Source organism: Triticum aestivum, chromosome 2A, assembly GCF_018294505.1.
Source record: "Triticum aestivum cultivar Chinese Spring chromosome 2A, IWGSC CS RefSeq v2.1, whole genome shotgun sequence".
NCBI classification, from domain to species: domain Eukaryota; kingdom Viridiplantae; phylum Streptophyta; class Magnoliopsida; order Poales; family Poaceae; genus Triticum; species Triticum aestivum.
In genome coordinates, this window is record NC_057797.1 from 388,822,799 (window position 1) to 388,894,887 (window position 72,089).

Genomic DNA, 72,089 nt, shown 5'->3' on the forward strand with positions numbered 1-72,089 from the left:
ATAAAAGGATACTTGAATAAGATTTTTTCAATGAAGGACCTCGGTGAAGCTGCTTATATATTGGGCATCAATATCTATAGAGATAGATCAAGACGCTAAATAGGACTTTCACAAAGCACATACCATGATAAAGTTTCGAAGAAGTTTAAAATGGATCAGTCAAAGAAAGGGTTCTTGCCTATGTTACAAGGTGCGAAATTGAGTCAGACTCAAAGCCCGACCACTGGAGAAGATAGAGAGAAAATGAAAATCATTCCCTATGCCTCAGCCATAGGTTATCATGTATGATATGCTGTGAACGAGACCTGATGTGTGTCTTGCCATAAGTTTGGTAGGGAGGTACCAAAGTAATCGAGGAGTGGATCACTGGACATCGGTCAAGAACATCCTGAAGTACCTGAAAAGGACCAAGGATATGTTTCTCTTTTATGAAGGTGACGAAGAGTTCATCGTAAATGGTTACGTCGATCCTAGCTTCGACACTGATGCGTATGAATCTAAGTCACAAACCGGATACATATTTATATTGATGGTGGAGCTGTCAGTTGGTGCACTTCCAAGCAGAACGTCATGGCGGGATCTACGTGTGAAGCGGAGTACATAGCTGCTTGGGGAGCAGCACATGAAGGAGTCTGGATGAAGGAGTTCATATCCGATCTGGGTGTAATATCTAGTGCACCAGGTCCAATGAAAATCTTTTGTGACAATACTGGAGCAATTGCCTTGGCGAAGGAATCCAGGTTTCACAAGAGAACCAAACACATCAAGAGTCGCTTCAACCCCATTCATAAAAAGGTCAAGGATGGAGACATAGAAGTTTGCAAAATACATACGGATCTGAATGTAGCAGACCTGCTGACTAAGCCTCTTCCGCGAGAAAAATATGATCAGCACCAAGACTCCATTGGTGTTAGATTCATTACAATGTAATCTAGATTATTGACTCTAGTGCAAGTGGGAGACTGAAGGAAATATGCCCTAGAGGCAATAATAAAGTTGTTATTTTATATTACCTTATTCATGATAAAGGTTTATTATTCCTGCTAGAATTATATTGATCAGAAACTTAAATACATGTGTGAATACATAAAAAAATACCGTGTCCCTAGTAAGCCTCTACTAGACTAGCTCGTTGATAAAAGATGGTTAAGGTTTCCTAACCATAGGCATGTGTTGCCATTTGATAACGGGATCACATCATTAGGAGAATGATGTGATGGACAAGACCCATCCGTTATCTTAGCATATTGATCGTTCATTTTTTCGCTATTGCTTTCTTAATATCAAATGCATATTCCTTCGACTATGAGATTATGTAACTCCCGGATACCGGAGGAATACCCTGTGTGCTATCAAACGTCACAACGTAACTAGGTGATCATAAAGATACTCTACAGGTATCTCCGAAGGCGTTTGTTGAGTTGGCATAGATCGAGATTAGGATTTGTCACTCCGAGTATCAGAGAGGTATCTCTGGGCCCTCTCAGTAATACACATCATAAGAAGCCTTGCAAGCATAGTGACTAAGGAGTTAGTTGTAAGATGATGCATTATGGAACGAGTAAAGAGACTTGCCAGTAATGAGACTGAGCTAGGTATGAAGGTACCGATGATCGAATCTCGGGCAAGTAACATACCAATGGACAAAGGGAATTATGTATGTTGTCATAAGGTTCGACCGATAAAGATCTTCGTAGAATATGTAGGAGCCAATATGGGAATACAAGTTCCGCTATTAGTTATTGACCGGAGAGGTGTCTCGGTCATGTCTACATAGTTCTCGAACCCGTAGGGTCAGCACGCTTAACGTTCGTTGACGATATAGTGTTATATGAGTTATATGATCTGGTGACTGAATGTTGTTCGGAGTCCCGGATGAGATCACGGACATGATGAGGAGTCTCAAAATGGTCGAGAGATAAAGATTGATATATAGGATTATGGTATTCGGACACCGAAAGTGTTTCAGAGTGTACCAGGTAGTCATCGGAGTACCAGAGGGGGTACCGAACACCCCCGGGAGGGTAATGGGCCTATTGGGCCATTAGAGGGGAGCACACCAGCCCACAAGGGGCTGGCGCACCCCCTATGGCAGCCGCCCAAGTGGGGGAAAGGAAAGGGGGTGATTTGGCCTCCCCCTTTCTTCTCTCTTCCCCCTTTCCTTTCCCCCTCCGATAAAGATGGTAAGGGGGCGCCACTTGGGAAGGGACCCCAAGTAGGATTAGAACTACTTGGGGGCGCCTCCTGGCTGCTCCCTCCTCCCCCACCTATATATATGTGGGAGGGGGGCGTCTAACATAACCACAACAATTGCTTAGCCGTGTGTGGCGCCCCCTTCACCGTTTACACCCTCGGTCATATTTTCGTAGTGCTTAGGTGAAGCCCTACGGAGATTGTTTCACCATCATCATCACCACGTTGTCATGATGTAGGAACTCATCCACTACCTCGCTGTCTTGCTGGATCAAGAAGGCGGAGGACTTCACCGAGCTGAACGTGTGCTGAACATGGAGGTGTCGTACGTTCGGTACTCGATCGGTTGGAGCACGAAGAAGTTCGACTACATCAACCGCGTTAACAAACGCTTTCACTTACGGTGTACGAGGATACGTAGACACACTCTCCCCTCTCGTTGTTATGCATCTTCTTGATAGATCTTGCGTGTGCATAGATGTTTTTTGTTTTCCATGTAACGTTTCCCAACAACCGGTGCCACGCCTTGCTGGCCTGCTCCGAGGAGGTTGCGACGCTTGCCGCATCCAACACATGCATTGGCCGTTTAATTCCCAAATTATTGGCTTCTATTGCTTTCTTTATTAATCAGTCTAGCGTCATTTACAATTTGTCTGCTAGTTCATGAACTATTAATTGATTTGGTGTCATTTACAGTTTGTTTGTAGATTTAAAGATGAAGAGAAATACTATGAACATGCATAGTTTTTATGCAAGCAGTTCAACCCATCCCCAAAGGCATGCTCTTCCCCCTACCGATGTCGAACCTAAACTTGACCCAATCAATGTGACTGCAAACCCCCTCCACTTAATTGTTGTGAGCACAATCCCTGCCCTAAACCCCTAAATGTTGAGAGGAATCATACTATAATTGATGAGAGTACAAACCAACCAAGGTAAACCTATAACACAATTTCATCCAAGTCAAATTATTCCAGATCCAGGACTTAAAAAACCAATAGAAGATTATGCTTCTGAAATTAGAAGTTATAAGAAGAGCTTATTTATTGAAAGGGTGAAACAAAGCTATTGGGCATTTCTAAGAAGCAACATCTCATTGTATTCTATTGTTGTTTCTCTAGTACTATGATGTCTTGGTGTGTGAATTGTATGGACCTTTATGGTATGGTTAAATGCATGTTGTCGTGGCGACCACGTTGCCGTTTTTTCTCTCGACGATCGGTTTTTGTTTTATTTGATTAGATTAATGAATTTATGGCCTAAATCGTTCTGAGTTTGTGTCCTAAAACATGCAATTTGTTTGAGTTAATGTTCTAGTGGCGCATTTCACTCCAAAATTTGGTTCAAAATTTATTTATTTTTCAAAAATTCCTAAAAAATTCCACTAAAATACTACATGTTTCCAATAGTATTCTAGGGAAGACTCGGCTTATTTGGACAAAAGAATTACTGTTGTTTTTCTTCAAACAAATATTCTATTTTTTCGCCCGTAACTTTGATGCTACATTTTCTTTCTGGATTCGCCACCGTGTGCAATTGCACTCTGTTTTATTGATTAATAATATAATATAATGTGTAAGGTTAAGAAAAAAGGTAAACAACTCCAGCCGGCTGGCCAGCCAGGAATCATGCCAGTTGCACGCACGCACGATGTGTGGCCATTGGCCCCACACAACCACTTTTTTCCTTTTTCCACGGACATAAGACACGTCAACACAGGACCCATACGGGGGAAGCCTCTTGTACCTTATCTCTTCCCCCTCCCTAGAGAAATCATTATCTGTCCCTTATGTTTTCGTTCTTGCATAGATCAGGCGCCCCAGCAACCCACACAAGTGTCGTTAAATCCAACCAGTGGCGGAGCCAGGAAATTAAGATTAGGGGGGGCAAATGACCCAATTTTTTTATTACAGGGGCCATACTACACTGATGCATGTATTTTTCCTAATTTTTTCACTGTTCATCTCCAAACTAATAGCAAATTAGGGATGTTAGGGGAGCCAGGGCCCCTACTGGTCCCCCTGTCTCCGCCTCTGCATCCAACAAGCTCTGCGTGCATGGTGTCCCACTCTTGTCGGCGGCAACCCGTACCTCCGCACTCGTCCCTCCACGCAAAAATCTCACCCTCGACATGCCGCTGCTGAAGAGGACGACCATAGAAGGGGCTGCTGCGATAGCAACCCACCAGGGTTGGAGAGACATGAACCCCAACGTTATGTGCTACAAACGGCATTCGCCTTGTAGGAGCTAGTGGTTTCAGGTGCTGCAACCGTCCGCCACTGGCATTGGAGATAACATGCCAGACCTTGACATTGCGTGCTGCAACTGACGACGTTGGAGACGGCGACAACATGATGTTTGGGTTGCTGCAATCATCCGCCATTCGTGTTGGAGATAACAAGCCATACCTCTATGACACCCCCGATTCAACCGTACACTAATCATACACGTAAACGTGTACGATCAAGATCAGGGACTCACGAGAAGATATCACAACACAACTCTACAAATAAAATAAGTCATACAAGCATCATATTACAAGCCAGGGGCCTCGAGGGCTCGAATACAAGAGCTCGATCATAGACGAGTCAGCGGAAGCAACAATATCTGAGTACAGACATATGTTAAACAAGTTTGCCTTAAGAAGGATAGCACAAACTGGGATACAGATCGAAAGAGGCGCGGGCCTTCTGCCTGGGATCCTCCTAAGCTCCTCCTGGTCGTCGGCGGCGGGCTGCACGTAGTAGTAGACACCTCAAGTGTAGTAGGAGTCGTCGTCAACGGTGGCGTCTGGCTCCTGAACTCCATCGGCTGGTCACAGCAATCAGGTATAGGGAGGGGGAAAGGGGGGAACAAAGCAACCGTGAGTACTCATCCAAAGTACTCGCAAGCAAGGAGCTACACTACATATGTATCCATTGGTATCAAATGGAATAAGGGTATCATATGTGGTCTAAACGGCAGAATGCCGGAATAAGAGGGGGATAGCTAGTCCTATCAAAGACTACGCTTCTGGCCACCTCCATCTTACAACATGTAGAAGAGAGCAGAAGGTAAGTTCACCAAGTAGAATCGCATAACATAATCCTACCCACTGTTCCTCCCCTCGTCGCCCTGTGAGAGAGCGATCACCGGTTGTATCTGGCACTTGGAAGGGTGTATTTTATTAATTATCTGGTTCTAGTTGTCATAAGGTCAAGGTACAACTCCAAGTCGTCCTGTTACCGAAGATCACAACTATTCGAATAGATTAACTTCCCTGCAGGGGTGCACCACATTTCCCAACACGCTCGATCCCCTTTGTCCGGGCACACTTTTCTGGGTCACGCCCGGCCTCGGAAGATCAACACGTCGCAGCCCTACCTAGGCACAACAGAGAGGTCAGCACGTCGGTCTAAATCCTATGGCGCAGGGGTCTGGGCCCATCGCCCATTGCACACCTGCACGTTGCATATGCGGCCGGTGAGCAGACCTAGCAACCTCCATTACAAAGGAAGTTGCGTTACGTGGTCCAACCCGGCGCGCGCCGCTCAGTCGCTGACGTCACGAAGGCTTTGGCTGATACCACGACGTCGAGTGCCCATAATTGTCCGCGCGTAGTTGGTTAGTGCGTATAGACCAGTAGCCAGACTCAGATCAAGTACCCAGATCTCGTTAAGCATGTCATTTTGAAGTATCCGCGAACGCCGACCAGGGCCAGGCCCACCTCTCTCCTAGATGGTCTCAACCTGCCCTATCGCTCTGCCACAAAGTAACAGTCGGGGGCCGTCGGGAACTCAGGCCCACCACTACCTAGATGGAGCCACCTGCCCCTTCAGTCCCCACATCAGAATCACTTGCAGGTACTCAACGAGCCGACCCGACTTTAGTCACCACCTGTATAGTATGTATATATGTATGTGTTCACCCGTGATCAACACCCGGCGTGATCATGGCCCGATAGTATAGCATGGTAGACTGACAAGAATGTAGGGCCACTAATGATAATCTAACATCCTATACTAAGCATTTAGGATTGCAGGTAAGGTATCAACAGTTGTAGCAACATTGACAGGCTATGCATCAGAATAGGATTAACGAAAAGCAGTAACATGCTACACTACTCTAATGCAAGCAGTAGAGAGAAGAGTAGGTGATATCTCGTGATCAAGGGGGGGGGCTTGCCTGGTTGCTCTGCAAACAGAAATGGGCCCTCGAAGGTGAAGTTGTCGATCACTGGTTCAACCGCGGTCTCGGGGTTTACCGGAAAAGGTAACAGAAGGGGAACACAATAAATAACAGAGCAATCAAATGTAACACACGGCAAGACGCGACAATACGTTGTGCTAGGGGTGACCTAACGTAGGGATAGGCTATACCGGCGAAGGGGGGAAACATCTGGGAAAATATTGCCGGTGTTTCGCGTTTTCAGGTAGATGAACCGGAGGGGGAAAGTTGCATGTTCGCTATGCTAGGGATGCGTGGCGGACGAACGGGTTGTGTATCCAGATTCATCTTGTCGTTCTGAGCAACTTTCATGTACTAAGTTTTTCCATCCGAGCTATGATTTATTTTATATTAATTTTAAAAGATTTAAATAATTTTTAGGATTTATTTAATTAATTAAATCAACATTATCCAGAATAGTGTTTGCTGACGTCATCATGACATCAGCAGTTGACCTGGTCAACCTGACAGGTGGGTCCCGTTCGTCATTGACTGTTTAGTCTTATTAGGGTTTAATTAACTTAGCTAGTTAATTAGATTAATTAAACATGATTAATTTAGTTAATTAATCAATTTATTTATTTATTATTATTATTAATTTTAACGTTCTGTGGGCTAGGCCCCACATGTCTGTGACCCAGAGGGGTCATAGCGGTTTTGGGCGCGGGTGCGGGCGTAGCCCGAACGGGTGCGTGCCCGAGAGGGCGCGGGGCATTCGCCGGCGGCAGGCAACGGCGGGCGAGCTGGCACAGCCACGGCAAGGAGGTGGGCGGCGGAGCCAGGCTGCGGACGGCGGAGAGTGCGGGCAGTAGAGCGGCAGCGCCGGCAGGCGGGGCTGCACGACGAAGAGGCCACAACGCGGGGGGAAGCAGCCACGGGCGCGGCCGAGGTGGGGTGAGCGGGTGAGTGTGGTCGCGTGGTGGGGGCACGCGGCTGGTGAGGCTGCAGCAGCGGAGTGGGGGGAGGCGCGGTGAGTGACGGGTCAGCGCGCGGGCACGAGGCGGGAGGCCGCGCATGGATGAGGCACGCAGGGGCCGATGTGGTGCTGGCCAGAGCACGTGGGCATCGGCGAGTGGCCGTGGACGCGCAGCGACGGACGTGGCGAGTGCGGGCGAAGGCGACGAACGACAAAGAAGGGGGGTGGGGATCGAGAGGCGCGCTCACCCCCATTGCAGGGGAACACCGGCGAGGCGCGAGGGAGTCCGTCGGGGAAGGAGCGAAGAGGCGGCGTCGAGGTGGTTCCAAGGACGGCGAGTGGCAGCGGTGTTGGTGCGGATCTGACGAAGGTGCGTCGGCGGGGCGGCGCCGGTGATGCATCGAGGAGGGGGAGGAGGACAGGCGGCGGAGTCGGGGAGACGGTGTCGACGACGGCGGGTAGCGAGGCGGCTCCGGCGGGGGGGTTCCGGGCAGCGACGTAGCTACGGGGGCGACGGGTGGCGGCGTCTGGGTTGGTTACCCCTGATCCAGATCGGGGGGAGAGGGAGGAGTGGACCGTGGGGGCGAGTGGGGATCGTGGGTTGGGGCTAGGTCACGGTGGGGGGAATTAAGCGGGGGGGGGGGGGGGGAGCCAGCTGGGCCGGCCTGGTCGATGGGGCCGACTGGGCCAAGAGGCCCAGGGAGGGTTCTTCTCCTTTATTTTTGTTTGCTTTCCTTTTATATTTTGTTTATTTTCTTTTACTATTTTCTTTTATTTCTTTGGACTAATTTTGTTTTATTACCACAAAGTGAATTCCTAATTTAGTGTCCCATGATCACCCACTACCACAAAAGGTTTTCTTTTAAAACAAATGGATTAGTATTTTGTAAAATATCAAAAGCAATTATTTAATTGTTTGAACTACTGTTTTAACCAATTTAGAGTATTTAAGAATTTTATAAAAGTGTGGTTTCTCCACCATAATTACCTATGCATTATTTGGCACAACCGAAACATTTTAGTTTAATATTTGAAAAACTTTACCGTTTGACTTGATTTTGAATTTGAATCGGTTTTGAATCAACGCGAGTTTATCAATAATAATCGAGGTGACGTGGCATCATTAGCGGGGGATCCCTATAGCTTGAATACCCAGGCGTCACAATTCTCCTCCACTACAAGAAATCTCATCCTGAGATTTAAGAGGGGCGTAAGGGGAAAAATTCTGGTTACGACATTCTATCGAGTCTTCTCGGTCTTGGCTGCTCTTCCTGAAGAGGTCTATCCATTACTTGAGGTCTTCAGTCCTCTGCTTCAGTTCATCATGATGAAGTCGACATCCTTTCTTCGGGAATTCCATCATACTTACAAAGAATAAAGGGTGGGTATTCCAGGGAAACGAACCTCTGGAAGGTTGACTATCTGGTCGATAATATCGGGGAAGGTGGCAGAAAGTAACTCTCGAATTGGAACTTAAGAAAATATCGAGAGCAAAGTACGGAGGTATCATGGGAAGTTTCGAGTGGGCAGGCAATCATTCGATGCCTGTTATAGGGCATGAAAGGTGTTCATAGCAACTGGAATAAGTATTGTGTCTGACACCAGAATAGATCACTAGGCAGGTGGTCCGTGAATCATATACGAAGTCAAGCGCGAGGAATAACTTGGACAACAGGGTGTACAGGAGAGTCAGGTTTCGATCCTGTGGAACTGTGGGTTATGGGCCCACCATGTAGGTTAAAAGTAGAAAGGGCGGTGATATCTTGCACAGTCATGATAACAAGGCATGCCAGAGGATAGCCTATCAGTTATGTTGGCACAACATCGGTACCAAGGGCGAGGGACGAAGAGAACCATTCTCCTGCTCGTTGAACGAGGCGGACCATTAGGCAAAGTTCTCATCCATCGGTGGATACCGGAATGTCACCAATCAATAGTAACAGGTTCTTACTGACAGAGTTGTACACCGAGGTGCTTACGAAAGCAGTGACTTATTACTGCTTAGATCATATAAACCTCAAGAAGGTTAAACAAAACAATGGAAAGGAAAATGTGATTATCAGATTAAGTAGAAGAATGGAAAGGAAAATGTGCTTAAACATATATTTCAATGGTATATCCTTCCCAAGGACAAGCAGAGCATGATATCCATGACCGGATATAATGTAGAAAACTCTTTAGGTAAGGTGAGAAATTCCATGATATTAACCATACAATGGTGTTTGGGTGATTGAGCAGGAAACATTTAGCATTGGGCTTCAAATGTTCTTATTGAAAATCGGAGTACAACAGACAAGCTTCGAGATATCATTGACATGGCCACTGGGTAAAGATCAGACTTTGGATACACAAGGGATCCATCCGGAACAACTCATAGAATAAGTCTTACAAATTACTCATGGAAGAATGGCTAACCTTGCTAGAAAGGAAACTTTAACAATAGGCCCTCCGGGCAGGTGTGTTAGGATGGCATCACCTTATCGGGTTAAAGACCAATGTTATAACTCTTGGAAATATGTTCCAACCATCATACATGACCGAGATTCAGGTCCGATTGGTGTCAGGATACTTCAGACTCAAGATGCCTGAGAAAGAAGAGGTGCAACGCAATTGACGAGATGACATTATATGATTCTTGGGAAATGAACTATGAAAGCGAGTTCCGAACAAGGGTTCATCATTAAGCCAAGAAGAGGATGAGGAAGTGGCTGATGGACTCAGCGATAATTCAATGAGGTATCCAAAAAAGATGCATCTCCACAATTATGTGGATAAGGAGATAGCATTTGTCAGATCAAATGATATAATGAAGTATGCTCGAGGAAAACATACACAATTAAACATTAGTTGAAAGGTGCGCCTGAAATATGGGTTGGGTTGCACGACCAATGTCAGAATGGTGATTCAATAATCAATAGTCTAAGAATGAACGGCCAACCATTAACTTCAAAGCAATATGGTTGCTAGAAGGGCAGAATCCAAACAACACCGTTCACTTGTTGGTACACTGGTTGGAATCAACACGAGGACCAAGAAAGAATGGTGATGGTGAGAAGCATCACTATACCAAGAATTCTTAAGAGGTGGTGAAATTCTCACGACATTCTTGACATAAAAGATGGTAATACTCCAAGGTAAGAAGAACAATTGCTGGATAGCAAGGAACTCAAGGTATAACACAAAAAAGAACAAGTTTATGTTGGAGGGAAGTCTAGAATGTTGTCGATGACAATACAAATCATTGATGGGCAAGGATGGTTTCTCAACACGAATTCGATTGTTATCTTGTAAGATCTCAGAATGTTGATGATGATCACGACAAAATTGTCGAGAGATTTCATGAAGATGTAATCAATCGGCGATGACATCAAATTTGAATGATGAAGCAAAAGGTTATTAGAACCATGGGTACGACACAAACCCGAAATCAAGTTTGTTGTTCAAGGAGAAATGATATGACGAGGAAGATCAACGTGAGCTTAGCTCATCGTCAAAAGTTGTGCTCCGGGAATAGGGACCAGGTAGCACAGTTAAAAGTTTACACGATAGTGATATAGCCGATCAGGCTAGGAATGACTTGAAGGACTATTAAACTCATAAACAACAAAAATTACTTAGGGTTATCGAACTGGAATGCGGAATCGGTTCACATATCGGTGTCCTCGGTTGACGACTGAAAGGGCATTTCCCTACTTTATGTTTTGGATGATGATGACAACCCTTTATGGTCTAATCGTGTGCCATATGTTTCAGGTTCTCGATGCTTAGGCTTACATTGGATTGCTATTGCCTCTCGAAGGAAAAGATCGAAGACGTGTCCTCCACGCTTTTATTTTCTTTGGTCGTAGAGTACCCGTACTATCAAGAGGGAATCCTCATTAGGAAGCTCTGGGGGAATCAGTTCACGTACACTTTTCTCACCCTTTCTTTGCCTTCCTCAGGTGTGTGTGGGAGAGAGAGTTTTCCTTGCCTCTTCCCCTCTTTTCTGCTCACTGTTTCTGCCCAGCAGTTGTACCGCTCTCTGGAGCGGTTGTACCGCTAGGTCTTGTCGCTCACCAGCTTTGCTTGAGCGGTTGTACCGCTGCCTCCGGGCGGTGGTACGGACACCATGCTCTGCAATAGCTGGGGCGGTGGTTCCGTCCATGCACCGCTCAAGTACCGCTCTCGCTTCTGGTTTGATGCGGTTCTTGGGCGGTAGTGGCCCGGTTGGTCCGGTCGTTCCATGATGACCGATACCACCGGTGGTCCGAGCGGTTCTTCCGCTCAGTACTTAGCCACCCAAGAGCTCAAGGCCATGCGGTTGTTCCGGCCAGGCACCGCCCAAGTACCGGTCAAGCTCCTGTTTTGATGCGGTGGTTGTGCGGTAGCCAGGAGGTTAGTCCGGTTATTTTTCTTAGCCGGTACTACCGCCCGCCTGTCCGGTTGTACCGCTTGGTAGGGTTCTGCAGTTACACCGTGAGTCCCGGTTGTACCGGGACGAGGACCGGTTGTACCGCTGCAGTGCAAAAGACGCAGTAACGGTTGGAAATGTGGGGTGACTATTTAAGGGGGCTTCTCCCACCTACCACTCCTACCTTTGACCTCTCTCACTCCACCATTGATGCCCTTCAAGCTCTCTTGCCCGATCTCTCTCTCTAGCCACTCAAACTTGTTGATTTGCTAGGGATTGAAGGAGGAGACCTAGATCTACACTTCCACCAAAGGATATTTGCTTCCCCCATACTTTCTTGTGTGGATTTTGTTACTCTTGGGTGTTTGAGCACCCTAGACGGTAGAGGTCACCTCGGAGCCACATTCCATTGTGGTGAAGCTTCGTGGTTTTTGTTGGGAGCCTCCAATTAAGTTGTGGAGAGAGCCCCAACCTTGTTTGTAAAGGTTCGGTCGCCGCCTTCAAGGGCACCAATAGTGGAATCACGGCATCTCGCATTGTGTGAGGGCGTGAGGAGAATACGGTGGCCCTAGTGGCTTCTTGGGGAGCATTGTGCCTCCACACTGCTCCAACGGAGACGTACTTCCTCTCAGAGGGAAGGAACTTCGGCAACACATCCTCGTCTCCACCGTCTCCACTCTTGGTTATCTCGTGCCTTTATTTGAGCAAGCTTACTTGTTTCATATCTCTTGCTTGCTTGTGTACCTATCCTCGTTGCATCATATAGTTTGCTCACCTAGTTGCATATCTAGACAACCTACTTTGATGCAAAGTTTAAATTGTTAAAGTAAAGCTAAAAATTGTTAGTTGCCTATTCACCCCCCCCCCCCTCTAGTCAACCATATCAATCCTTTCAATTGGTATAAGAGCCTCGTCTCTTTATTAAGGACTTTACCATCCAAAGAGTATGGTTGATACCGTAGACGGTGTGGAGGAACACTCCGGTGTGAATCCGATCTCGTCTACGGGAGATGGGGGAACTTCGGTCTCTCATGAGGAGTTCAATGTGGCCTTAGAGACATTGAAAACCTCCATGACGACCGAAGTCGAAAGCATGTTTACTAAATTTCTTAAGGGGCTTAAACTATCCACTGCACCGTTGAAAGTGGGTGATCCCGCCAACAAGGTGACGGATGCTATCCCCGACAAGGGGGAAGCTAGTAGTGAAAAGGCTCCTTCTTCTAGTGGCAAGAATGGCACTGGCATCTTTGCCCATGTGGAACCACCACTTGTTTATGGTGGACCGGTTCCTTCCACTCATTTGAATCATGCCGGTCCTCCCCCTAAGATTGTGAAAAATGAGGATTTTGATTCTTGGGTTTACCGCTTTAAACGTCATCTAAATCATGTGAACACTAAACTTTGGAGAATCATTGAAGAAGGTTTCTATCCACATGATCCAAGCAACTTCACTCCTCGAGAAGCCGCGGACAATCAATTCAATGAGAATGCTCTCTTCATCATTCAAGATGCAATTCCACCCGAAGACCTACCTCATCTTCGTCCTTTCGCCTTGGCCAAAGATGCATGGCATTGTGTCGTGTCTCTCTATCGGGGAAGCGCAAGCATTCAACGCTCCAATTATGAAGTGGTACAAGATGAGGCCGATGAGTTTGCAATGAAGGAAGATGAAGAACCTCGTGAGCTCTATCGGAGAGTAACCAAACTCGCGGTCTCACTACGAGATCACGGGAGCAAGGACACGGATGACAATTGGATCAAGCGCAAATTCCTCAAGGCAATGATGCCCTATCACAAGGCCATGTCCTCCGTCATTCGTCAAAGACCGGATTTCCACACTTTGACCTCAAGCGAAGTGTTGGATGAGTTTGTGGCCATGAACATTTTGGACAAGACCGTCGACAATGCGGTGCTCCGTTCTCAACGGGCAAAGAAGCCTAACCTTGCATTGAAGGCCAAGCTCATCGTGGAAGACGAAGAAGAGGAAGAAGAGGAGAGCAACCCCGAAGATACGAAGTATGCATATCATGAACACATGGCACTTGCTTCAAGGCAATTTTGGAGCTAGAAAAACTCGAGGCCAAACTTTAGCAAAAACAACTCGAGTGGTACAAGGGGCAAGAAACATGTAAGGACTTGCTACAATTGCGGCAACGTGAGTCATTTCGTTGCGGAATGCCCGTATGAGAAGAGGGAAGACAATGGTGGCAAGCTCATCCGAAAGGACAAGGCCAAGTCGTTCCCCAACAAGAACAACTTCTCCAAGAAGACTCCTCCCAAGGCTTTGGCTGTGCAAGAAGAGTACAATGAGGATGATGATGATGAAGATGATGAGTCGGTTGCCATGTCCTCCGTTGCCATTGCAACAACGTCACGGGTGTCTCTCTTCGACTCACCCAATGAGAGCATCACCGCCAAGTGCCTCATGGCTAAAGCCACCAACAAGGTAACCTCCAACATCAAAACTACCATCATTAATCATCCTTCCCCAATGGATTGCATTAATGAACTTGAGGGAGCTAATGTGGAGGCTAACGAGTTTGAGGCCTTTATGGGCAAACTCAAGGGAAAATCCAAGAAGCACTTTGTTGCTCTCTTGGAACAACTTGGTGAAGCCAATGACATGATCGAGGCTCACGAGGACACCATCTCTAAGATGGAAGGGCATAGTCGTGACTATGCCAATGAGATCTCGGATCTTTCCAATGCTCTTGAGTAAGAGCGTGGTCTTCGTTTGGCTCTTGAGGAGTCACACAACGTTGATCATGCTAAGTTAAAGAAAGATTATGATCATGACCTCATTGTTTCTCGTGTGCTAAATTCCGAGAAGGCCAAACTCGGGGTTGATCTTGCTAGACTCAAAGAGGAGTTTGATATACTTGACAAGGCCCACAAGGCCTTGAAGGGTATTCACGCTAGTCTCAAGGAGTCTCATGATCAACTCCAAGTGAAGCTAACTAAGGAGAAAGCAACTTTTCCTCATATGGTTTTAATTGATAATGCAAATGCTACTAACCCGTGTTGTGAGCATATACATCTTGTTGAGGAAAATGCTAAGTTGAAGGAGCAACTTGAGAGAGGTCTTGCGACTTGCATACAAGGCAAGAAGAACCTCAACGATCTTTTGATCAACCAAAAGGGAGTTGTGGCCAAGGAAGGGGTTGGGTACGTGCCTGACTCCAAGAACAAGAAGAAGAATGACAAGAACAAATGACCTCCTCCTCTCATGCAAACCTTTGTGAGGGAGGGAGAGAGTGCCCCCGAGGAGAAGAAGAAGAACAATGTCAAGAAGGGCAATGTCACCCCTCCCAACAAAGTTGGCGATTTTAATCCTTCTTATGTGTTATGTCGTGCTAGTGATGGGCATGTTTATGCCAAATTTGTTGGTTCTCTTCATGAATACATTGAATGGTCTATTTGGGTTCCTAAGACCCTTGTTACTAACATCAAAGGACCCATTACAAAATGGGTACCTAAAACCAAGCATTGATCTCTTGTAGGTGTTTGCTTCCGGTGGTGGATCATGGTTGCTTGATAGCGGAGCTACAAATCATATGACCGGAAGCAAGGACTTGGTGGTGGACGTGCACAAGGTTCCATCTATGCCCACCAATGTCGAGTGGGGTGACGCCTCATCTTCTAAGGTATTGGGACTTGGCAAGGTGGTCATCTCTCATGATCTCACGATCGAGAAGGTCATGCTTGTTGAGTCCCTTGCATACAATTTACTTTCCGTTCGTCAACTTGCAATCATGGGCTTTGCCACTTTCTTTGATATCGATACCGTGGCCCTCTTGTGGAGCAAGACTCTTAAAGTAGTCTTTGTTGGGCATGTCGAGAACGGTCTATATGTGATTAACTTTTCAGAGCGACCCACTAAGACTGCGACATGCCTAATGGCTAAAGTTGATGTGGGATGGCTTTGGCATCACCATTTAGCCCATGCCAATATGAGATCTTTGCAAAGTCTCCTCAAGGGGGACCATGTCCGTGGACTAACGAATGTTAGTTTTGCTAAAGATCATGCTTGCAGTGCCTGTATCGAAGGAAAGCTACATGAGAAGGCTCACCCTCCCACGACTGTCATTTATTCAAAGAGGCCCTTGGAGCTCCTTCACATGGATCTTTTTGGGCCTCCATCCTTTGATAGCCTTGGAGGTAGGAAGTATTGCTTGGTGATTGTGGATGACTACTCAAGGTACACGTGGGTGTATTTCTTCAAGAGGAAGAGCAAGACCCAACAAACCGTCATTGACTTTGCAAATGAAGCACAACGTCAACACAATGCAAAGATCTTGACAATAAGAAGTGACAACGGCACCGAGTTCAAGAACTACACCTTGGATGAATTTCTTAGTGATGAGGGAATCAAGCATCAATTTTCCGCACCATACACCCCTCAACAAAACGGTGTTGCAGAAAGGAAGAACCGGACGTTGATGGATGCGGCAAGGACCATGATGGCGGAGTTCAAGTCTCCGTACAACTTTTGGGCCGAAGCCATCAACACCGTGTGTCATGCATCCAATCGGCTCTACCTCCGCAAGGGCTTGAACAAGACTCCATATGAGATACTCACCGGTAACAAGCCCAACCTCAAGTACTTCCGGGTATTCGGGTGTAAGTGTTTCATTCTCAAGAAAGGTGTTCAGTTGTCTAAATTTGAGGCTAGAGCTCATGAGGGAATATTTGTTGGTTATGCTACAAACTCTCATGCTTACCATGTCCTCAATAAATCCACGGGACTTATTGAGGAGACGTGTAACGTGGAGTTTGATGAGAATAACGGCTCCCAAGTGGAGCAAAGTGGCACTTGTGATGTAGGTGATGAAATTCCTCCTCAAGCCATAAGAAGAATGTGTGTTGGTTTTATCCTACCCATTGAGGAACCCCTTGTGGCCGAAGGAGAAGGATAATGCTCCACTCAAGTGGAGCCATCACCAACCCAAGGCCCACACGCTTCCGAAGAACAAAGTGAAGGCCCTCAACCTCATGAACAAGACCAAGGGCAAGATCATACTCAAGACGGCGTTGACACACCAAGTGATGCCCAAGGTCAAGTTCTCTCCCCCGAGCAAGTTCAAGATCAAGAACAAGTTCATGACGGTGCTCAAGATGATCAAGTAACCGCTCCTCAACTCACCACCGAGGAGGAATTAGAGCGCCGTGCCACCAAGATTGCATCCAAGCTCTCCACCAAGGATCATCTCATGACGAATGTGCTTGGAAGCTTAAGAAAGGGGGTAAGCACTCGTAGACAATTAGCAAATTATTGTGAGCATCACGCGTTTGTATCTTGTGTGGAACCCCACAAGGTCTATGAGGCGCTAGAAGATCCGGATTGGCTCAATGCCATGCACGAAGAACTCAACAACTTCGAGCGCAACAAAGTGTGGAGATTGGTGCCAAGGCCAACGGGGAACCACAATGTCATTGGAACCAAGTGGATATTCAAGAACAAGCAAGATGCCCATGGGATTATCATTCGCAACAAGGCTCGTTTGGTAGCACAAGGCTACTCCCAAGTCGAGGGTATCGACTACGGTGAAACCTTTGCTCCCGTTGCTCGTCTTGAATCCATTCGCATGTTAATTGCATATGCTTCTCATCATAATTTTAAGTTACAACAAATGGATGTGAAGAGTGCTTTTCTTAATGGTCCCATTAATGAATTGGTTTATGTCAAGCAACCCCCCGGGTTCGAGGATCCCTACTTTCCCGATCATGTGTATCAACTCGATAAGGCGCTCTATGGCCTTAAACAAGCCCCACGTGCATGGTATGACCACCTTACCGAGTTGTTACAAGACCGTGGTTTTGAAGTTGGGCTAATCGACCCCACTCTTTTTACTAAGAAGGTCAAAGGGGAGTTGTTTATGTGCCATATGTTGATGATATTATCTTTGGTTCTCCTAACAAATCTTTCAATGAGGAATTTGCCGCTCTCATGACCTCAAAGTTCGAGATGTCCTCCATGGGAGAGTTGAAGTTCTTTCTAGGGTTCAAAGTGAAGCAAAGAAGAGAAGGAACCTTCATCAATCAATCCAAATACACTCAAGACATGCTCAAGAGATTCAAGCTAAGGGACGTCAAGCCGGCTTCCACTCCAATGCCCACCAAGTGCCAACTTGACTTAGATCCCAATGGTAAAGTGGTGGATCAAAAGGTATATTGTTCCATGATTGGATCCTTGCTTTACCTTTGTGCATCTAGACCGGACATCATGTTGAGTGTGGGAATTTGTGCATGGTTTCAAGCCGCACCTAAGGAAAGTCACTATGTGGCGGTCAAACGAATCTTTCGATATTTGGCTCATACCCCAAACTTTGGCCTATGGTAACCTAGAGGATCAAACTTCAAGCTTGTAGGGTACTCGGATTCCGATTGGGCGGGAGACAAAGTGGATAGGAAGTCCACTTCCGGAGGATGCCAATTCCTTGGTTGCTCTTTGGTAAGTTGGTCTTCCAAAAAGCAAAGTTGTGTGTCTCTCTCGTCCACTGAGGCGGAGTATGTTGCCGCCGGTAGTTGTTGTGCTCAACTCCTATGGATGAGGCAAACTTTAAAGGATTACGGTGTCACTTGTGACAAAGTGCCTCTTTGGTGTGACAATGAAAGTGCCATCAAGATCTCTCTCAATCCGGTGCAACATTTCAAGACGAAGCATATTGAGATCCGGTATCACTTCATCCGGGATCACATTAGACGAGGAGAGATCGAGCTCAACTATGTCAACACTCATGACAGCCTTGTAGATATTTTCACGAAGCCCTTAGATGAAGCAAGATTTTGTGAGTTAAGGCATGAGCTAAATATCATTGATTCGAGCAATGTGGCTTGAACCCTTGCACACCCTACCATGCTCAATTTGTTGTCTAGTTTAGGTGTAGGCATGGACATAGGGGGAGTGTTGTTCTCTCAATGAACTCTCCCTCCCCCCATTATGCATAAATTGATTGTGTCTTTCACATTAGCCATATTTGATGGTACTTGTGCTTCAAAGACGAGTTTTGGTCATGGACCCAAGGATAATTCTTCGCGGTGCCATACCAATTGACTCAAACATAGGTGGCCTCGGTCACCGTCCTCTCTTCGGGAGGTTGGAGTTAGCCTTGTTGTTCTCGTGTTGTTTTCTCTCTTTCTCTCTTTTCTCTTTGTGTTAGGTTCTCCTAGGGTGTTGTTTCTCTCTTGTTTTGTGCCCCTTCTTCCTCCCTTCGGATTGCACTCTTTTGATCTTGTCTTGGGCTTAGGTGGTCGGGCGGTACAACCAGTACCATGAGCGGTTCTACCGCTGGTACCGGGTTGTGCCGTCCCAAGGGTCTCCGTTCGGTGCTTGGGCGGTTTCACCGCAAAAACCCATGGTAACCCACGTCCGGTACTACCGGTTGATGCCGTGCGGTACTACCGCTGCCTCCCAGGCACCGGAAGTACCGCCTCCATCCATCGGTCTGTACCAGACAAGCGGTACAACCGCTCCCCTAAGCGGTTCTACCGGGGCGTGTGTACGGGCCTATATATACTCGACGGGGCTGAAGGGTTGTCTTTTTCCCTTCGTCCTCATTCCTCTTCTTTTGCCCTAGCCGCCGGCCATCTCTACCCCTGCCCCGGAGTGTGTCTCGCGCTTCGGATCCTTGGCTCTCCGTGGATTCTCTCCGTGGAGGCCTCCCGATCTCTTCCCATGGATGGTGGTGGTTCTAGTTCTCGCTCTGCTCCTCGCAAGACCAAGAAGAGGGCACGAAGGACCTTGCGCCCAGTTGTGTCAGATGATGAAGAAGAAGTTGTGATTCCCACCAAGCCCACTCGTCGTGAAAAGTTTGCAGCTGCTAAGCAACGTGTGGTTATGCCGTTGCATCGTTGGAAAGCCAAGGATTGGGAAGCCTTCCGCTCAAAGAATCCGTATGAGGTTCCCATTGCTCCCCGTTGGACCACTGTTCAGTTCTGGAATGAGATGCAAGTGTGGATTGTTCATGAACTCTTTGAGCACAACAAGAATAGATATGCCAAGCAGTGGACAATTGATTTTGATCATTGGAGAAACAACATGGAGTATTTTGGTGAGGCGTTAGCTCTCTGCGAGGAGTTTGATCTTGTCAAGATCATGTCAGTCAACTGTGACTTTGATGTTCAACTCATCCATCAGTTCTATGCCACGGTTCTTTTTGGGGAAGATGATGCGCGCACTCTCACCTTCATGTGTCGCGATGAATTGTTTCACGTTCCCTAGAGGGCTTTCTGCAATGCTATTGGGTACGAGGATACCGGTCTGGAAGGAAGGGGTGGCATTCGCCCTCATGATTTTCCTGAGTCCATGCCTAAGGAGAAGCTTGCCCCTCTGTACATTCGGGGCCGTGGGATTATTGGAGAATCCAAGGATTTGGAGAAGGTCTATGACATCATGCACCGAGTGTTCCGCAATGTGCTCTTGCCCAAGGTGGGCAATCAAGATGAGATTCATGGCTATCTGGTTGATTTGATGGTTGCTATAAAGACCATGGTGGGGACAGGGGCAACGTTTGATGTGTCAAATTGGCTGTGGCATGAGATGTACAACATGGTCATCTACCGTAAAGTCCCAATCTACGCTCCATTTGTCATGTGCTTTCTGAACTCTGTGTGGGCTGTTCGTCGTCCTAGAGAGCTCCTCACTTCTCCAGACAACCTCACTGTTAGCATGCCGAGCCTCGCTTCCCTGAACATGCTCCTGAGGATGTCTATGCTACTTCTGACGATGAGGACTTTGAGCTGGAGCCAGGGGCCCAGCCTTCGTGGGTGGCCAAATTTACTGCCAAGGTGAAGAAGACCTTTTGTCTCCAGGCTGACATCCAGAAGAAGATGTATGAGGCACATGTCAATGAGAAGCTTGCATGGCGTCGCCAAATTGCAATGATGAAGCACCTCAACATGCAGGTTCAGAGTGGCTCTGAGAAGAGCATCACCCCAGAGGAGCGTTGGATCTCTACCCATAGCACATGGACTGATGATGAAGTCCCTCCCCAGCCATCATCCTCGTTTGCAGCAGCTGACAATGCCATGGAAGAATCTGATCACGACGATGATGACGACTCTGATGATGAAGATCCAGATGCAACCGAGGAGTCAGAGGAGGACGCCTGAGCTTTGGGTCGCTAGCTTCGCTCTTTTCCTTTTTGGTGTCTTGATGCCAAAGGGGGAGAGGGTTCTATAGGTCTCGGGGATTTGCTTGGGGTTTTCTCGTGTTTTGTGTTTGGTTGTGGACCTGTTTCGTTCCGTGCTGTGTGTGAGACTTGTTACTCCATTTACCTTTCCGTTTGTAGGTCATTATCGTTATTATTGCCTATCCTTTTGAGCTCAGAGTGATGAGTCTATAAAATCTAGGGGGAGTCTAGTCCTGAAAGTATGCCCATGCTTTCTTTCAGCTAGTACTTGTTGGGGCACACATTCAGGGGGAGTTCCGTCTAGATTTCATTGACTTATCTCTTGCAAATCGTGTTGTTGTCATCATCCACCAAAAAGGGGGATATTGAAAGGGCATTTCCCTACTTTATGTTTTGGATGATGATGACAACCCTTTATGGTCTAATCATGTGCCATATGTTTCAGGTTCTCGATGCTTAGGCTTACATCGGATTGCTATTGCCTCTCGAAGGGAAAGATCGAAGACGTGTCCTCCACGCTTTTATTTTCTTTGGTCATAGAGTACCCGTACTATCAAGAGGGAATCCTCATTAGGAAGCTCTGGGGGAATCAGTTCACGTACACTTTTCTCACCCTCTCTTTGCCTTCCTCAGGTGTGTGTGGGAGAGAGAGTTTTCCTTGCCTCTTCCCCTCTTTTCTGCTCACTGTTTCTGCCCAGCGGTTGTACCGCTCTCTGGAGCGGTTGTACCGCTGGGTCTTGTCGCTCACCAGCTTTGCTCGAGCGGTTGTACCGCTGCCTCCGGGCGGTGGTACGGCCACCATGCTCTGCAACAGCTGGGGCGGTGGTTCCGTCCATGCACCGCTCAAGTACCGCTCTCGCTTCTGGTTTGATGCGGTTCTTGGGCGGTAGTGGCCCGGTTGGTCCGGTCGTTCCACGATGACCGGTACCACCGGTGGTCCGAGCGGTTCTTCCGCTCAGTACTTAGCCGCCCAAGAGCTCAAGGCCATGTGGTTGTTCCGGCCAGGCACCGCCCAAGTACCGGTCAGGCTCCTGTTTTGATGTGGTGGTTGTGCGGTAGCCAGACGGTTAGTCCGATTATTTTTCTTAGCCGGTACTACCGCCCGCCTGTCCGGTTGTACCGCTTGGTAGGGTTCTGCAATTACACCGTGAGTCCCGGTTGTACCGGGACGAGGACCGGTTGTACCGCTGCAGTGCAAAAGACGCAATAACGGTTGGAAATGTGGGGTGACTATTTAAGGGGGCTTCTCCCACCTACCACTCCTACCTTTGACCTCTCTCACTCCACCATTGATGCCCTTCAAGCTCTCTTGCCCGATCTCTCTCTCTAGCCACTCAAACTTGTTGATTTGCTAGGGATTGAAGGAGGAGACCTAGATCTACACTTCCACCAAAGGATATTTGCTTCCCCCATACTTTCTTGTGTGGATTTTGTTACTCTTGGGTGTTTGAGCACCCTAGACGGTTGAGGTCACCTCAGAGCCACATTCCATTGTGGTGAAGCTTCGTGGTTTTTGTTGGGAGCCTCCAATTAAGTTGTGGAGAGAGCCCCAACCTTGTTTGTAAAGGTTCGGTCGCCGCCTTCAAGGGCACCAATAGTGGAATCACGGCATCTCGCATTGTGTGAGGGCGTGAGGAGAATACGGTGGCCCTAGTGGCTTCTTGGGGAGCATTGTGCCTCCACATCCGCTCCAACGGAGACGTACTTCCTCTCAAAGGGAAGGAACTTCGGCAACACATCCTCGTCTCCACCGTCTCCACTCTTGGTTATCTCGTGCCTTTATTTGAGCAAGCTTACTTGTTTCATATTGAAAGTGCAACTATCCCTAGGTGGTTTTGGTAATTCATAACAACATATAGCTCATTGAGCTAATGCTATTCCAAGATGATTATTTCAGGAAAGCTCAATGATTGGCATGGCATGGATGTGAAAGTGGAACCCTCAAAATGCTAAGGACAAAGGATTGGCTCAAGCTCAAAAGCTCAAGACTCTTCATTTTATATTTTAGTGATCCAAGATCACATTGAGTCTTTAGGAAAAGCCAATACTATCAAGGAGGGATGAGGTGTTGCTTAATGAGCTCTTGCTTCATGTGCTTAGTGATATGCTCCAAAACCCTCAACTACTTTCCCATATCCACATATGACCTAAACCCTAAGCCAAACTCGGTCCTACCGATTCTTTCTATCTGGCGCCACCGAGTTTCATTTGTCATAAGCCACTGCCAAACCCTAGCAATTCAATTCTACCGATAGGGATCTCGGTCTCACCGAGATGGGATTGCAAACTCTCTGTTTCCCTTTCGTAAGTTTTCGGTCTCACCGAAAGAGCGAATCGGTCCCACTGAGATTGCAATGTAAATTCAGTGTTTCCTTTTTGTAACTTTTCGGTCTCACAGAAAGAGAAAATCGGTCCCACCGAGTTTGACTGACCAACTCTCTTGTTAGCTAATTACCAAAATCGGTCTCACCAAGTTTGTGTAATCGGTCTCACCGAGATTACGTTATGCCCAAACCCTAACCATATCGGTCCTACCGAGTTGCATGTCAGTCCCATCGAAAATCTCTAACGGTCACTAGGTTTACCTTTTCGGTCCGACCGAGTTTTTTGATTCGGTCCCACCGAGATTGGAAAACTGTGTGTAACGGTTGGATTTTGTGTGGAGGCTATATATACCCCTCCACCTCCTCTTCATTCGTGGAGAGAGCCATCAGAACACATACACAATTCCAACTCATATGTTCTGAGAGAGAACCACCTACTCATGTGTTGAGACCAAGATATTCCATTCCTACCATATGAATCTTGATCTCTAGCCTTCCCCAAGTTGCTTTCCACTCAAATCTTCTTTCCACCAGATCCAAATCCTATGAGAGAGAGTTGAGTGTTGGGGAGACTATCATTTGAAGCACAAGAGCAAGGAGTTCATTACCTACACACCATTTGTTACTTCTTGGAGAGTGGTGTCTCCTAGATTGGCTAGGTGTCACTTGGGAGCCTCCGACAAGATTGTGGAGTTGAACCAAGGAGTTTGTAAGGGCAAGGAGATCGCCTACTTCGTGAAGATCTACCGCTAGTGAGGCAAGTCCTTCGTGGGCGATGGACATGGTGGTATAGACAAGGTTGCTACTTCGTGGACCCCTTGTGGGTGGTTGCTTCTTCGTGGACCCTTTGTGGGTGGTTGCTTCTTCGTGGACCCTTCGTGGGTGGAGCCCTCCGTGGACTCGCGCAACCGTTACCCTTCGTGGGTGGAGCCCTCCGTGGACTCGCGCAACCATTACCCTTCGTGGGTGGAGCCCTCCGTGGACTCGCGCAACCATTACCCTTCGTGGGTTGAAGTCTCCATCAACGTGGATGTAGGATAGCACCACCTATCCGAACCACGGGAAAAACATTCGTGTCTCCAATTGCGTTTGAATTCTCCAAACCCTTCCCTTTACATTCTTGCAAGTTGCATGCTTTACTTTCCGCTGCCAATATACTCTTTGCATGCTTGCTTGAATTGTGTGATGATTGCTTGACTTGTCCTACAATAGCTAAAATCTGCCAAGAACTAAAATTGGGAAAAGGTTAAGTTTTTATTTGGTCAAGTAGTCTAACCCCCCCCTCTAGACATACTTTCGATCCTACACATATCTCTTGCTTGCTTGTGTACCTATCCTCGTTGCATCATATAGGTTGCTCACCTAGTTGCATATCTAGACAACCAACTTTGATGCAAAGTTTAAATTGTTAAAGTAAAGCTAAAAATTGTTAGTTGCCTATTCACCCCCCCTCTAGTCAACCATATCGATCCTTTCAACGACAACCCAGAACCCAGGAAAATTGGAATCAGTGAGAAATAATCAATTGATGAAGAACCCATAAGATGTAACACAATTCTTAGATATTCTCGAGATACCATAGGGGAATACTCGAAGGTTGAGTAGAATCGAGGTTGGGCAGGCACATTGATCTGCATAAGACAAGCGATTTAACTTGTCCGAGAAATGGGACCAAAGAAAAACAATCATGGTCGGAACCACGGTTGCAAAGGACCAAGCATAGATAAGAGAAGAAGTTATCACGAGGGGATTATTATTAATACAAGAAGCTCCCATGATAAGTTCCACCTCGGGGCCATGGGCATGATCACAAAGTTCAAGGTCGACTCCCACTTCTCCAAAGCATAACCTTACATTCACTTCTCGTTTCGATAATGACATTAGTGTTGAAAGTTTTACCTGGTGCAATACCAGATGAGTATGACCCGTGAAATCTTTCGGGCTCACATAGATTAGGAAAAGGCATAGGTTCAACCCATTAGGGTCTCTTAGGAACATATACCACCAACTTCATGAGTAAATAACACAACCTCGAAAGCAGAGCATGGTTGGTCAATCAGAGGACAAGATTTACCAATGGAAAAAGAACTTCCAAAGTGATTGAATATGAAGGACGCTATCGGATAAAGTCCAACAAAGTATCTGATGGTCCATAATGGAGCCGATGTGGCTATCGGCACACAACCAGAGGAAGAAACAATGTGAAGGCATTGGATTATAGTAGCAACTGACTAATTCAAAGCTCACAGGTAAAGGAATTATGATTTCCAACTCAAAGGATCAGAAGCAAACGCTCTGATTAAGGATGGATAAGTTGAATAAACTTAGGGGTACAATCGACGACAATTTGATTGGTCAAGATTCAGCTCACGTTTAAAATGATGTCTGAGCCGAAAGGATGAATTCCAGGATCTGATTGAGGATTGCAAGCATTCACAACATACTAAATCAATGGACTCAAAATGATAGTGATAAAGGCTGCCAATAAGATTACTATACTTATGGGCTTAACCATAATGCAAGCAAGCAAGAATTTCAAGAGCAATAAGTGCTAAGGATTTTCGGAAGATCGAATATTATTTCGAAGACCTTAGTGAAACACATAAACAACTGGGGAAGGGCGGATACTCGGTAAGTGCGAGGAATTATCTGTAGGGGTATTCATGTGGCTTAGAACTGCAAGGCAGTAGGCACAAAGTATTCTCGGAATAGTATAGAGAATTTTCGGCGTATCTTGTAATAACAAGATCAATGGGATTTGAAAGGGCAAGTGTATGTAGTTATCCATAATGATACAACAGTGGTAGGGAATTTGCAAAGGCGGTGGGCACAACTGTCTTGAGAGAACATCGGAGATTATCTTCGGAATCTTCTGGTGCAGCAGGCAATCATCTGTAATAAGGGGAACTCCAAGTGGACGTGATCACGAGATCCTAATGTTAGAGTTAGTAAAACCATTTAAACCCGAATAGAAGAGAGATCAGAGTCCCAGAGTATAGACGAGGAATAAAAGATCCTAATACCACCCAAATGGCGACGTGGTCCCGTAAGACACACAACCATGTTAGTAAAAGTTTTGTAATGTCTAGACTCGACTTCGACCAAGGAGTGTGTAAGGGGGATTCCTACAGGCAGACGGCTTTGATACCAACTTATGATGCCCCCGATTCAACCGTACACTAATCATACATGCAAACGTGTACGATCAAGATCACGGACTCACGGGAAGATATCACAACACAACTCTACAAATAAAATAAGTCATACAAGCATCATATTACAAGCCAGGGGCCTCGAGGGCTCGAATACAAGAGCTCGATCATAGAAGAGTCAGCGGAAGCAACAATATTTGAGTACATACATAAGTTAAACAAGTTTGCCTTAAGAAGGCTAGCACAAACTGGGATACAGATCGAAAGAGGCGCATGCCTTCTGCCTGGGATCCTCCTAAGCTACTCCTGGTCGTCGTCGGCGGGCTGCACGTAGTAGTAGACACCTCCAGTGTAGTAGGAGTCGTCGTCAACGGTGGCGTCTAGCTCCTGAACTCCATCGGCTGGTCGCAGCAATCGGGTATAGGGAGGGGGAAAAGAGGGGAACAAAGCAACCGTGAGTACTCATCCAAAGTACTTGCAAGCAAGGAGCTACACTACATATGTATGCATTGGTATCAAATGGAATAAGGGTATCATATGTGGTCTGAACGGCAGAATGCCGGAATAAGAGGGGATAGCTAGTCCTATCGAAGACTACGCTTCTGGCCACCTCCATCTTACAGCATGTAGAAGAGAGCAGAAGGTAAGTTCACCAAGTAGCATCACATAGCATAATCCTACCGATGATCCTCCCCTCGTCGCCTTGTGAGAGAGCGATCACCGGTTGTATCTGGCACTTGGAAGGGTGTATTTTATTAAGTATCCGGTTCTAGTTGTCTTAAGGTCAAGGTACAACTCCAAGTCGTCATGTTACTGAAGATCACGGCTATTCGAATAGATTAACTTCCATGCAGGGGTGCACCACATTTCCAACACGCTCGATCCCCTTTGTCCAGACACACTTTTCTGGGTCACGCCCGGCCTCGGAAGATCAACACGTCGCAACCCTACCTAGGCACAACAAAGAGGTCAGCATGTCGGTCTAAATCCTATGGCGTAGGGGTCTGGGCCCATCGCCCATTGCACACCTGCACGTTGCGTACGCGGACGGTGAGCAGACCTAGCAACCTCCATTACAAAGGAAGTTGCGTTACGCAGTCCAACCCGGCGCGCGCCGCTCAGTCGCTGACGTCACGAAGGCTTTGGCTGATACCACGACGTCGAGTGCCCATAACTGTCCCTGCGTAGTTGGTTAGTGCGTATAGGCCAGTAGCCAGACTCAGATCAAATACCCAGATCTCGTTAAGCGTGTCATTTTGAAGTATCCGCGAACGCCGACCAGGGCCAGGCCCACCTCTCTCCTAGATGGTCTCAACCTGCCCTGTCGCTCCGCCAAAAAGTAACAGTCGGGGGCCGTCGGGAACTCAGGCCCACCACTACCTGGATGGAGCCACCTGCCCCTTCAGCCCCCACATCAAAATCACTTGCGGGTACTCAACGAGCCGACCCGACTTTAGTCACCACCTGTATAGTATGTATATATGTATGTATTCACCCGTGATCAACACCCGACGTGATCACGACCTGATAGTATAGCATGGCAGACTGACAAGAATGTAGGGCCATGCTACGTCTTGAGTTTGCGTTGGTTTTCCCTGAAGAGGAAGGGATGATGTAGCAGAGTAGCGTAAGTATTTTCCTCAGTTTTTGAGAACCAAGGTATAAATCCATTAGGAGGCCACGCTCAAGTCCCTCGTACCTGCAGAAAACGATAGCTACTCGCAACCAACGCGATTAGGGGTTGTCAATCCCTTCACGGTCACTTACGAGAGTGAGATCTAATAGATATAATATTTTTGGTATAAAGATGGAAAGTAAAAAGTAAAAGTAAAGTAAAAAAGCAAAGCAAGATTAAAGTGATGGAGATTGATATGATGAGAATAGACCCGGGGGCCATAGGTTTCACTAGTGGCTTCTCTCAAGAGCATAAGTATTCTACGGTGGGTGAACAAATTACTGTTGAGTAATTGACAGAATTGAGCATAGTTATGAGAATATCTAGGCATGATCATGTATATAGGCATCACGTCCGTGACAAGTAGACCGAAACGATTCTGCATCTACTACTATTACTCCACTCATCGACCGCTATCCAGCATGCATCTAGAGTATTAAATTAAAAACAGAGTAACGCCTTAAGCAAGATGACATGATGTAGAGAGATAAATTCATGCAATATGAAATAAACCCCATCTTGTTATCCTCGATGGCAACGATGCAATGCGTGCCTTGCTGCCCCTTCTGTCATTGAGAAAGGACACCGCAAGATCGAACCCAAAGCTAAGCACCGGCGAGGCGCGAGGGAGTCCGTCGGGGAAGGAGCGAAGATGCAGCGTAGAGGTGGTTCCAAGGACGGCAAGCGGCGGCGGTGTTGGTGCGGATCCGACGAAGGTGCGTCAGCGGGGCGGCGGGTAGCAGGGCGGCTCCGATGGGGGGTTCCGGGCGGCGACGTAGCTACGGGGGCGACGGGCGGCGGCATCTGGGTTGGTTACCCCCATCCAGATCGGGGGGAGGGGGAGGAGTGGACCGTGGGGGGAGGAGTGGGGATCGTGGGTTGGGGCTAGGTCACAGTGGGGGGGGGGGGAATTAAGCCGGGGGGAGCAGCTGGGTCGGCCTGGTCGATGGGGCCAACTGGGCCAAGAGGCCCAGGGAGGGTTCTTCTCCATTATTTTTGTTTGCTTTCCTTTTATATTTTGTTTATTTTCTTTTACTATTTTCTTTTATTTCTTTGGACTAATTTTGTTTTATTACCACAAAGTGAATTCCTAATTTAGTGTCCCATGATCATCCACTACCACAAAAGGTTTTCTTTTTAAACAAATGGATTAGTATTTTGTAAAATATCAAAAGCAATTATTTAATTGTTTGAACTACTGTTTTAACCAATTTAGAGTATTTAAGAATTTTATAAAAGTGTGATTTCTCCATCATAATTACCTATGCATTATTTGGCACAACTGAAACATTTTAGTTTAATATTTGAAAAACTTTACCGTTTGACTTGATTTTGAATTTGAATTTGAATCGGTTTTGAATCAACGTGAGTTTATCAATAGTAATCGAGGTGACGTGGCATCATTAGCAAGGGATCACTGTCGCTTGAATACCCGAACGTCACAACCACGACGCTATGTGCTGCAACCGAAAGCCGCCAACGCTGAAGACGACGACATCACGATGTTGGGGTGCTGCAACCGGGGCACGACAGATGCTGGGAACCGATGATGCCGTGAGCTATGACAGGTAGACAATGATGCTGCGACAGAGTTGTGCGGCGTGCGAGAATGCTGGGACCGGCGACCGCAAATGCGGTGACTGGCGACACCGCGAGCTGCAATGCGGTAGGCGGTGGTGCTGGGACAGGGCGCGACATGTTGAGATTGCTCGGACCGCCCATGAAGGTTGAAAGGATCGTCGGGTGGATGGAACCGATGGTGGTGGATGCTACAACCAGTCATGGACCGACGCTAGGCCAATCGATGAGTGCAAAGTAGCGCCCAAAAAATATAAAAGGCAGCACAGAGCTATAATGCCCTATATTTCAAATAGTGTCAAAATAGTATTTTGTTCAAAAAATTCCGAGAAAAAACTAACATGTTCATATGGATGTATAGCACACATGTGCAAATTCTGATGATGAAATAAATAATCATGTGAGTTACACAAAAACGATAAAAGCGTGATTTAAAAAAGATTGGACAATGCGACATGTTTACTTATTTCATCATCAAACTTTATACATTTGTAATATACAGCCATATAATCATGTAGAATTATTTTCTGAATTTTTTAAAACTTTAGAGCAATTCCAAAGGGCCGACCCATTTCGTTCGCTTGCGTCCGTTTGGATCGGCGCGGACAAAAGTGGCGACCCAACGCGCCGACCCAAACTTAAATCACGTCCGCGTCGTGTTCGCGCCGACGCATTTGCGGCCCAAATTTGCGCCCCAAATGCGTCGGCGCGGACGCCGAACGGACGCTTCGCGCGCCTTCTTGCTATTCGCCGCGTCCCCACATGGCAGCCGTCCAACTACCCGTTGCCCACGCGGTCAGCTTAATTTGTGACGACGGGCCCACGTGTTCAGCGACGGCGCTCATCCTTTTTTAAGCCGACCGTGCGGCGGAGCCGTCCTCATCTGCCCACCTTGCTCGCTCGTCGCCGGCAAACCCTAGCCACTACAACCACAGCGACGATGGGCCTCTTCTCCGGCGTCAGCGGCAGCAAGGCCAAGGGCAAATCCCCCGCCACCCCTTTTCTCTCCGACTTCCTCCCACCCCCGCCGGCGCCTCGCCGGCAGAGGCAGCACGTCAGCGTGCCCGTGTACTAGGCGGAGTGGCACTGGAAGAACCGCCAGTCTCTGCCCTATCCGGACGTGACGCTGCCGCACGACTGGCATCTGGATCCAGATAGGAACCCAGTGCCGGCGGCGCCGCGGTCGGCTCGTGCTCACGCGGAGGAGGTGCGGCGCCGGCGGGCGCTGCTGACGCCGGAGCAGCGCCTCGACAATGCCTACGCAACCGACTCGCCCAACTGGGCGAGGTGGTTCGCCTTCGAGCATGAGGAGGCGAGGCGACGGGGCGTGCGCGAGGTCGACCAGAGGCCAATGCTGCTGGTCGTCCGCGAGGAGGACCAGGCGGCCCTTGCGGCCGTCTACCGGGAGAGCGAGGAGGACGAGCGGCGCAGAGCAGAGGCGGCGGAGGCGGAAGAGGAGGCCCACTACGAGGCGACAATGGCGCAGGCCCTTGCCCTCTCCGCGGCGGGCGACAACGTGGTGCCGCCGTTGGCCCTGCCATCCCCCATCAAACCGGAGCCGCTGCCGGAGCCCGAGCCCGAGCCCATCGCACGCTTCTCCTGAAATGGAGTGGTGCGCGAGTGGGTGTCCGCGCCACCGGTTTGGCTGGGGGCGACGCCGGCGCAGGAGCAGGCCTACCTCGAGATGTGGCGCCAGCGCCGGCTGGCAGAGGAGCACCGTCAAGGCGAGTACGAGGAGATGCTCGAGCGCGACCTCGAGGAGGAGGCGCGCTAGGCCGCGGCTGCACAGGCGGCCGCACAGCCCCCCCCCCCCCCCCCGCCCGGGCACTGCCTGCGCCGGCACAGCCCGACATGGCGGCGCTCTGGAACACGGCGTTCGCCTGGGCCGGGCCGGCGCCGACGCTCATCGATCTCACGGACCCCGAGGACGCCGCCGCCGCCGCCTAGGGCAGCGCGCCGCCTCGTAGTTTAGGCTGTTTTTATTTTTTTATGCAAATGTGGACGCGTGGACTCTCGCCGGCCTTCGTAGCCGGCATTAATGTTTAATTAATGATGTTTCTCTTTTTTTAAATATGCATGCGTTTATTTTTTTAGTGCCGTCAAAATGGGTCTTAGGCCAGCGTTGGGCGCAGGCGCCGACCCAAATACGGAAGCAGGCATCCGTGTCCGTCTGGCCGACCCAAACGGATAAAAAATGGACGAAATCGCCGTCCGTTTGGCTCGACCCGTTGGAGTTGCTCTTAAAGTTGTTTTTTTAATAATAATATGTTTAACATAAGGTGCACCGTGCTCTAAAAATTCACTCTCGGCGACGATGAAACTGTGGTACGCAGTGCGGAACAGAACAAAGTTGCCATTCACCCCGATAGCGGCCTCTGCTTCTCTACTCTTCTCCTAACTTCCACACTCGTGTCCCTTTCTTTCCTCCCCGTCGCTTCCGCAGATCAAAATTCAAAACCCTAGCGAACTCCTCCGCAAGCACGTGATCGACCGGCCATGGCTTCCGCCCTCGGAGCCCAGGTACGCGCGCTCTTGTCTTACACCCTCCGCGTGCGCGCGGCTTCCCCGTTCGCTGTGCCCCTAAGCTTCGCCTGCTTTCCTGGTGCCTTGTAGGTGGCTGCCGTGGCGCCGATTGGTTCGGATGGTCGCCACTACAGGAGTTGTTCTTCGCTCAAGGTGCGTGGTTAGTCTGAACTGTCTGAGGTTTAATGTTGCTCCCGTTCGGGTGGTATCGATGAGGAATCTCATAGTTCTATCTGCGTTGGCACTGTAGAATAATACAGTAGTTCCGAAAGGCAAAATTCTAAGGGCACATCTAGATGTGCTCTAGTTATTGCACATCTAAGGGAGTGAATCAAGCATAAAGAGAAAAAGAAAAAAGGAAAGAAAATATTCACACGAATCTCAATGTAAGATCAATGACATATGACTTAGATGTGCAATACTTATGGCACATCTAGATGTGCTTTAGCAAAACTGAAATTTCTAAACTTTGCTAAGTACGTTTTTTTGGAAACCAGCAGATAGAGCACTCTGCTAGTTGAACTGTTGAGGGATTTGAAGCGAAATGCGTGATTGCCAGCAGCTCTATGCGGCTTAGAGTTTTCTCGATCATATCTTTGCCTGACTTAGTTGGCATCTCCATTGCTTACTTTGCAACTACAACTCAGCATTGGAGAGTTACTGCTAAACAGATGTCAGTAATCAGTTACCACTTATCTGATCGATGGGATATAGGTGTTATATATTTTTAGGTTAGAGGGGATATGACTTAATTTTTTCCACACCTCGAAATGAAGTACAAATAAGATTCACACTTGGGCAATATGTGCTATATGAACTAGTGACATGCACATTTTTGTATGCCAAAGTTTCTTTTGAGAATTATTACTAAGAAATACTCACACAACATGCACATCACTTCCTTTTCGAAAACATTCCTAGGCTATAATTCTTTCATATCTCGAGGACCTAGGAATTGTTGTTGGGCTTTACAGGCAAACATTCAGTATTTGATTCTCCTTAGCTTAGGGGTTATTGGACCCTAAGTTTCTATCATCCGTAGTACTGTATTTTTGTACATGATTTACTTGTTATTGTTCAGGGTAATAACTCCCGCAATAAGTCATGGACTGGAAAATTAGCATGGGAAAACAAGACCCTGCAACCAAGACATACGAAGGTCTTTTGTATGTCCGTGCAACAAGCAAGCAAAAGTAAATGTAAAGTTGCTATTAAACCTCTGGAACTGGAGAATACAAAGGAGCCACCCCTCAACTTGTACAAACCAAAGGGACCCTACACAGCCTCAATTGTCTCCGTTGAGAGAATTGTAGGTCCTAAAGCTCCTGGTGAAACATGTCACATTGTCATTGACCATGGTGGTAATGTCCCATACTGGGAAGGACAAAGTTATGGTGTCATTCCTCCAGTAAGTATCCCCTCCCCCCCCCCCCCCCCCCCCCCCCCGCCTTATGATTGCCCAAGATAATGTATCATTCTTGATCCTTCATACTAATATCGCTTTCACTACTTTTTTTTTCCTTTCCTTGATCGCTAATGAATGTTCATCATTAATTGTCTGCAGTTCTAGAATCCAACCCTTTGAAAAAAGAAAAAGGGCAGCCCGGTGCACGTAGCTCCTGCTTGCGCAGGGTCTAGAGAAGGGTCCGACCACTTTTGGTCTATAGTATGCAGCCTTTCCCTGCATTTCTGCAAGAGGCTGTTTCCAGGGTCTATAGCAACAGCTTTACCGCTCTGCCGGGGCTCCCCTTCAACCCTTTGAAAAAATAGTAAAAGTAAATATTAAACATAGTAAAAGTAAGTATTAAAAAGGGTCAGAAATTTAAACCATCATTTCTACATCTATAAATACACCGCGCTCCCTAATTTTGGAGCTCTCACATTCAATTGAGGTCTTCAATTTAGAATTGAGTCGCCTGATTTTGACCGGATCAATTCTTTTTATCAAGGAACTCTCTCGTTCAATTCTTTTAATCTATTAATACTCCCTAATTTTGGAGCTCCCTCATTCGATTCATGTAACCAATTTTGGATTTGGTTCACGATTTTGAATGGGTTAACGATTTTTCAAATCAATCGACAACCAAAAACATCGACATCCACAATACTAAATAAATGAAATATGGAAATTCATTTCATGTTGAATCTAATGGTACCGGTTTGATATTATGGATATTGATATATTTCTCTACAAAAAAAGGGTCAAACTTAAAGAGGTTTGACTTTTCAAAAAACCAATGCGCCTTATATTTTGAAATAGTGAGAGTAGAAAAATTATGAAAACCCAACAACACCAACGACGCAGCAAAGTGCGTCCAACCCTTCTAGTATGAGAGATTCTTCATATATGTGATGTTGAATGGTGGATAAATCTGTAAATGCAAAATCTTTATTTCCGAGTCCTGGGTTGCAAAATCTGGTGTTTATGATTCTTGGGTTGCTGACAATATGACAATTGTTTTTAAAAGAAAGTATATAGATCCTTGCTGATAAAACATTTTATAAAAAGGGAAGAAACATGTTGATCATTCTTGGTGATTAGTTATCAGTAGCTAATGAGCAACTAAAGATCACTTCCCGTCTTATGTTCAATTCCTTTCGTCCCATATCTTTGTTGCTCTCTCAGCCTTTTGTGCATTTCCAGGGAGAGAACCCAAAGAAACCTGGGGCCCCAAATACCGTCCGACTCTATTCTATTGCGTCTACTAGGTATGGCGATTCTTTTGATGGAAGGACTGCTAGTCTTTGTGTGCGCCGTGCTGTTTATTATGATCCTGAAACTGGAAAAGAAGATCCTTCAAAGAAGGGTATCTGCAGTAACTTCTTGTGTGACTCAAAACCAGGTGACAAAATTCAGATCACAGGTATGCAGCCGTGTAAAAAGCCTTAAATGTACATACAACGACAATTCATTGCTTGTAACTCAACCATTTTGTTCCGGAGTTATTTCAGATCATATAGAAGGTGTATTTGTATATAAACTGCTAATAGATTTGGCCGGATGGGGTTGTGGGTTTGGGGCACTCTGAAAAAGATGCACCCGTTGACCTTATCGTCTTCTGTTTTCAATTTTCACTGTAATATCACGTGGAATTTTCAATGCCTAGGCTGTGAACATAGTCTATGTGTCATGCCATATACTTTATGTATGTAATGATAGGCTTTATGTACTTGAACTGGTAAGCATCTCATGATGGTTCTCGCCCATGCTCAGGCCCCTCAGGCAAAATAATGCTTCTGCCTGAGGATGACCCAAACGCAACTCATATCATGATTGGAACTGGCACGGGTGTTGCTCCTTTCCGTGGCTACCTACGTCGTATGTTCATGGAAGATGTCCCATCTTTCAAGTTTGGTGGTCTGGCTTGGCTCTTTCTTGGTGTTGCCAATACTGACAGCCTGCTCTATGACGAAGAGTTCACAAACTACCTTCAGCAGTATCCAGAAAATTTCAGGTTAAAAAGACTTTAATGCTCAACATCTAATTTCAGTTTGCCCAATGATATTGTTGTGAATGCTATGGTCCAGTTCTGTTGATTTACTTGTGTAGTTGAGAGCTCTACTATCTGGTTATATTTGTGCTTGACTTGAGTAAAGCTGACCGATTCTTGTTTGAACTGACTCAAGTTTCACGGGCTCTGCAGGTATGACAAAGCACTAAGCCGGGAGCAGAAAAACAAGAGCGGTGGCAAGATGTATGTGCAGGACAGGATCGAGGAGTACAGTGATGAAATCTTCAAGCTTTTGGATGATGGTGCACACATCTACTTCTGTGGTTTGAAGGGGATGATGCTAGGGATTCAGGACACACTCAAGAGAGTAGCTGAGCAAAGAGGTGAGAGTTGGGATCAGAAGCTGTCACAGCTGAAAAAGAACAAGCAATGGCACGTCGAGGTTTACTAGGTTACAATGGCTGAGATTGTTAATTATTGTTTCCCGGGGAGATGGAAAACAGAAAGATAAGTAGGTCATTCTCTTCCCATTGTAAAATTGTCAATATTATTCATACGCGTGTGCGTCGCATGATTAATAAAACAATGTGCAATTACGCCTGTGAAGCCCTTCCAGCTAGTTTACTCCTGTCCATTTTACATGATGAGTTGTCAAATGTAGCTTTTCCTGCTGTTTAGTAGTACATGTCACTATTTTCTTTTTGCGGGGGAGTACATGTCACTATGACGCTAAAAATATATCCAGAAGAGCAAAGGTGTAGCATCTCCCTTTATCTTTAGTGTCAAAAGGATGTTAATCCCATAATTTATGTGATTGATGCCTTAAGCCTTATCTGGCCTCTTCCGAAGCATCTACGTTCTTCAGCAGTCTTAGGGGGAAAAGTGGGGTCAGTTAGGTTCAGGTTTTTGTATTCTTCCTTTTCTCATCATTGTTTTACTTTTCCACTTGCGTTCCTGGACATGCAAGCAGTATGACAAGCAGAAGATTCTTTGCATCATATTCCGTGTAGCTTCTTGTTTCAACTGGCGCCACTGTATCTCCTGCTGTCAGTGATCTGTAAAGGCTGTGTGCAGCTGGGAGAAACTGCAACCAACTTTGCCAACATGTTCAGGTGTTCTGGTAGTAAATTTAGGTAACGTGTACCTTTCGAGGTGTTTGGCTCGTGCTTTTGTATCGTAACCTGATTACAGCGTCAACGGATCCCGTCAAATCTTGTTTGTTTTGATTGCTCCGTAATCACATAACACGGTATTAGATCCCAGCCTAGTTCAAATATGTTACCGGTCGAAATTGTCTGTAATGAAAGCCGCTGCGGTGTCTCCCTCCTCGCTATCTCCTCTGGTTAAAGCGTTTCTGCCGCCACCAGCTGTCCACATCGCCGCCCCAAACAGCCGCCACCGTCGCCGTCGTTGTATCCGCCGCTGCGTCCACCGCCCGGCGCCGTCGCTGCAGCCGCCACTGCTGTCATTGTTGTTAGCCTCGCTCTCAGGCCCTCGCCCCCAAGACACGAACGATGCTGCCTCCTTCCTCGCCCGCCATGCGCAGCTTGGATCTGCTTCCAGCCAGCGGTTCGTCCTCGGCTGGTACTTGCCCAACTCTGGTATTCTTTAACGTTACAGTGTAGGTGTAGGTAGCCAAACAAAGTATGATTTTTGCCCATACCATTTACGTTAACAGTGTAACCCAATTACGTTTGTGTTTGCGTTACCGATCTGCAACCAAACACTTCCTCGGCTTTCCTTTTTGTTCATTTCCAAGCTCTCATGCAAATCTTGTGAGCATGCAACTTTAGGTGTATCCTTCACAGTCAGGTTTCAAAAGACTCTTTTGGTTCTGTCCCCTTAATTTCTACTACCAAGAATAGCTGAATAAACTCACTTCAAACTCATAAGGTGTATACTTTCCATGAAAAAAAATACTCTCTCCATTCACAAACATAAGATGTTTTAACTTTTTTTCTAAATCAGATGTATATAGACACGTTTTAGTGTGTTTGTCCACTCATTTCAGTCCAAAACATCTTATATTTATGAACAGATGGAGTACTCCCTTCATTCCACAATGTAGTGCTTCCTCTATCTCCGTGCTTCAACTTTGACCGTAAATTTAACTACCAAGACCGATTGCGGCGGGAGCAAAAATTATATCAGTGAATTCATATTCCAAAGAAGTTTTCAATTATATATTTTTTTCTCCTGCCGCAGTTGGTCTCGTTGATTAAATTTATGGTCAAAGTTGGACCTCGGAAAGCGCGGACGTATTATATTTTGGAATGGAGGGAGTATGTAACAATGACAGCCGTATAATTGTGTTCGAGGAGGAAAGGGGGAGAAACAGAAGCCTAATTCATATGAACACGCTATTCTTAAGAAGACCTTGCATGGTTGCAATAAAAAAAAGGGTCACATGCTTGGTGTCTCCTGTTTGTCTCAACTGCCAAAACGAACATGCGAAATCTCTAAATCTATGATCAAATTAATGGCCAATAGATCAGATCCAAATTTATTTTATTGCACGATCTCTACTATGCTGCCATTACATATGGCTATGCTTGTGGAGAGATGCTGAGTACATAGCTTAGTTTCGTTTCCAGAGCGAAACTGTTGTACGAACGACGCACAGCCTGAACGACAGGGAAACGATGGCTAATCCAGAGACTATTTGAATGCATGACCTCTCAGGGAAACCAGAACGAGCGTTCTTTTTCCCCGACTCCGGATGGCAGGATTCAGATCACTTTTTTCTCCTTCTTTTGACTTTCTCCCTCCATCCCTATCAATCATGTAGTGACAATAAATAACAATACCGGGCACATTAGTGTGTGGTAATTGGAATGAGTACAATCTAAATCCCTTAACGAGGATCCATTGGAGGGCAAGTCTGGTGCCAGCAGCCGCGGTAATTCCAGCTCCAATAGCGTATATTTAAGTTGTTGCAGTTAAAAAGCTCGTAGTTGGACCTTGGGCCGGGTCGGCCAGTCCGCCTCACGGCGAGCACCGACCTACTCGACCCTTCGGCTGGCATCGCGCTCCTAGCCTTAAGTGGCCAGGTCATGTTTCCGGCATCGTTACTTTGAAGAAATTAGAGTGCTCAAAGCAAGCCATCGCTCTGGATACATTAGCATGGGATAACATCATAGGATTTCGGTCCTATTGTGTTGGCCTTCGGGATCGGAGTAATGATTAATAGGGACATTCGGGGGCATTCATATTTCATAGTCAGAGGCATGTGTGCTGAGAATTTGAAGATCACGACTGTTGCATGGACAAATGAGCACACACACACACACATCCAGACACTGTCCAACATGTTCATGGACATATAGGAATAGCGGAATACAAAATTCAAAAAAATGAAGAGGACTGGTCGGCCCGAATCTCCCCTCCCATGTCGTCCCTCGCGAGGCAACGGGGAGGCGCCTCCAAATCGCCGCCGCCAGGCTCTCCCTCCTCTGCCCCTTCCTTCCTCGCCGTCGCCAGAGGGCACGACCGGGCAAAGCCTGCCTGACACCAACGGCGGCGGTGCCTCCTCACCTTCCTGTGCTGCGGGGCAGCGCGGGTTGTCGTGGCTGCATCGGGATGGGACGCTGCTGCAGGGCGACACATCGGGGTGGCGGCTGGCGTGGGGATGCGTCGACGGCGCGTCGGCTTCGTTGCAGGCTGCGTGGAGCGGCTGGTAGTGGCGTGATGCGCCCAACCCTGGTTGGGAGGGGGGTCCTCTAGATCTGGCCATGGCTGGCGGCGTGAGGTGGTAGCGGCGGCCAGGTCCGGTCGTCGCCATGGGCGCGCTCTGTTGCGCCGCGTCCGCCGCCCGGCGCCGTCGCTGCAGCCGCCACTGCTGTCATTGTTGTTAGCCTCGCTCTCAGGCCCTCGCCCCCAAGACACGAACGATGCTGCCTCCTTCCTCGCCCGCCATGCGCAGCTTGGATCTGCTTCCAGCCAGCGGTTCGTCCTCGGCTGGTACTTGCCCAACTCTGGTATTCTTTAACATTACAGTGTAGGTAGCCAAACAAAGTATGATTTTTGCCCATACCGTTTACGTTAACAGTGTAACCCAATTACGTTTGCGTTTGCGTTACCGATCTGCAACCAAACACTTCCTCAGCTTCCCTTTTTGTTCATTTTCAAGCTCTCATGCAAATCTTGTGAGCATGCAACTTTAGGTGTATCCTTCACAGTCAGGTTTCAAAAGACTCTTTTGGTTCCGTCCCCTTAATTTCTACTACCAAGAATAGCTGAATAAACTCACTTCATACTCATAAGGTGTATACTTTCCGTGAAAAAAAAATACTCTCTCCATTCACAAACATAAGATGTTCTAACTTTTTTTCTAAATCAGATGTATATAGACACGTTTTAGTGTGTTTGTCCACTCATTTCAATCCAAAATATCTTATATTTGTGAACAGATGGAGTACTCCCTCCATTCCACAATGTAGTGCTTCCTATCTTCGTGCTTCAACTTTGACCGTAAATTTAACTACCAAGACCGATTGCGGCGGGAGCAAAAATTATATCAGTGAATTCACATTCCAAAGAAGTTTTCAATTATATATATTTTTTCCCCCGCAGTTGGTCTCGTTGATTAAATTTATGGTCAAAGTTGAACCTCGGGAAGCGCGGACGTATTATATTTTGGAATGGAGGGGAGTATGTAACAATGACAGCCGTATAATTGTGTTCGAGGAGGAAAGGGGGAGAAACAGAAGCCTAATTCATATGAACACGCTATTCTTAAGAAGACCTTGCATGGTTGCAATAAAAAAAGGTCACATGCTTCGTGTCTCCTGTTTGTCTCAACTGCCAAAACGAACATGGGGAATCTCTAGATCTATGATCAAATTAATGGCCAATAGATCAGATCCAAATTTATTTTATTGCATGATCTCTACTATGCTGCCGTTACATATGGCTATGCTTGCGGAGAGATGCTGAGTACATAGCTCTAGTTTCGTTTCCACAGCGAAACTGCTGTGCGGACGACGCACAACCTGCACGACAGGGAAACGATGGCTAATCCAGAGACTATTTGAATGCATGACCTCTTAGGGAAACCAGAACGAGCGTTCTTTTTCCCCGACTCCGGATGGCAGGATTCAGATCACTTTTTTCTCTTTCTTTTGACTTTCTCCCTCCGTCCCTATCAATCATGCAGTGACAATAAATAACAATACAGGGCGCATTAGTGTCTGGTAATTGGAATGAGTACAATCTAAATCCCTTAACGAGGATCCATTGGAGGACAAATCTGGTGCCAGCAGCCGTGGTAATTCCAGCTCCAATAGCGTATATTTAAGTTGTTGCAGTTAAAAAGCTCGTAGTTGGACCTTGGGCCGGGTCGGCCGGTCCGCCTCACGGCGAGCACCGACCTACTCGACCCTTTGGCCGGCATCGCGCTCCTAGCCTTAAGTGGCCAGGTCATGTTTCCGACATCGTTACTTTGAAGAAATTAGAGTGCTCAAAGCAAGCCATCGCTCTGGATACATTAGCATGGGATAACATCATAGGATTCCGGTCCTATTGTGTTGGCCTTCGGGATCGGAGTAATGATTAATAGGGACATTCGGGGGCATTCGTATTTCATAGTCAGAGGCATGTGTGCTGAGAATTTGAAGATCACGACTGCTTGCATGGACAAATGAGCACACAAAGACACATCCAGACACTGCCTGAACATGTTCATGGACATATAGGAATAGCGGAATACAAAATTCAAAAAAATGAAGAGGACTGGTCGGCCCGAATCTCCTCTCCCACGTCGCCCCTCGCGAGGCGACGGGGAGGCGCCTCCAAATCGCCGCCGCCAGGCTCTCCCTCCTCTCCCCCTCCCTTCCTCGCCATCGCCAGAGGGCACGACCGGGCAAAGCCTGCCTGACACCAACGGCGGCGGTGCCTCCTCACCTTCCTGTGCTGCGGGGCAGCGCGGGTTGTCGTGGCTGCATCGGGATGTGACGCTGCTGTAGGGCGACACATCGGGGTGGCGGCTGGCGTGGGGATGCGTCGACGACGCGTCGGCTTCGTTGCAGGCTGCGTGGAGCGGCTGGTAGTGGCATGATGCGCCCAACCCTGGTGGGGGGGGGGGGTCCTCTGGATCTGGCCATGGCTGTCGGCGTGAGGTGGTAGCGGCGGCCAGGTCGGTCGTCGCCATGGGCGCGCTCTGTTGCGCCGCGCCCGCCGCCCGGCGCCGTCGCTGCAGCCGCCACTGCTGTCATTGTTGTTAGCCTCGCTCTCAGGCCCTCGCCCCCAAGACACGAACGATGCTGCCTCCTTCCTCGCCCGCCATGCGCAGCTTGGATCTGCTTCCAGCCAGCGGTTCGTCCTCGGCTGGTACTTGCCCAACTCTGGTATTCTTTAACGTTACAGTGTAGGTAGCCAAACAAAGTATGATTTTTGCCCATACCGTTTACATTAATAGTGTAACCCAATTACGTTTGCGTTTGCGTTACCGATCTGCAACCAAACACTTCCTCAGCTTCCCTTTTTGTTCATTTTCAAGCTCTCATGCAAATCTTGTGAGCATGCAACTTTAGGTGTATCCTTCACAGTCAGGTTTCAAAAGACTCTTTTGGTTCTGTCCCCTTAATTTCTACTACCAAGAATAGCTGAATAAACTCACTTCAAACTCATAAGGTGTATACTTTCCATGAAAAAAAATACTCTCTCCATTCACAAACATAAGATGTTTTAACTTTTTTTCTAAATCAGATGTATATAGACACGTTTTAGTGTGTTTGTCCACTCATTTCAGTCCAAAACATCTTATATTTATGAACAGATGGAGTACTCCCTTCATTCCACAATGTAGTGCTTCCTCTATCTCCGTGCTTCAACTTTGACCGTAAATTTAACTACCAAGACCGATTGCGGCGGGAGCAAAAATTATATCAGTGAATTCATATTCCAAAGAAGTTTTCAATTATATATTTTTTTCTCCCGCCGCAGTTGGTCTCGTTAATTAAATTTATGGTCAGAGTTGGACCTCGGAAAGCGCGGACATATTATATTTTGGAATGGAGGGAGTATGTAACAATGACAGCCGTATAATTGTGTTTGAGGAGGAAAGGGGGAGAAACAGAAGCCTAATTCATATGAACACGCTATTCTTAAGAAGACCTTGCATGGTTGCAATAAACAAAAGGGCCACATGCTTCGTGTCTCCTGTTTGTCTCAACTGCCAAAACGAACATGCGAAATCTCTAGATCTATGATCAAATTAATGGCCAATAGATCAGATCCAAATTTATTTTATTGCACGATCTCTACTATGCTGCCGTTACATATGGCTATGCTTGCGGAGAGATGCTAAGTACATAGCTCTAGTTTCGTTTCCAAAGCGAAACTGCTGTGCGGACGACGCACAGCCTGCATGACAGGGAAACGATGGCTAATCCAGAGACTATTTGAATGCATGACCTCTCAGGGAAACCAGAACGAGCGTTCTTTTTCCCCGACTCTGGATGGCAGGATTCAGAACACTTTTTTCTCTTTCTTTTGACTTTCTCACTCCGTCCCTATCAATTATGTAGTGACAATAAATAACAATACCGGGCGCATTAGTGTCTGATAATTGAAATGAGTACAATCTAAATCCCTTAACGAGGATCCATTGGAGGGCAAGTCTGGTGCCAGCAGCCGCGGTAATTCCAGCTCCAATAGCGTATATTTAAGTAGTTGCAGTTAAAAAGCTCGTAGTTGGACCTTGGGCCGGGTCGGCCGGTCTGCCTCACGACGAGCACCGACCTACTCGACCCTTCGGCCGGCATCGCGCTCCTAGCCTTAAGTGGCCGGGTCATGTTTCCGGCATCGTTACTTTGGAGAAATTAGAGTGATCAAAGCAAGCCATCGCTCTGGATACATTATCATGGGATAACATCATAGGATTCTGGTCCTATTGTGTTGGCCTTCGGGATCGGAGTAATGATTAATAGGGACATTCGGGGGCATTCGTATTTCATAGTCAGAGGCATGTGTGCTGAGAATTTGAAGATCACGACTGCTTGCATGGACAAATGAGCACACAAAGACACATCCAGATACTGTCTGAACATGTTCATGGACATATAGGAATAGCGGAATACAAAATTAAAAAAAATGAAGAGGACTGGTCGGCCCGAATCTCCCCTCTTACGTCGCCCCTCGCGAGGCGACGGGGAGGCGCCTCCAAATTGCCGCCGCCAGGCTCTCCCTCCTCTCCCCCTCCCTTCCTCGCCGTCGCCCGAGGGCACGACCGGGCAAAGCCTGCCTGACACCGACGGCGGCGGTGCCTCCTCACCTTCCTGTGCTGCGGGGCGGCGCGGGTTGTCGTGGCTGCATCGGGATGCGACGCTGCTGCAGGGCGACACATCGGGGTGGCGGCTGGCGTGGGGATGCGTCGACAGCGCGTCGGCTTCGTTGCAGGCTGCGTGGAGCGGCTGGTAGTGGCGTGATGCGCCCAACCCTGGTTGGGGGGGGGAGGGTCCTCTGGATCTGGCCATGGCTAGCGGCGTGAGGTGGTAGCGGCGGCCAGGTCTGGTCGTCGCCATGGGCGTGCTCTGTTGCGCCGCGGTGGCTGCCCTCGCTATGGTACGGGGCTTGGCGGTTGTGTGGCAGGGTCACGCGGGGGTAGCCGGGGCTTCGACCTAGATCTGGTCCAAGTGCTCGGAGGCCGACGATGGTGTCTCGGCACGCGTGCGTGCGACGTCGGGACTGGGTGCGGCAGGCGATGGTGGGCTGCAGACGGAGGCTGTGGTGGCATCATCAAGCCGCGCCCCGGTTGGCTGGTGGCGCGGGTGCATGCCCGACGGCTCCGATGCTTGGAGCTTGCCGGATGGCGCGGGTTGGGCAGTGGCACGGTGCTGTTGCTGCTCCCGTCGTGGGTGGCTCCACGGTAGCTTGGCAAGTTGGCTGCGGCGATGGTTGGACGTTCCGGTGTCGGCTCGTCCGTAGGCGACTTGTGTCGCCCTTCGACCCTTCTCCTTGTCATCCGGGCGCTACTTTTGTCGAAGGGTTGGCCATCTCCCAGCCGCGGTTCATCGCTCGTCCCGTGCCCGGGGCCGCAGGGCTGAGCTCGTCTCGCGCCCGTCAGCAGGATTGATCTTGTCTTGCGCCCGACAGCAGGACCGAGCTCGTCTTGCGCCCGGGGCTGTAGGACGGGGTGATGGAGGCCGATTTTGGTCGGCCTATTGGGTCTCGGCGCTGGGGGCTACCAAGGGGTGCGAAAGGCGGAACCTTTCCGCTCATCTCTTTGGTTGGGGTAGCGGCGGGTCTCAGGTGAGGTGGTGTCAAGGTCTTGGACGCGGGGGCGGCGGCCCTAGTGGTGGTAGCACGGTGCTCATGGGCAGAGCCCGTGGCTCGATGCTGCCCGGTGGCCATGGCCTTGTGGGCGGCATGGTAGCCGAGGTGTGGCATTGGGTGGCGGTGAGTGTTGACCGAGGTGAAAACATGTTCTATCTTGGCAGCGACGGCGAAGCTCGTCCCCTTCTTGAAGGCATCATCACGGCTCTCATTGCCCGTCGTGTTGCTCCAGAGAAAACTCTGATCCTCGGATCAGGCGGCGGCGGCGCTCCGGTGTCGTTTCCTTCCTAAAGGTGCCACCTTGGAGTCCACGGTTCGTCGTATGCAGCTGCATCTCTTTTGTGGTGATAGGGGTTGTTGTTGTTGTGCTCAGCGCCTATGTATTCTGCATTGGGTGTGCGCGTGTGTTGTGGTGGCATGCGTTTGTATCTGTAGAATGTGTGAATTGCATGATATATTGCTCTTCGTGCATAGGCACGTATATATGATGTACAGAGATGGGCCATGGACCTCAACTATACAAGGAACTAGGAGACGGGCCCAATACACAATATGCACATAACACATATACTCAACACCCCCCTAGTCGAAACGGCACCACGGCTGACGCAAAGACTGGACCGGAACTCCTCAAATGACGCCGTAGGCAAGCCCTTGGTCATGATATCGGCAAATTGTTGGGAAGTAGGGACGTGTAAAACACGAATATGGCCAAGGGCCACCTGTTCCCGAACAAAATGAATATCCAACTCAATATGCTTGGTCCGTCAATGATGCACCGGGTTAGCGGAGAGGTAGACCACCGAGACTTTGTTGCAGTAGACCACCGTGGCACGGTAGACAGTGCAAGAGAGCTCCTGAAGCAGCCGGCGAAGCCACGAACACTCGGCGACGGCATTGGCCACCGCACGATACTCAACCTCAGCACTGGAACTAGAGACTGTAGGCTACCGCTTGGACGACCACGAGATAAGTGAGGGTCCAAGGTAGACACAATAGCCCGAAGTGGAGCGACGAGTGTCAGGGCAGCCCACCCAGTCTGCATCGGAGTAGGCGGTGAGGGCGGTGTCGGCGGAGGCGTGGAGCGTGACGCCAAGATCCATAGTGCCATAGATATAGCGGAGAATCCGCTTGACGGCAGCCCAGTGGACATCTTAAAGAGAATGCATATGAAGACACACCTGTTGCATGACATACTGGATCTCCGGTCGAGTCAGAGTGAGGTACTGGAGAGCACCAACGATAGACGATAGAAAGAAGCATCCGAAGCAGGAGAACCATCCGTGGAAGAAAGCTTGGCCTTCGTATAAACAGGCATAGCGACAGGCTTGCAGTTAAGCATGCCAGCACGCTCCAAGAGCTCGTGAGCGTACTTCCGCTGATGAAGGAAGAAGCCATCCGGACGACGCACCACCTCGGAACCGAGAAAGTAGTGCAAAGGACCCAAGTCCTTGATGGCGAACTCAGCGCGAAGACGAGCCGTGAGCTGACTCAGGAGACCAGCCGTACATGCCGTCAGGATGATGTCGTCGACATAGAGCAGCAAGTAGGCTGTGTCAGAGCCCTGATGATAGACGAAGAGCGAGGCGTCCGAGCGGGTAGAACGGAACCCAAGCTGGTGGAGAAACGCCGCGATGCGCTGGTACCAAGCGCGCGGAGCCTGCTTGAGTCCGTACAAGGACCGTGAAAGCAGGCACACGTGGTCGGGAAGCGTCGGGTCAACAAACTCGGTGGGCTACTGTCAGAAGACCTGCTCCTCGAGGTGACTGATAACCCACAAGTATAGGGGATCGCAACAGTTTTCGAGGGTAGAGTATTCAACCCAAATTTATAGATTCGGCACAAGGGGAGACAAAGAATATTTGAAGGTATTAGCAGCTGAGTTGTCAATTCAACCACACCTAGAGATTAATTATCTGCAGCAAGGTGATCAATAGCAAAGTAGTTTGATAGTTTTGATAGTAGTGACAGCAGCAATAGTAACAGTAACAGTGATAGCAGTAATTTTGTAGCAAGTGTAACAGTGATGATAGCAATAGTAACGCATCAAGATCAATAAGGATAAATTCGTAGGCTTTGGATCGGTGACTTATTGGATGATATTCATCATGTGACAGTTATAACCTAGGGCGATACGGCACTAGCTCCAGTTCATCGATATAATATAGGCATGTATTCTGTAAATAGTCATACGTGCTTTATTAAAAGAACTTGTATGCCATCTTTTGTCCTACCCTCCCGTGGTAGCGGGGTCCATATTGAAAACTAAGGGATATTAAGGCCTCCTTTTAATAGAGAACCGGAAACAAATCATTAACACATAGTGAATACATGAACTCCTCAAATTACGGTCATCATCGGGAGTGGGCCCGGTTGTTGTAGTAGGTGACTATAACTTGGAAGATCGGATAGAACATGGATATAATGATGATAATATAAACGGTTCAGATCTAAAATCATGGCACCCGGGCCAAAGTGTCAAGCATTAAGCATGGCAAAGTCATAGCAACATTAATCTAAGAACATAGTGGATAGTAGGGATCAATCCCTAACAAAACTAACTCGATTACATGATGAATCTCATCCAACTCCTCACCGACCAGCGAGCCTACGAAGGAATTACTCACTCCCGGTGGGGAGCATCATGGAATTGGCGATGGAGAAGGGTTGGTGATGACGAAGAATGAAGATCCCTCTCTCCGGAGCCCCAAACGGACTCCAGATCTGCCCTCCCAAGGAAGAACAGGGCTTGGCGGCGGCTCCGTCTCGTGGATCGAATAATTCTTTCTTCCCAATTTTTTCTGGAAATATGTGAATTTATAGTATCAGGGGAATCGTCAGCGGGGCCACCAGGTGGGTACAACCCACCTGGGCGCTCCAGGAGAGGGGGGCACGCCCTGGTGGGTTGTGCCCACCCAGGGCCCCCTCTCTGGTGGGTCTTGGCTCCAGTAATTCTTATTATTGATATAAAAATCCTCGAAAAGTTTTGTTCCATGCCGAAAACTTTTATTTCTGCACAAAAACAACACCATGGTAGCTCTGCTGAAAACAACGTCAGTCCGGGGTTGGTTTCATTCAAATCATGCAAATTAGAGTCCAAACAAGAGGAAAAGCGTGAGAAAAAGTAGATATGTTGGAGACGTATCAACTCCCCCAAGGTTAAACCTTTGCTTGTCAATTCAGTTGATACACCGAAAGTGAGAAAGAAAAATTTTTACGAACTCTTTTGCTCTTGTTTGCATAAATAAGCTTAAACAACACCCAGGTTTTTAGCCAACATTATAACTAACCATGTCGACAATAACTCTTAAAGATTATAATGATTCATATCAATGACATAATCAGCTAGCGAGCAATAATAAGATATCTCAAACGGCAACACATTGTCAAAACAACCATGATATAATATGACAATAATGGTATCTTGCTAGCCCTTTCTGAGACCGCAAAACATAAATGCAAAGCACCTCCAAAGTTCAAGCAGCGACTAAACATTGTAATTTATGGTAGAAAAGATCCAGTCATGATGCACCCAACATTAGCTACACACAATGCATAAATTATGACAGCTGTGCTCTACTCAGTTTCTGGCGCTTGTTTTTAGAAGGTGATGGCACAACATAAAAGTAAATAGAAAGTCCCTTCGCAGAGGGAAGCAGTGATTTGTAGAGGTGCCAGAGCTCAGTTTTTAAAACAGAGATAAATGATATTTTCAGACATGCACCCTTCTTATTCACTTCACAACCATCAGTTATCAATATCTTCCATGCTAAGCACACCAGTGGCGGTTCCCAAGCGGTAAAAGTAAAGGTTTTGAATCCATTGGGAGTTTTTGTTTGATTATTTAAGAGATGAACTCTCTTTGTATTTTGCAGTTTGGGACTGGGCATCCCTATTACCGCCCTTTTTCTCGTGCGATGGCGAGTGAATAAACACTTGACCTGAGAATAACCCGCTTAGCATGGAAGATATCGACCATCTCCTGTCGTTCCATGAACGATCCAGGCACACAAAACGAATAATTTTTTAGAAGTTTTTAGAGGTGGCACATGCAAATTTACTTAGGACAGCAGGGTAATACCGTATATAGGTAGGTATGGTGGACTCATCTGGAATAACTTTGGGTTCAAGGTTTTTGATGTACAGGCAGAGTTCCCACTTAGTATAGGCGAAGGCTAGCAATTAAGATTGAGAAGCAGCCAGCTAGAGACCAACAACGATCATAAACATGCATTATGCATAAGTAACATTGAACACTAGCATGGGTAGGATATGAACACCTTGAACATAAACATTATAGAGGCTATGTTGGTTTTGATTCAAGTACATGCATGAACATGTACCAAGTCAAGCCACTTGAACATTTAGAGGAGGATACCATATCATCATACTACATCACAATCATCTTAACGCTATGTTGATATCCAAGATAAATCATTATTAACTCCTAGCTACTTATGCATGGCATGAGAAACTATAATATCTAATTGTCATTGCAAACATGTTTAATCATAACGGGCTGAATCATGGACGCTAGGTTAAACATATTTACATAGATAGCACAAGTCGAGTTCATACCAGTTTTTCTTTGCCACGGCCAGTTCATCGAATATCGTCATTATTGCTTTTTGCTAGCACGACCGAATGATATGAAAATAATAATAGTGCAACAGTGCCATGGACTAAGCTGGAATCTGCAAACATTTTACTCAACAGGAGGACAAGGTAAAATGGGCTTTTTATTAGTTCAACAATTATTCATATGAGAGCCACTCAATATTTTCATTGTGGTCTTCTCCTCGGTACAACTCAAAAGAAAAGAATTTTAGAGAAGCACAGTGAAATATTTTTGGAGTTTTTGGTTTTCTTTAGAAAGAAAATAAGGGAAAAGAAAAAACAAGAAAAACTATTTACACGGGAAAGCTCCCAACAAACAAAAGAAGAACAAGGAAATCCCTTTGGGTTTTCTTTTTAGTATTACTACTAAGCATGCATAGAAAGTAAATTAACTACAACTATTTTTTTGGTTTTCTAAAGTTTTTTCAAACACACAAGAAGAAAGCAAGAAAAAAAAATCTAAGCATGGATGATACAATGAAAAAGTGTGAGCACCGACAAATAGAATAAGTGGACATGAATGTAAAGTCGGTGGAAACATGTACTCCCCCAAGCTTAGGTTTTTGGCCTAAGTTGGTAGTGAATCAATAGCCTGGAGGGTAGTAGTCGGCGTGGTAGCTCACAGAGGCTCTTGGTACGGATGCCTCAGCACGTCGTGCCGCCACCTCTACTGCCTAATGAGCTCGGGCCTCGCTCTCAAGAACGAAATATCTTTCCTTGCTGTGATAATCAAAGAGAGCAGGCGCAGGCAAATATGTGTCCACAACATGTGATTGGTTAAACAACAAATTATAAGTGAAGTTATCAGCCCTTCCCTTGAGAATTTTATGATCTTTCAAGGCATCAAAATCTAAATACCGAGTGGGTAGCATAAATTTCACCATAGAACCAGCCACTTTTAGCATTGTGCTGAAGTCTGCATGCAACGATCGCTCCAAGGTTATAATTCCTTTCACCAGTGAGAGCAGTGTGAAGGAGGCTCAATTCTGGCGCACAAAGTATGCTACAATCTTGCTTTCCTACTATGCATTTCCCATTAAATAATGCAAAATACTGAATTGCGAGAAAATGAATGCTCTTTATTCTTCTTTGTCTCACTCCCCTATTTTCACCATAGCAAAGGCTAGTCAAGAAATACTCGTACTCAACCGTTGGTGGCTCATCAAGTGAACCGCAAAATGGCAGTTTGCAATGGTAAGCAAAATTATCCAGTGGGTTAGTATAAGATTATCATAAAGCATAAACAACAGCCTAGACTCACGTGGAAAATATTTAAATCCTTTGACAAACGATTCAGTGAGAAGTTGGTGTTGTACACACTTATCTGATAGGTAGGGACCGAGGCCGGCATTGTGAACATATTTCTCAATTACTCCTTAATGCCCACACACACAATATATTCATCGCTACGCCATAAACATGTCTTGGTGGCAGAATCTCGTGTGGACCTTTCACTTGGTTCAACATAAGACTGACGGGTGGAACTGTCACTAGAAGATGCCCCTGAGGATCGTCTCCTCGAAGAACTCCTCCCAGATAGGTTCATCATGTCTGCGTACAATTTTCTGAAAATAATAATTTTGGAATGACAAAAATTTGTCAACAAAACTTTGTAAGATTGATAGCAACTACTCACAGGGATACATAGAGGCCATAACAAGCATTCAAACAACTTAGAACACTAAGAATTCAACATGCAAGCACATCTACAGCGGCACCAAGAGTAGCTAATTATTCAAAGTATAAGCCACTAAAACAAAAAATAATTGGACAAATGATGGAGTCACATACCAAGCAACAATCCCCCGAAAAAGTTTTGAAAACGGAGCTTCGAGTAAAGAGATCGAAATCCGCGGGTTTGAGCTCAAGAACACAGGAGAGAGAGCAATGGGAATTTTTTTCCTGAAGGTAAGTGATGATGTGGTATGAAGAGGTAAGTGATGGGGCCCACGTGGGGACCACAACCCACCAGGGCGCGCCTGGTGGTGCTGGCGCGCCCAGGTGGGTTGTGCCCACCTGGTGCACCTCCCTCTGATGTTATTTGCACCAAAAGTTCTCAAATATTCAGAAAAAATCGTATTAAATTTTCAGGGCATTTTGAGAACTTCTATTTTTGGGTCATTTTTTTATTGCACGGGAAATTCAGAAAACAGACATTTAACTAATAAAACAGAGAATAAAAAGTAGGGACAGAAGTATTACTTACTAAATTCATCAACTTCATACCGTTCAAAAATGATCCATTAATAAGGTTGATCAAGTCTTATTAACAACCACTTTCGATTAGCATGAAACAGAAGAACTTTTGTAAATCACTAAGTTACCTCAATGGGGATATGCATTTCCCCGACAATAAGTATTTCATATTTCTTTTTGGCAGTAGGTAGAGGTATTTGAAAACTTCCAATATTGATTTTCGGAGATTTTTTAATAATATTAATACCATTCACTTGGAATTGTTTCTTCGGAAAGTGCATCGTATGCACATTGCCATTGATATGAAAAGTGACCTTGCTTTTATTGCAATCAATAACAGCCCCAATAGTATTCAAGAAGGGTCTACCAAGGATAATCAACATGTTGTCGTCCTCAGGCATCTCAAGTATAACAAAGTCAGTCAATAGTAACATTAGCAACAACAACAGGCACATCCTCACGGATACCGATAGGTATGGCAGTTGATTTGTTAGCCATTTTCAAAGATATTTCAGTAGGTGTGAGTTTATTCAAGTCAAGTATTTTATATAAAGAGAAAGGCATAACACTAACATTAGCTCCTAAATCACACAAAGCAGTTTTCACATAATTCTTTTTGATAGAGCAAGGTATAGTTGGTATTCCCAGATCTCCAAGTTTTTTAGGTACTCCTTCTTTAAAAGTATATTTAGCAAGCATAGTGGAGATTTTAGCTTCCGGTATTTTTTTCTTATTTGTGATGATGTCTTTCATATACTTTGCATATGGAGGCATTTTCAAGATATCAATCAAGAGAGTACACAAAAGACTGGCCACATCATTTCAGCAAAGTGTTCAAATTCTTCATCATCATTCTGATATGATTCGACACAAGGGGAGCCAAAGAATATTTGAAGGTATTAGCAGCTGAGTTGTCAATTCAACCACACCTGGAGATTAATTATTTACAGCAAGGTGATCAGTAGCAAAGTAGTTTGATAGTTTTGATAGTAGTGACAACAACAATAGTAACAGTAACAGTGATAACAGCAATTGTTTCCCCACGGTTCTCTTTGTTTACCGTGTTTTCTAGCCACAAAGTCTCTTTTGTCATATCTTTTATTCTTAGCTTGTGGGTTATCAAGATCAACAGGTGGTTCTATCTCAACATCATTGTCTGGTTCTTTATCATTGGTTGGCTAAGAGTATTCATGAACCTCATCATTATCTTTTTCATTATCATTAGGTGAGTGTTCATTACCAGATCGAGTTTCAGCATCAGAGATAGAAACTTCATTATCATTATCAGGAGTTTCAGTTTCAAGCTAATCATCAGATTCAACAACATCATGTTGTATAACTCTAGCAATTTGTTTATCAAGAAATTCACCAAGTGGCACATCATCATTATCAAGCAAGGTACTAGCATCATCATAAGCATCATTCATAGTAGAAGTAGCATCATCATAAGCATCGTTCATAGTAGAAGTAGCATCATCAATAACTTGCGACATATCAAAATTAATAGCATGTGGTGGTGTTGCAAGTTTATTCATAACATAAGGTGAATCTAAAGCAGAACTGGATGGCAGTTCCTTACCTCCCCTCGTCCTTGAGGAAAATACCTTAGTCTTTGGATCCTTAAGATTCTTCATAGTGATAATATGATAATAATCCCAAGTGACTCAACAAATATAGCTATGCTCCCTGGCAACGGTGCCAGAAAAAAGTCTTGATAACCCACAAGTATAGGGGATCGCAACAGCTTTCGAGGGTAGAGTATTCAACCCAAATTTATAGATTCGACACAAGGGGAGCCAAAGAATGTTGGAAGGTATTAGCAGCTGAGTTGTCAAGTCAACGACACCTGGAGATTAATTATCTGCAGCAAGGTGATCAGTAGCAAAGTAGTTTGATAGTTTTGATAGTAGTGACAGCAGCAATAGTAACAGTACCAGTGATAGCAGTAATTTTGTAGCAAGTGTAACATTGATGATAGTGTTGGGGAACACAGTAATTTCAATAAACTAGATGATACCCCGCACATTGTTGCGAGAACATTTTACAACATATTTCAATGTGATTCATTGTATGAAACATGAATATTTGAAGTAATAATATAAAAGGCTAAAACTAAAAATGATATAACTTATTATGTTTGATTACTATATAGTTTTTAAATATATTTTAAATATATATACCATAATAGAATGAAAATTCTCATGTATGTTTGCATATTGAGATGGGTTTTTTTTCCATGCATGTCATGATGAAGTGGCATGCTTGCATGTTGAGAGACTATGGTAGTGGGGGTGGACCTTTTCTCATGCATATTGTGGGATGATGTGGCATGCTTGTATGTTGAGAGAAATAGTTAGTGGGGGCTAGCTATTTAGATATAGAAGATTTCCTACACACACGCAAGATCCATCTAGGTGATGCATAGCAACGAGAGGAGAGAGTGTTGTCCACGTACCCTCATAGATCGTAAGCGGAAGCGTTATGACAACGCGGTTGATGTAATTGTACGTCTTCACGATCCGACCGATCCTAGCACCGAAGGTACGACACCTCCGTGATCTGGACACGTTCAGCTCGGTGATGTCCCACGAACTCTAGATCCAGCTGAGGTCGAGGGAAAGTTTCATCAGCATGACGGCGTGATGACGGTGATGATGAAGTTACCGATCCAGGGCTTCGCCTAAGCTCTACAACAATATGACTGAGGTGGAAATCTGTGGAGGGGGGCACCGCACATGGATAAACAATCAACTTGTGTGTCTATGGGGTGCCCCCTCCCCCGTATATAAAGGAGTGGAGGAGGGGGAGGGGGGCGGCCCACCTCCCCAATTCGGATTGGGCCCTGGGGAGGCGCGCCCCACCACTTGGCCGCCTCCTCCTCTCTTCCTCATGGCCCATCAAGGCCCATTAACTCCCCGGGGGTTCCGGTAACCCCCCCTGATACTCCGGTATATGCCCGAACTCATCCGAAACCATTCCGGTGTACAAACATAACCTTCCAATATATAAATCTTCATGTCTCGACCATTTCGAGACTCCTCGTCATATCCGTGATCACATCCAGGACTCCTAACTACCTTCGTACATCAAACCACATAAACTCATAATACCGATCGTCATCAAACGTTAAGTGTGCGGACCCTACGGGTTCGAGAACTATGTAGACATGACCGAGACTCACTTTCGGTCAATAACCAATAGTAGAACCTGAATGCTCATATTGGTTCCTACATATTCTACGAATATCTTTATCGGTTAAACTGCATAACAACATATGTTGTTCCCTTTGTCATCGGTATGTTACTTGCCCGAGATTCAATCGTCGGTATCTCAATACCTAGTTCAATCTTGTTACCGACAAGTCTCTTTACTCGTTCCGCAATACAACATCCCGTAACTAACTCATTAGTCACATTGCTTTCAAGGCTTATAGTGATGTGCATTACCGAGAGGGCCCAGAGATACCTCTCCGATACACGGAGTGACAAATCGTAATCTCGATCTATGCCAACTCAACAAACACCATCAGAGACACCTGTAGAGCATCTTTGTAGTCACCCAATTACGTTGTGACATTTGATAACACACTAAGTGTTCCTCCGGTATTCGGGAGTTGCATAATCTCATAGTCATAGGAACATGTATAAGTTATGGAGAAAGCAATAGTAGTAAACTAAACGATCAAAGTGCTAAGCTAACGGATGGGTCAAGTCAATCACATCATTCTCTAATGATGTGATCCCGTTCATCAAATGACAACTCTTGTCCATGGCTAGGAAACTTAACCATCTTTGATTAACGAGCTAGTCAAGTAGAGGCATACTAGTGACACTCGTTTTGTCTATGTATTCACACATATACTAAGTTTCCGGTTAATACAATTCTAGCAAGAATAATAAACATTTATCATGATATAAGGAAATATAAATAACAACTTTATTATTGCCTCTAGGGCATATTTCCTTTAGTCTCCCACTTGCACTAGAGTCAATAATCTAGATTACATAGTAATGATTCTAACACCCATGGAGTCTTGGTGCTGATCATGTTTTGCTCGTGAGAGAGGCTTAGTCAACGGGTCTGCAACATTCAGATTGGTATGTATCTTGCAAATCTCTATGTCTCGCTCATTGACTTGATCATGGATGGAATTGAAGCATCTTTTGATGTTCTTGGTTCTCTTGTGAAATCTGGATTCCTTTGCCAAGGCAATTGCACCAGTGTTGTCACAAAAGTTTTTCATTGGACCCGATGCACTAGGTATGACACCTAGATCGGATATGAACTCCTTCATCCAGACTCCTTCATTTGCTGCTTCTGAAGCAACGATGTACTCCGCTTCACACGTAGATCCCGCCACGACGCTCTTCTTGGAACTGCACCAACTGACAGCTCCACCATTGAATAAAGATATGTATCCGGTTTGTGACTTAGAGTCATCCGGATCAGTGTCAAATCTTGCATCGACGTAACCGTTTATGACGAGCTCTTTTTCACCTCCATAAACGAGAAACATATCCTTAGTCCTTTTCAGGTATTTCAGGATATTCTTGACCGCGTCCAGTGATCCACTCTTGGATTACTTTTGTACCTCCCTGCTAAACTAATAGCAAGGCACACATCAGGTCTGGTACACAACATTGCATACATGATAGAACCTATGGCTAAAGCATAGGGAATGACTTCAATTTTCTCTCTATCTTCTGCAGTGGTCAGGCATTGAGTCTGACTCAACTTCACACCTTGTAACACATGCAAGAACCCTTTCTTTGCTTGATCCATTTTGAACTTCTTCAAAACTTTATCAAGGTATGTGCTTTGTGAAAGTCCAATTAAGCATCTTGATCTATCTCTATAGATCTTGATACCCAATATATAAGCAGCTTCACCGAGGTCTTTCATTGAAAAATTCCTATTCAAGTATCCTTTTATGCTATTCAGAAATTCAGTATCATTTCCGATCAGTAATATGTCATCCACATATAATACCAGAAATGCTACAAAGCTCCCACTCACTTTCTTGTAAATACATGCTTCTCCAAAAGTCTGTATAAAACCATATGCTTTGATCACACTATCAAAGCGTATATTCCAACTCCGAGAGGCTTGCACCAGTCCATAAATGGATCGCTGGAGCTTGCACACTTTGTTAGTACCTTTTGAATCGACAAAACCTTTTGGTTGCATCATATACAACTCTTCTTTAAGATATCCATTAAAGAATGCAGTTTTGACACCATTTGCCAAATTTCATAATCATAAAATGTGGCAATTGCTAACATGATTCAGACGGACTTAAGCATCGCTACGGGTGAGAAGGCCTCATTGTAGTCAACTCCTTGAACTTGTCGAAAACCTTTTGCAACAAGTCGAGCTTTGTAGATAGTAACATTACCGTCAGCGTCAGTCTTCTTCTTGAAGATCCATTTATTCTCTATGGATTGCCGATCATCGGGCAAGTCAACCAAAGTCCACACTTTGTTCTCATACATGGATCCCATCTCAGATTTCATGGCCTTAAGCCATTTTGCGGAATCTGGGCTCATCATCGCTTCCTCATTGTTCGTAGGTTTGTCATGGTCAAGTAACATGACCTCCAGAACAGGATTACCGTACCACTCTAATGCGGATCTTACTCTGGTTGACCTTCGAGGTTCGGTTGTAACTTGATCAGAAGTTTCATGATCAAAATCATTAGCTTCGTCACCTACTGGTGTAGGAATCACTAGAACTGACTTCTGTGATGAACTACTTTCCAATAAGGGAGCAGGTATAGTTACCTCATCAAGTTTTACTTTCCCCCCATTCACTTCTTTCGAGAGAAACTCATTCTCTAGAAAGGATCCATTCTTAGTAATGAATATCTTGCCTTCGGATCTGTGATAGAAGGTGTACCCAACAGTCTCCTTTGGGTATCCTATGAAGACACATTTCTCCGATTTGGGTTCGAGCTTATCTAGTTGAAGCTTTTTCACATAAGCATCGCAACCCCAGACTTTAAGAAACAACAACTTGGGTTTCTTGCCAAACCACAGTTCATAAGGTGTTGTCTCAACGGATTTTGATGGTGCCCTATTTAACGTTAATGCATTTGTCTCTAAAGCATACCCCCAAAACGATAGCGGTAAATCGGTAAGAGACATCATAGATTGCACCATATCTAATAAAGCGCAGTTACGACATTCAGACACACCATTACGTTGTGGTGTTCCAGGTGGCATGAGTTGCGAAACTATTCCGCATTGTTTCAAATGAAGACCAAACTCATTACTCAAATATTCACCTCCATGATCAGATCGTAGAAACTTAATTTTCTTGTTACGATGATTTTCCACTTCACTATGAAATTCTTTGAACTTCTCAAATGTTTCAGATTTATGTTGCATCAAGTAGATATACCCATATCTGCTCAAATCATATGTGAAGGTAAGAAAATAACGATTCCCGCTGTGAGCATCAACACTCATTGGACCGCATACATCAATATGTATTATTTCCAACAAGTCTGTTGCTTGCTCCATTGTTCCAGAGAACAGAGTCTTAGTCATCTTGCCCACGAGGCATGGTTCGCAAGCATCAAGTGATTCCAATAGCCCATCAGCATGGAGTTTCTTCATGCGCTTTATATCAATAAGACCTAAACGGCAGTGCCACAAATAAGTTGCACTATCATTATTAAACTTATATCTTTTGGTTCAATACTATGAACATGTGTATCACTACTATCAAGATTTAGTAAAAATAGACCACTCATCAAGGGTGCATGACCATAAAAGATATTACTCATATAAATAGAACAACCATTATTCTCTGATTTAAATGAATAACCGTATCGCATCAAACAAGATCCAGATATAATGTTCATGCTCAACGCTGGCACCAAATAACAATTATTTAGGTCTAAAACTAATCCCAAAGGTAGATGTAGAGGTAGCATGCCGACGGCGATCACATCGACTTTGGAGCTGTTGGGGAACGCAATAATTTCAAAAAAAAAATCCTACGCACACGCAACATCTATCATGGAGATGCATAGCAACGAGAGGGAAAGAGTGTTGTCCACGTACCCTTGTAGACCGTAAGCGGAAGTGTTATGACAACGCAGTTGATGTAGTCATACGTCTTCACGATCCGACCGATCCTAGCACCAAAGGTACGACACCTCCATGATCTGCACACGTTCAGCTCGATGACGTCCCGCAAACTCTAGATCCTGCTGAGTGTCGACGGAGAGTTTTGTGAACACGACAGCATGATGACGGTGATGATGAAGCTACCAGAACAGGGCTTCGCCTAAGAACTGCAACGATATGACCGAGGTGGATCATGGTGGAGGAGGGCACCGCACACGGTTAAGACAATTATCAACTTGTGTGTCTTTGGGGTGCCCCCTGTCGGTGTCAAAACCGGCGGGTCTCGGGTTGGGGTCCCGAACTATGCGTCTAGGGTCGATGGTAACAGGAGACAGGGGACACGATGTTTACCAAGGTTCGAACCCTCTCTATGGAGGTAATACCCTACTTCCTGATTGATTGATCTTGATGAATATGAGTATTACAAGAGTTGATCTACCTCGAGATCGTAATGGCAAAACCCTAGAAGTCTAGCCTGTATGACTATCATTATTCTCCCCTCTACGGACTAAACCCTCCGGTTTATATAGACACCGGAGGGGACTAGGGTCATACAAAGTCGGTTGCATTGAAAGGAATCTTCATATCCGGACACCAAGCTTGCCATCCACGCCAAGGAGAGTCCCATCTGGACATAGGTGAAAGTCTTCGGTCTTGTATCTTCGTAGCCCATCAGTCCGGCCCGTGTCCAACAGGTCGAACGCCCAAGGACCCCTTGGTCCAGGACTCCCTCAGTAGCCCCTGAATCAGGCTTCAATGACGAGGTGTCTGGCGCGCAGATTGTCTTCAGCATTGCAAGGTGGGTTCCTCCTCCGAATAATCCAACACAGTCTTCGAACACAACGAACGTGTCCAGATCTACAAAACAAGTACCACACACCACCGCAGAGAGTATAATATCTCACGAGTCCAATCTGCTGACAACTTTTTGTAACGTGATATCACGTTCCTGCCCGGTTATTATTTCGAACCGTTTTTTCGGCCTGCCGCTCCATATTTCGAGATGCGGATTTATTGGCACGTCTTTTCAAAGCAAAGATCGTGTCCCCTTATTGTGGGATTCTCATCAATACGGGTATGGGTAATCCAACCGTGCCGCCTACACGGCCCCTGGGGAATAGCCGAGTTTTAAGGCGAGTGGGGAGGTGCTTGATATTCACTACCTTTATAAGGAGATAAGGATTCACCTCTTTCACCCATGCCTTCTCTCTTTCTGGCTACCCACTCTCGAGCTCCAGTGCCCAAGTTCTCATCTTTTCTGCCTCAAGAAAGCACTCTGACCATGTACGGAGCGTAGGGCAAGTGGATGGCCTCAACCGTCAAGGAGAAGGACATCACCTAGCTTCGGGAGGCCGGATATTTGGCCAAGAAGGTCGCCCATCGGCTTCCGACCGAGGGACAGATCGACCCTACCCCAAAGCCCCATGAGAGGGTAGTTTTCATCCCCCACTTCGTCCGCGGGCTGAGATTTCCACTCCACCCCTTCGTCCGCGGGCTCATGTTCTACTATGGGCTGGATTTCCATGATCTGGCCCCAAATTCCTTCCTCACTATCTCGGTATTCATCGTCGTGTGTGAGGCTTTCCTCCGCATCCCACCCCACTTCGGATTGTGGCTGAAGACCTTCAATGTGAAACAGAAGGTGGTGGGCGACCAACACGCAAAGTGTGGAGGCGCCATGGTGAGTAAAATGTCCAACGTCTTGTGGCCCAAAGGCACCTTCATGGAGACCTTCAAGGGGTGGAATAAGTTGTGGTTCTACGTCACAGAGCCCCGCGACACTACCTGGGCCGCGGCTCCCGAATTCAAATCCGGGGCCCCAATGCGGCTTACCTCCTGGCAAGAGAAGGGCCTGGATTGGTGATAACCCACAAGTATAGGGGATCACAACAGTTTTCGATAAGTAAGAGTGTCAAACCCAACGAGGAGCTAAAGGCAGAACAAATATTCCCTCAAGTTCTATTGACCACCGATACAACTCTACACACGCTTGATGTTCGTTTTACCTAGAACAAGTATGAAACTAGAAGTACTTTGTAGGTGTTGTTGGATAGGTTTGCAAGATAATAAAGATTACGTAAATAAAAAGTAGGGACTGTTTAGGTAAAGACACAGCTAAGTTAGTTTTAGTAAAGAGCTTTTTGTTACGAGAAAGTTATTTGTCCCTAGGCAATCGATAACTAGACCGGTAATCATTATTGCAATTTTACATGAGGGAGAGGCATAAGCTAACACACTTTCTCTACTTGGATCATATGCACTTATGATTGGAACTCTAGCAAGAATCCGCAACTACTAAAGATCATTAAGGTAAAACCACCATAACATTAAAGCATCAAGTCCTCTTTATCCCATACGCAACAACCCCCTTACTAGGGTTTGTGTTTCAGTCACTCATGCAACCCACTATAAGCGAATCATGAATGTATTGCAACACCCTACAACGGGGATCCCTCATGCTTGCGCGACACGGAGAGCACCATAGGACATCACCAATAATAAAACATGCAACTCAAACCAATCTTGATCATCAAATAGCCCGTAGAACAAAACGGATCTACTCAAACATCATAGGATAGCCATACATCATTGTGAAATAATATATAGCATTGAGCACCATGTTTAAGTAGAGATTACAGCGGGTAAGAGAGAGTTTACACCGCTGCATAGAGGGGGGAAGAGTTGGTGATGATGGCGGTGAATTTGATGGTGAAGATTGCGGTGATGATGATGGCCACGGCAGCGTTCCGGCGCCACCGGAAGAGAAGGGAGAGGGGGCCCCTTCTTCTTCTTCCTTGACCTCCTCCCTAGATGGGAGAAGGGTTCCCCCTCTGGTCCTTGGCATCCATGGCGTGGGAGGGGTGAGAGCCCCTCCGAGATTGGATCTCTCTCTGTTTCCGCGTTCCCAGATTCTACCCTTTCACCGTTTCTTATATTCCAGAGATCCGTAACTCCGATTGGGCTGAAATTTTAACACGATCTCTATCCGGATATTAGCTTTCTTGTGGCGAAAGAAGGGCATCAACCGCCTTATGGGGTGGCCACGAGGGCCCAGGGTGCGCCCCCGTGCCTCGTGGCCCCCTCGGACATTGTCTCGCGTGGATTTTTCTTCCCAAAAATCATATATATTCCAAAAAAAATCTCCGTAAGTTTTTATCCCATTTGGACTCCGTTTGATATGGATATTCTACAAAACAAAAAACATGCAACAAACAGGAACTGGCACTGGGCACTGGATCAATATGTTAGTCCCCAAAATAGTATAAAAAGTTGCCAAAAGTATATAAAAGTTGTAGAATATTGGCATGGAACAATCAAAAATTATAGATACGACAGAGACGTATCAGCATCCCCAAGCTTAATTCCTGCTCGTCCTCGAGTAGGTAAATGATAAAAAAGATAATTTTTGATGTGCAATGCTACCTAGCATAATCTTGATCACATATCTAATCATGGCATGAATATTAAGATACGAGTGATTCAAAGCAATAGTCTATCATTTGACATAAAAACAATAATACTTCAAGCCTACTAATAAAGCAATCATGTCTTTTCAAAATAACATGGCCAAAGAAAGTTATCCCTACAAAATCATATAGTCTGGCTATGCTCCATCTTCACCACACAAAATATTCACATCATGCACAACCCTGATGACAAGCCAAGCAATTGTTTCATACTTTTGACGCTCAAACCTTTTCAACTTTCACGCAATACATGAGCGTGAGCCATGGACATAGCACTATAGGTGGAATAGAATGGTGGTTGTGAAGAAGACAAAAAGGAGAAGATAGTCTCACATCAACTAGGCGTATCAACGGGCTATGGAGATGCCCATCAATAGATATCAATGTGAATGAGTAGGGATTGCCATGCAATGGATGCACTAGAGCTATAAGTGTATGAAAGCTTAAACTGAAACTAGGTGGGTGTGCATCCAACTTGCTTGCTCATGAAGACCTCGGGCGTTTGAGGAAGCCCATCATCGGAATATACAAGCCAAGTTCTATAATGAAAATTTCCACTAGTATATGAAAGTCATAACTCAAGAGACTCTCTATATGAAGAACATGGTGCTACTTTGAAGCACAAGTGTGGTAAAAGGATAGTAACATTGCCCCTTCTCTCTTTTTCTCTCATTTTTTTTATTTTTTGGTGGGCTTCTTTGGCCTCTTTTTTATTTATTTATTTGGGCTTCTTTGGCCTCTTTTATTTATTTTTAAAGTCCGCAGTCTCATCCCGACTTGTGGGGGAATCATAGTCTCCATCATCCTTTCCTCACTGGGGCAATGCTCTAATCATGATGATCATCACACTTTTATTTACTTACAACTCAATATTACAACTCGATACTAGAACAAAGATATGACTCTATATGAATGCCTCCGGCGGTGTACCAGGATGTGCAATGATCTAGCGTAGCAATGACATCAAAAAATGGACAAGCCATGAAAACATCATGCTAGCTATCTTATGATCATGCAAAGCAATATGACAATGAATGCTCAAGTCATGTATATGATGATGATGGAAGTTGCATGGCAATATATCTCAGAATGGCTATGGAAATGCCATGATAGGTAGGTATGGTGGCTGTTTTGAGGAAGGTATATGGTGGGTTTATGGTACCGGCGAAAGTTGCGCGGTACTAGAGAGGCTAGCAATGGTGGAAGGGTGAGAGTGCGTATAATCCATGGACCCAACATTAGTCATAAATAACTCACATACTTATTGCAAAAGTCTATTAGCTATCGAAACAAAGTACTACGCGCATGCTCCTAGGGGGATAGATTGGTAGGAAAAGACCATCGCTCGTCCCCGACCGCCACTCATAAGGAAGACAATCAATAAATAAATCATGCTCCGACTTCATCACATAACGGTTCACCATACGTGCATGCTACGGGAATCACAAACCTCAACACAAGTATTTCTACTAATCCACAACTACCCACTAGCATGACTCTAATATCACCATCTTTATATCGCAAAACTATTGCAAGGAATCAAACATATCATATTCAGTGATCTACAAGTTTTATGTAGGATTTTATGACTAACCATGTGAATGACCAGTTCCTGTCATCTCTCCAAATAGATATAAGTGAAGCAAGAGAGATTAATTCTTTCTACAAGAGATATGCCCATGCTCTAACAAATATAAGTGAAGCAAAAGAGCATTCTACAAATGGCGGTTTTCTATGTAAAGAGAAACAGGCAATCCAAACTTCAAATGATATAAGTGAAGCACATGAAGCATTCTATAAAGCCATACTCAAAAGATATAAGTGAAGTGCATAGAGCATTCTATAAATCAACCAAGGACTATCTCATACCAGCATGGTGCATAAAAGAAAAATGAAAACTAAATGCAAAAGACGCTCCAAGATTGCACATATCGCATGAACGAAACGAATCCGAAAACATACCGATACTTGTTGAAGAAAGAGGGGATGCCTTCCGGGGCATCCCCAAGCTTAGACGCTTGAGTCTCCTTGAATATTTACTTGGGGTGCCTCGGGCATCCCCAAGCTTGAGCTCTTGCCTCTCTTCCTTCTTCTCACATCGAGACCTTCTCGATCATCGAACACTTCATCCACACAAAACTTCAACAGAAAACTCGGTAAGATCCGTTAGTATAATAAAGCAAATCACTACTCTAAGTACTGTTGCAAACCAATTCATATTTTGTTTTGGCATTGTGTCTACTGTAATATAACTTTTCATGGCTTAATCCACTGATATAAATCGATAGTTTCATCAAAACGAGCAAACTATGCATCAAAAACAGAATCTGTCTAAAACAGAACAGTCTGTAATAATCTGAACATTCACCATACTTATGATACTTGAAAAATTCTGCAAAATTAGGAAAAATAAACAATTTGGATAGAAAGACAGTGCAAAAAGAATCAGAACCGTTTGACGTTCCAGTAAAAATGTAAAATCGCGCACTACAACCAAAGTTTCTGTCCTGCACCGTACAAACCAACAAGCATTGTAAACATACTAAAGGCAAACCTTTGCACATTATTTTTATAATACAATGGAATTGTACAAGGGGATAATTATTTTTATTGAAAAGTTTCTGTAATCAAGATTCACAAAGTTTCCGTGAGCATGAACAAAGTTCAAGGCTAGCTCCCACTTCAACTTTGCTCGTCTTTCTCACTTTCGCTTTCCTTTTTGAAAAAGTTTTGGGTTCCCCTCTTTATTTTTTTGTTTTTAAACTATATAAAAGCACTCAACAGAAGTAAATGACTCTCTAAAACTTCCGAGTTGTCTCCCTGGCAGCGCTTTCTTTAAAGACATTAAGCTAGGCATATAGTGCTCAGGTAATGAATCCACCCGGATCCCAAGGTATATCAAAGCCAATTTTAATTAGCAATGATTCATAATTTAGTAGTGAGCACAAAGTAACATATATCATGCAACAACAAAGTCTAACTCTCTTCCTATGCATCGGCATGTCATAAAAGAACAATTCATGCACACAAAGTAAAGGCCAATTCATAGTATAAACAGTTTCTTGCAATTTTATTGTGTGGGAAGCATAGAGAGGTGGAGATATAGTTCCTCTCTCATAATAATTGCAAGTAGGAGCAGCAAGCACATGCATATTATATCTATCAAAATCATCATGTGTAGTAGTAAAAGGCAACCCATCAATATAATCCTTAATAAGCACAAACTTCTCCGATATAGTGTACTTTGGAGAATTCAAAAAGATAATAGGACTATCATGTGTGGGTGCAATAGCAACAATTTCATGTTTAACATAAGGAACTATAGCAAGTTCATCTCCATAAGCATAATTCATATTGGCATCTTGGCCACAAGCATAGCAAGCATCATCAAAAAGGGATATTTCAAAAGAATTAACGGGATCATAGCAATTATCATAGCATTCATCCTTCGGTAAGCACGAAGGGAAATTAAAAAATGTATGAGTTGAAGAGTTACTCTGATTAGAAGGTGGGCACGGGTGATCAATCCGCTCTTCCTCCTTTTGTTCTTCGCTCTCCTCCTCATCTTTTTCATCCAATGAGCTCACAGTTTCATCAATTTCTTCTTCCATAGATTCCTGCAAAATATTAGTCTCTTCTGGGACAGCAGAGACTTTCTCAATAAACGCATCAATATCGGAATTGTATTCATAATTCTCATAACAATATTTAAGGATAGCTAAATTTTCAGGTCTGTAGACAGCATCATAAAGATTTTCATATTCTTTGAACATAGATTCAATTTCATAAGCACCCATAAAAGCAACAAATTCTTCTATTTGTTCCACATCATAGTAGTCATATATACCTCTAGCATAAGAAGCCAAAGTTTCATTATCATTAAATTCACATGAAAAGGGAAGGTGTGGAGCCTTCATCCTAGAGCAACAAGTATAATCATATCTCAAGCATAGTTGCCTAGCATACCAATACAACATATAAATTTGATCCCATAATAGTTTCCCTTTTTGAGTCAAGCGATAATCCCTAAAGTATTCACGTTGATCCAACGTGTCTCCCATTACCAAATTGAATGGGGTTTTCTCTGGATTATCAAAGTAGTACATAATATCTGTCACATAACGAGCATCGAGGGTTTTAGGAGGTTCCTCATCTCCATGAGCAGCAAGTACACCTAATTTTTTTGGTATTTCGTGTTCCATATCCATAACTAAAGATAAAGAACAACTAAGAACAGCAAATAAAAATTACTTAGTGATAAAGCAAACAAGCACACACGAGAATATTCACCCCACGCTATTGCTCCCCGGCAATGGCGCCAGAAAAAGGTCTTGATAACCCACAAGTATAGGGGATCGCAACAGTTTTTGATAAGTAAGAGTGTCGAACCCAACGAGGAGCTAAAGGCAGAACAAATATTCCCTCAAGTTCTACCGACCACCGATACAACTCTACGCACGCTTGATGTTCGCTTTACCTAGAACAAGTATGAAACTAGAAGTACTTTGTAGGTGTTGTTGGATAGTTTTGCAAGATAATAAAGATTACGTAAATAAAAAGTAGGGGCTGTTTAGGTAAAGACACAACTAAGTTAGTTTTAGTAAATAGCTTTTTGTTACGAGAAAGTTATTTGTCCCTAGGTAATCGATAACTAGACCGGTAATCATTATTGCAATTTTATATGAGGGAGAGGCATAAGCTAACATACTTTCTCTACTTGGATCATATGCACTAATTATTGGAACTCTAGCAAGCATCCGCAACTACTAAAGATCATTAAGGTAAAACCCAACCATAGCATTAAAGCATCAAGTCCTCTTTATCCCATACGTAACAACCCCCTTACTCGGGTTTGTGTTTCAGTCACTCACGCAACCCACTATAAGCGAATCAGGAACGTATTGCAACACCCTACAGCGGGGATCCCTCACTCTTGCGCGACACGGAGAGCACCATAGGACAACACAATAATAAAACATGCAACTCAAACCAATATTGATCAGCAAATAACCCATAGGACAAAACGGATCTACTCAAACATCATAGGATAGCCATACATCATTGGGAATAATATATAGCGTTGAGCATCATATTTACCATGTTTAAGTAGAGATTACAGCGGGTAAGAGAGAGGTTACACCGCTGCATAGAGGGGGGAAGAGTTGGTGATGATGGCGGTGAAGTTGATGCTGAAGATTGCGGTGATGATGATGGCCACGGCAGCATTCCGGCGCCACCGGAAGAGAAGGGGAGAGGGGGCCCCTTCTTCTTCTTCTTCCTTGACCTCCTCCCTAGATGGGAGAAGGGTTTCCCCTCTGGTCCTTGGCCTCCATGGCGTGGGAGGGGCGAGAGCCCCTCCGAGATTGGATCTGTCTCTCTGTTTCTGCGTTCCCAGATTCTATCCTTTCACCGTTTCTTATATTCCCGGAGATCCGTAACTCCGATTGGGCTGAAATTTTAACACGATCTCTATAAGGATATTAGCTTTCTTGCGGCGAAAGAAGGGCAACAACCACCTTACAAGGTGGCCACGAGGGCCCAGGGCGCGCCTGCCCCCTTGGGGAACGCCCCCTGCCTCGTGGCCCCCTCGGGCATTGTCTCGCGTGGATTTTTCTTCCCAAAAATCATATATATTCCAAGAAAAATCCCCGTCAGTTTTTATCCCGTTTGGACTCCGTTTGACATGGATATTCTGCGAAACAAAAAACATGCAACAAAGAGGAACTGGCACTGGGCACTGGATCAATATGTTAGTCCAAAAAATAGTATAAAAAGTTGCCAAAAGTATATAAAAGTTGTAGAATATTGGCATGGAACAATCAAAAATTATAGATACGATGGAGACGTATCAATTGGTCTTTGTCGGACGAGCTGACAGCGCTTCAGAGGCGCATTAGGAGCATAATGGACAAGAACGTCAAGCTTGTCGATGTGATTCAGGTGATGCTAGTTCGCCAGATCCTTCCATGCTAGAGCCGGGCTTGCCACCTATGGGAGTTCGATCCGGCCGAGCACAAGACCTTGCAATGGTTCTTCAGAACTACACACGAAGATATCTGGAAGGTGCTCTTCAAGGCCAATGAGACGTGGCCGAAGACGACCGAGGACCATAGGCACGACTTGGCCCATCCCGCCAGTTTGGTAAGTTTTCCATGTTTCAGGGTATATCCCTTACTTGTTTACTCAAGGAGGATGTCCAAACTTCCCTATTTGTTTTTCCAGGGTTGGATGAAGAAGGCGGAGCGGATTCAGTGTCCAGCTCCGTTGCCCGAGGAACCAGTCATCCCGCTTCTGACAAAGATGCTGGTTCCGGCGCCCTACAAGGCGCCGGAGAAGAAGGCCAAGGGGACCAGAGGTGGTCTCTGTCCCAAGGGTACGGACATGGCGTCCGAAGACGCCGAAACTCACCCCTCCACCGCCGAAGATGACGAGGAGGAGGAAGAGGAAGAAGAAAGCAACTTCCCCCTCCACGAGGGGGAAAGAAGAGGGCGGCCTCCACAAATATGGAGGCGGAGGCGTCCAAGAAGGGGAAGGCCTCCCTCATGGATAGCTCCGCATGGGACATCGGTAGCAGCCTAGAACGACGCCCCCAAGATAAGCCCCTGGCCGAATGGTGAGTATCCGAAGACCCTGACGCATTCATATATCAGCCTCTTTACTTCATAATTATAACATGTCGAATCATGCACTTGTAGTCCGGCTCATTCCGCCCTTGAGCGATCCTCATCTTCGGGGAACTCGCTGGAACCGAAGGTGATGGACAGCGGGTCCCTTTCGGTGGCCTCCTCTCCCATGGCCATGGATGACACTAAGGTGTTATCCCGAAGGATCCTAGGCCAGGGAGAGACGCAGGAGGCCGTCAGGGCGGCGCCAGAGGGCGAGACCTCGGCCGCCGGACACATGGGAGAGCAGATCCCCGTGGAGACTCATGATGGGGGCCATGTCCAATTTGGCCCCCAACCGAATACGTTCTCGGAGAGCTATACGGCTCCGGAATCCGGCAAGCAGCCTCCTTCGTCGGAAGGTGGTGTGCTCATTCCGCCGGTGACCTCTGTCCATCTAGAGGCACCGGATACTCTACTAGAAGCACTGCGAAGTGCTTCCGTCATTGAGGAACATCGTACCCTCATGGGTGCGGTGATTGAGAAGATTCAGTCCGCAAAGAGCGGACTGACCGAAGCCTGCACAAGCCTTTTAACAGGCTTTGAGGTAAGCAATGTAATTTGGGAAAAGAAAGTCACAGTATAGACAGTAGCCCCTGAGACTCTGTCCTGTGTTCAGAAAGAAGAGCCGAAAAGAGGATCAAATAGTTTTCGCAGGAGACTAACTAGATATGTCTATGTGAATAAGCAGGCGTCGCTGCTAGCCGCGACTTCTCATGCTGCCGAAGTTTCTGGACTAAGGCAGAGTCTGGAGCGGGCCGAGGAAGAGCTCGGTCGAGTGAAAAAGCATCTGGAGGACAAGCAGGTTATGTAATAACCTATTCAGATATAGCAAGATATGAATTGCTTGTGTTGATCGTATGATAATTTGTAGGAGCGGTGTCCGAGGTGGAAACCCTCAAGGCAGCGCTGGCCGAAGCCCAGAAGAGGGCGGCAGATGAACAGGCCGCCCACAAAAAGCACGAGGCCAGGGTCGGTGAGGTCCAGCAGGAGCTACATGACATCATGAAGAAATGTGAGTCCTTGGAGTACAAGAATGCGGACCAAGAGTGCGAACTTTCCAAGGCCTGTCAAAGTGCACAAGAGGCCCGGGTCGAAGCCCAGGGCGCCCTCTAGGAAATCCAAGAGGCCAAGAAAATTGCGGCGAGTAAGGCTTTTATTATGCAGAGCAAGTATGTGAAGAAGAGATATCTCTTGCTAACCCGGATTTGGAGTTCTCCAGGGGCGTTTGTGGATCTGCCACGCAGTGTTTCTGACACTGCGGAATTCTTCTGAGCCGAAGAGGGGAGCTCGACAGAGAAGCTGTTCTGGTCGCAATACCTTGCACCAGAACATCCGGTGCCCGTTAGCGACCAGCTAAAACAGCTGGTCGAGCTGCATAGGGTGGCTGAACTAGCCATGAAGGATTTAATAATCTGGCTGTGGTCTGCAGAAGCTATACCCAGCAACTACATCAGACTCGTGAAGCGGCTGGTCAATGCCTGCCCTCGGCTTGACGCCATCAAGCGGTCGGTCTGCATAGAAGGTGCATGGATGGCCTTCGCTCGTGTCAAGATACAATGGGCTAAGATGGACGCCGTCAAGCTCACGACCGAAGGATCGCCCGTGGGAAAGGAGCACCGCACGCCCGAGCGGTATTTTGAAGATGTTCTGAAGGGATCCCGCATTGTAGCGGAGCAATGTGCTAAGGACATCTTTTTTGAATGAATACATTCATGTTATCCCGTCCTGTATGATGAAAACAATGCTGATATGTAATATAATGCTTTGTTGTTTATTATTTAAAGTTTTACCTCCCGTGTGGCCGTTTTATCAAGTCTGAGAGTTGGCCAGTCGTCGGCTTCAGTCCCCACGTAGGTAGTACGGGAGTGTTCAGGATGAATCTAAACACTCTTTATCTGAGATTTTGGTCCTTGAAGGAGGTGTTTAGCGCAACGAACCAGGCAATCGGACTATGTGGCTTTATCACCCTCACTTAGCCATAGGAGTTTGAAAATAAAAATTGAGGCGCAACACCTAGTATCTGAACTAGGGTGCTGTAAACACCTGATCTCGGATAAGAACCGATTTGTGACGACCCCGATTTGACCGTACACTAATCATACACGCAAACGTGTACGATCAAGATCAGGGACTCATGGGAAGATATCACAACACAACTCTACAAATAAAATAAGTCATACAAGCATCATATTACAAGCCAGGGGCCTCGAAGGCTCGAATACAAGAGCTCGATCATAGACGAGTTAGCGGAAGCAACAATATCTGAGTACAGACATAAGTTAAACAAGTATGCCTTAAGAAGGCTAGCACAAACTGGGATACAGATCGAAAGAGGCGCAGGCCTCCTGCCTGGGATCCTCCTAACTACTCCTGGTCGTCGTCAGCGGGCAGCACGTAGTAGTAGGCACCTCTGGTGTAGTAGGAGTCGTCGTCGACGGTGGTGTCTGGCTCCTGGGCTCCAGCATCTGGTTGCGACAACCAGGTAGAAGGGATAGGGGGAAAAGAGGGAGAAAGCAACCGTGAGTACTCATCCAAAGTACTCGCAAGCAAGGAGCTACACTACTTATTTATGCATTGGTATCAACTGGAATAAGACTATCATATGTGGACTGAACTGCAGAAAGCCGGGATAAAGGGGGATAGCTAGTCCTTTCGAAGACTACGCTTCTGGCAGCCTCCGTCTTGCAGCATGTAGAAGAGAGTAGACTGAAGTCCTCCAAGTGTCATCGCATAGCATAATCCTAACCGATGATCCTCCCCTCGTCGCCCTGTGAGAGAGCGACCACCGGTTGTATCTGGCACTTGGAAGGGTGTGTTTTATTAAGTATCTGGTTCTAGTTGTCATAAGGTCAAGGTACAACTCCAAGTCGTCCTATTACCGAAGATCACGGCTATTTGAATAGATTAACTTCCCTGCAGGGGTGCACCACATAACCCAACACGCTCGATCCCATTTGGCCGGACACACTTTTCTGGGTCATGCCCGGCCTTGGAAGATCAACACGTCGCAGCCCCACCTAGACCAACAGAGAGGTCAGCACGCCGGTCTAAACCTAAGCACCCAGGGGTCTGGGCCCATCGCCCTTAGCACACCTGCACGTGACGTGGGCGGCCGGAAGCAGACCTAGCCTAGTAGGCGTTCCAGTCCAATCCAGCGCGCGACGCTCCGTTGCTGACGTCACGAAGGCTTCGGCTCAT

The 72,089-nt window shown here is 46.1% G+C and overlaps 1 protein-coding gene across 1 annotated transcript; it reads left to right on the plus strand.

Moving 5' to 3' along the window:
• Window positions 1-31,855: 31,855 nt before the first annotated feature.
• LOC123188755 (ferredoxin--NADP reductase, embryo isozyme, chloroplastic) lies at window positions 31,856-36,140 on the plus strand. The gene is made up of 6 exons (XM_044600991.1): window positions 31,856-32,085; window positions 32,179-32,241; window positions 33,170-33,496; window positions 34,733-34,952; window positions 35,303-35,543; window positions 35,733-36,140. The coding sequence occupies exons 1-6, from the start codon at window positions 32,062-32,064 to the stop codon at window positions 35,989-35,991; spliced, it is 1,134 nt and encodes a 377-aa protein (XP_044456926.1). The 5' UTR covers window positions 31,856-32,061; the 3' UTR covers window positions 35,992-36,140.
• The last annotated feature ends 35,949 nt before the right edge of the window (window positions 36,141-72,089 follow it).

Coding starts and splice junctions, on each gene's coding strand:
- LOC123188755 (XM_044600991.1), top strand. CDS start 32,062: ATGGCTTCCGCCCTCGGAGCCCAG. Junction 32,086..32,178: donor CTTCCGCCCTCGGAGCCCAG/GTACGCGCGCTC, acceptor GGTGCCTTGTAG/GTGGCTGCCGTGGCGCCGAT. Junction 35,544..35,732: donor CAGTATCCAGAAAATTTCAG/GTTAAAAAGACT, acceptor CGGGCTCTGCAG/GTATGACAAAGCACTAAGCC.